The sequence below is a fragment of the Lathyrus oleraceus genome, chromosome 2 (assembly GCF_024323335.1).
Source record: "Lathyrus oleraceus cultivar Zhongwan6 chromosome 2, CAAS_Psat_ZW6_1.0, whole genome shotgun sequence".
NCBI lineage: Eukaryota > Viridiplantae > Streptophyta > Magnoliopsida > Fabales > Fabaceae > Lathyrus > Lathyrus oleraceus.
In genome coordinates this window covers 466,840,239-466,912,327 of record NC_066580.1, presented here as the reverse complement: position 1 = coordinate 466,912,327, position 72,089 = coordinate 466,840,239, and the positions used below count along the sequence as shown (strand labels likewise).

General features: G+C 35.6%; 2 protein-coding genes and 3 pseudogenes across 2 annotated transcripts; 3 read left to right on the top strand and 2 right to left on the bottom strand.

Moving 5' to 3' along the window:
• The first annotated feature begins 33,308 nt into the window (after nucleotides 1–33,308).
• LOC127123760 (uncharacterized) lies at nucleotides 33,309–34,203 on the top strand. Its single transcript, XM_051053956.1, has 2 exons — nucleotides 33,309–33,378; nucleotides 33,476–34,203. The coding sequence occupies exons 1-2, from the start codon at nucleotides 33,309–33,311 to the stop codon at nucleotides 34,201–34,203; spliced, it is 798 nt and encodes a 265-aa protein (XP_050909913.1).
• Nucleotides 34,204–36,967: 2,764 nt separating this feature from the next.
• On the top strand, nucleotides 36,968–40,014 carry LOC127123759 (subtilisin-like protease SBT1.7; annotated as a pseudogene).
• LOC127123758 (subtilisin-like protease SBT1.7) lies at nucleotides 38,309–40,510 on the bottom strand (annotated as a pseudogene).
• Nucleotides 40,511–40,556: 46 nt separating this feature from the next.
• On the bottom strand, nucleotides 40,557–42,043 carry LOC127123757 (subtilisin-like protease SBT1.7; annotated as a pseudogene).
• Nucleotides 42,044–58,228: 16,185 nt separating this feature from the next.
• LOC127123756 (S-protein homolog 2-like) lies at nucleotides 58,229–58,624 on the top strand. Its single transcript, XM_051053955.1, has one exon. It carries the CDS (start codon nucleotides 58,229–58,231, stop codon nucleotides 58,622–58,624), a length of 396 nt encoding a protein of 131 aa, XP_050909912.1.
• The last annotated feature ends 13,465 nt before the right edge of the window (nucleotides 58,625–72,089 follow it).

The window sequence follows — 72,089 nt, the reverse complement described above, 5'->3', positions numbered from 1 at the left end:
TGAGGGTCTCATGAATTGATCACTAGCCGTCTGAGGGTTTGTGCTTCAATTAGGGTTTCTTGGTTCTTCAAGGAGATTGGTCACTATCTTGATTGCAATGGTACATTACCATCATCATGGATACATCATCATCACCAAGAGGTTCATTATTCCTGATCATGTTCCTTGGGATTAGGGTTTTGACCTCTGGTCAACCCTAATCAGTTGCATTATGCCAATCAGGGTTTTTCAAGGAGATGAGGTCTTCATTGAGAGGGGGATCATCATATGATTTTATTGAGCTTGTATAAGCTAGGGTTTCATCTTGGAGCCATTTCATCAAGAGATTGAGGCTCAAATTCATTTGTGCATGACCAAGTCATCTATCAACTGAAAAAGTCAACCAAAAGTCAACTGTTGGATTTGAAGGTGGGAAGTGGTTAGAAATACTTCATTCATGTTCAAACAAGTCTCATTTGACATTTCAAACATCAACATTGAAGGAAATAAAGTCAGGACAAAACTTTCCAAAAATAGAAAGTGACTTGTAATTCAAAATTGCCAAAAATGGAAAGGTTTTCAACTCAATATTACATCATCAAGATGGCTTCAAATGAAATTTTGTTGAACATGAAAGTTGTAGATATTTCTCTCCCATTTCCAAAAAGTCCAAGATCATCAATTTCGCATGTGTGGTTGAGGAGATATGATCAAAACTTGGTCAAATGAACATTGAACTTCAAAGGGGCATAACTTTCAAACCATAAGTCCAAATGAGATGCCTCTTTTTGCAACATTCTCCTTTTAACTTATAGTTTCCAAAATTGGCATTACATGGCATGCATTCCATTCATATAAATATTTGAAAATTCAATTCATTTTGGAGGGAAAAAATCAAGTTCAAAATTGGTGAGTTATTTGCACATGCTACTATCACCATTGGCCTTAAAACATTATTTTGAGTGAAATCAAGGCCAAAAACATGCACTATTCACATGCATCCCATGCATAAGGGTGAAATCCCAATTTTTGCAAAACACCTCCAAATTAACCATTTTTCATTAGCATTTGATTAGAACTTAATTAATCATGATTAGTGAAGCATATATAACACAAATCATAACAGAATTTTCATATTTTTCAATTCTAGATCTAGAATTCTCAAAGTCTCTCAAAATTCTCTCTCACTTTTTTCTCAAAATTTCTTCAAACACTTTGCATTTTTCTTGCCAAATTCATCATCTAGCATCATCATAGAGCATGATGCAAGCCAGAATCACATGAATTCGTGGAGTTTGAAGCCTATGCAAGCTTGGAGATCATCAATGGTGGAATTCAAAATCTGTTGAATCGTGTTCAATTGAATATCAAGACTTCATCCATACACTTTTACAAGCTTGCTAGAACACATTGGAAGCATTGCAAGGCGTTGAAACCACACGAATCGAAAGCTGCTCATCAAGAGGTCAAAATTTTGAATCTCTTTTTTCTTGAAATTGTTGTGCTAGACTTGTATATCTTGTTTGTGTGAGCATGCTGAGCTTTGAACCACTGAAAACCGTGCATTATTGAGTGAGTTATGGTGATTTAAAGTTCTATGCATGAAACTTAAGTTGATCGATTCTCATTGTTCATGATGTTTTTGGTTAAATTAATTGTGGATTATTGTTATGTGATGAAAGACCTTCGTGTTCATGTGCTTAATTCTAAAATCTGAGAAATTTGTTCATCATGATGATGATGATGGTACTGTTCATCGCGTGTTGCATGAAGAAGATGATGAACGAGCTATGGCCACGCTTTGATTCAGGGGAAAATCGTTCCCTTAGAGAGGCGCTAGGGTTGCATTCCCATTGGTTGCATGAAAATGCCATGCAGGCGCGCCACTTTCAGTTTGAAAACGCGCCTGGTTCGATTCCAGGCGGCGTCTTGTTTTTTCAAAGGCCATGCATTATTTGTTTTCCCTCCATCACATGTTCATGTATGCTTCATTCATGATTTTTAATTTTTCTTCAACTTTAAAAAATTAAAACAAAATAAATAATGATCCAAAAAATACCAGGATTTTTTCATTAGGTCACATTTTGTGTCTAGTTTTTTATCATTATTTTTTCACAAATTGTTCCTGGCTGGATTTAATTTTGCCCTAGGGTTCTTGTACATGTGTGCATTTTGGACATTGCTTTGCCATATCATTTGTGAAATGCTCAATTCTTATCCAATGCTCATGAAATTTTACATGTAGAAACTAGACATCTTGCTGGACATTTTGGTGTTGAGTTTGCATTTTTATCAATTGTCATTGCTGAGTTATGATTTTTCTAAGTTAGGTGTGACAATTTGTGTCACACCTTTGCTTGTCCAACTTGACTAGTTTCTTTGCCATGCCAAATGAATCCCAAATGTTCTGATTTTTCGTATGATGCTTGATATGAATGTTGTGTATGCTCATTATTTTTTGTGGAATATTTGGAATCATTTCTGATTTGATTGATATTTTTCTTGCTGGATGGTCATTTGTGCACTTTTGAATAGTCTTGAACTTCAATGATTTGGGAAATGCTGGCTGTTTGTCATATGGATGTGAAATTTTGCACATTGTTTCTAGACATATTGAAGTTTATTGTGGCTTTGGTTTGAGGTCTTTACCATTTGTCATTTCTGTTTTAGGCTTGTGCTAAGTTGATGTACCAAATGGTGTCTCATTTGAGCTTGTTTCACTTGCCTTGACTTGGTGAATTTGATTGCCATGCCTAATCATGTCCAACTGCCCTAATTTTTTGTGTGTTGATCATGTTGTGTGTTCTGTTTACCCATGATTTTTTCTAAAATTAATTGAATCATTTTTGAATTAATGTGCATTTTATCATTCTGTTGTCACAATGTGGTTCCAATGTGCATACCTTGCCATATTTTGTTCATAAAATGAATTTGGTAATTGATATTGATGTGGGATATTTTGGATGATGTTCTTAATTGATTGAAGTTTATTCATGTCAATTTTCATGTTCTGTTTTGAATTTTTTCTCCCTCTTTGACCCTAGGCCTTGACCTAGAGGTTTGTCTCATCTTTGAGCTTTGATTTCAGGTTGAACATCCAGGTTATATGGTTCATGATGCAACCTCACTTGAGCATTTGATGCTTGCTTTTGACCACTAACATTGTGTGTTTTGTAGGATTGTTAACTCATTTGAGTTTGACTTGTGGCTTATGCCTTTGCTCCTTGGGTTTGACTGTTGATGTTGATGTTGTCTATTTGTCTGTACAGTTTAACTGACTTGTGTGATGTTTCAACAGGTACATAAGTTGCTTAAGTTCAATTTGAACTTGCTTTTGCTTGGTTGCTTAACCAGTGAGGTATAATATCTTTGACTTCATGTAGTCTGGAAGACCTGTCCTGTTATTTGGGCAGGCACCTGTCTGAAGTCCTCCTTAAGAGGCAATGCTTGTGATTGTTTATTTTTGTGCCAAGCAGGAAAAGTCCTTTGATAAAGCAATTGGCAGATAAAAGAGATGTGCAATCCATCTCCTGCTATTCAGTGTGTCATCCACTTTGCTCACACACCTTGTGTTGATGCGTTGTGGATATTAACCCAAGATCTTTGTTGAGTCAGTCATATGTGGATAGAAGAGTTCCAACTTTCTGAACTCCCACACTTTCATTTGTATGAAGCTCTCCCAGTCCAGGGATAAGAGCTGTGAGGTCTTACCCTCACTTCCCATTTCATCTGCTTCACCCTAACTCTCAATGTTAGGGTTAAGAGCTAACATCACCCGATTCCAGTTGGCTTGTGTTTCACAGCCTAACCTTGTGTGAGCCCACTTTGTTTGTATATAGTGTGTGCTAATTGTGTGTATGATTGTTTATTGTGCTTGTATGCTTTGCTTTGCCTGTTTAGGATAGCTTGTTGCCTGTGCAAGTTAGATAGAAACCTCAACCTAGGACCATTGTGGAATGCATGATAACTATTAGGCTCGAGTCAGTCTCCCTTCTAGTTTGTCATTTCCCAGTCTCTGGTTAGGAGAAAGTCTCTCCCCTGTTAAGGAGAACTACGTTGCCCTGATCCTCATACTAGATGAGGTACGTAGGCAGGAGATCGTACGAGATCTTTCCGGGCACCTTTTTTTCTTTTTGTGTGTGTTTGCTTGACAGTTACTAGGCTCGAGTGCCAGACTCCTTAGTAACTTATTTTGTTGGTTAGTCCTCTTGTGTGTTAGGAGATGGACGTAAGACCAGGGATTGGCAGTCCGTATCCTATTGGTGTTTGTTTGTGTGGAGTCTGACGTAAGTCCAGCGATTGGCAGTTGGTTTCCTGTGTGTGTTTGTTGGTTCAGAGTCTGATGTAAGTCCAGCGATTGGCATTCGGTTTCCATGTTTGCCTGTTTGTGTGTGTTTTGTTTCGGCGTGCGTGAGCCGAACTACGGTAGCTCTGATTCTCATTCCAGATGAGATACGTAGGCATAGGATGCGATATCCTAGAGAGCCCTTTCCCCTTTTCATCCACCTGTGTTGTTTCTAGTGTGTGTGTGTGATGTTTGTGAGCAGTTTTAGCAACCTTTATTCTTTCTTTTTGAGCGTGGATCCCGTCGAGTACGACGGATGCGTAGGGGTGCTAATACCTTCCCTTCGCATAGCCGACTCCCGATCCCATCTCTATTTGGTCGCGAGACCATGTCTTTTCCAGGTTTACTTCGAGCGTTTCCTTTCCCTCTTTGGGATAAATAACGCACGGTGGCGGTTCTGTTTGTTTTGTTTTAGCCCGTCAGTTGTTTTTCGCGGATGCGACACCTATTCTAGACCAGTTGCCGTTCAGTGGCTTATAGAGCATTCCTACTTCTCGAGAGATTGCTGATCTGTTGCATATAGATGAATCTCTGGTTGGTACTCATATGACTACCAAAGGTGGAATTCAAGGTCTCCCTTCTGAGTTCCTCATCGCTCAAGCTATTATGTATGGGAAGGCCATGAGTGAGGACGCCTTTGAGGCCATATTTGTACTTCTCATCTATGGGCTAGTATTGTTCCCCAACATCGACAAGTTTGTGAATGTGAACGCTATTAGGATTTTATCTACTCTTAATCCCGTTCCGACTCTGTTGGGCGACACTTACTTTTCTTTGCATATGAGGAATGCAAAGGGTGGTGGTACCATTGTGTGCTGTTTGCCTCTGTTGTACAAGTGGTTTGTTTCGCACTTACCACAGACGGTCGCCTTCAAGGAGAACAAAGGATGTCTACGGTGGTCCACGAGACTTATGTCTCTCACTAATGATGATATCTTCTGGTACAACCGTGTGTACGATGGCGTGCAGATTATCGACTCTTGTGGTGAATTCTCCAATGTGCCTCTTCTTGGTACATGTGGTGGGATTAACTACAACCCTATTTTGGCACGTCGTCAGCTTGGGTTCCCCCTAAAGGATAAACCCAATAACATTCTGTTAGAGGGTGTGTTCTTTCAGGAGGGTAAAGATCCCCAAGGCTTGAAGCGCAAGATGGTCCGCGCTTGGCGCAAGATCCATAAGAAAGGAAGGAAAGAGCTAGGTCCGAAGAATTGTATCGCTTTGGAGCCTTATACTGCTTGGGTTAGGAGGAGAGCTTCCGAGTACCTCATGCCTTATGAGTATCCGAGACCTACACCTCTGGTAGTGGCTGGGCCTTCAACCCTCCCTGACCAAGGAGTAGAGGAGTTGAGAGATGAAGATCGTTCACGTGCTTGGATCCGTGAACGAGAGGAGTTGCTTCAGCAGATCAAGGAGAAGGATGCTTTGATTGAATTCCTCGAGCATCAGGTCATTGATGATCCTGATGATGCATGGACTTCTCTACTTCCTCAGTCTTCCAAATTTTGGAAGAGGAAGTACGATCGGCTCGCCAAGGAGAAGGCAAATATGGAGGCAGCCTATGAGGAGGAGGTGAAGAGGCTTCGTGCATCTTATCTTCCGGTCTCTCGAGCTTTAGATGATTGTTTCTAGGGATCCATAGGATGGTCATTTTCCTTCTCTCTTGTATTATATTTGGTTACCAATGCTGTACTTCTGTGGTGTAAAAATATTTCCCAAATATTATTGATATTGTATTTCCATATGTGATAAATGTTTAATATTTCCAATATTTGCAAATAGAACTCTAAAGTTCCTTTGATATAAAAACAAATCATATGCACAAGCATTGCATGCATCATGCGCATAAGCAGGTTTTGCTCCAGGCTTCTTGTCCTATGGTCTAACTCTGTGTTCTTCATTTATTTTAAAGATAAGCTGACTCACCGGTACTACACCAGAGCCAACAAATCGAAACTGATGGATCATTTGGAACAAGAGAACCGCGAGCTGAACAAGGAAGTAGCCAGATTGACTACTCTGATGGAGTCATTCATGGCTGCCCAGAGCCAGTCTTCTCCGACACCCTCAACTCCTCCCCAGAGGACAGTCATTTCTGAGATCGCAACTTCTACTATGCCTGCTGCAACAACCCACTTTGCGCCATTTATGCCAGCCGGGTTCCCGTGGGGAATGCCCGCCAATTTTGTGCCAGAGGGTTTTGCTCATACTCTTGCTTCTTTGCCGGCATCTAGCCCGGTCCTTTCAGTGCCACCTCCCGTTGTGCACACATTACCAAGAGTTGAAGATACCATCTACCATTCTGAACCATCTGAAGGTCCAGATGTTTATGAGAAGATGGATGACATGAAAGACCAATTCCTTGAGCTTCACAAGGAACTGAAGACTCTGAGGGGGAAGGACCTTTTTGGTAAAAGTTCCACTGAGTTGTTGTGCCCAACGTGAAGATCCCTATTAAATTCAAAGTACCTGACTTTGAGAAGTATAAGGGAAACACATGCCCTCTCAGCCATCTTGTGATGTATGCTCGCAAGATGTCGACACAAACTGATAATGACCAATTGCTCATCCACTATTTCCAGGACAGTCTGTCCGGTGCCGCTCTCCGGTGGTACATGAGTCTGGAAAGTTCGAACATCCGCTCTTTCAACGATCTTGGTGAGGCCTTCGTCAAGCAATATAAATATAATGTGGATATGGCTCCTGATAGGGACCAATTGAGGGCAATGTCCCAGAAAGAGAAAGAGACCTTCAAAGAGTACGCCCAGAGGTGGCGCGAGTTAGCAGCTCAGATAGTGCCACCCCTTGAGGAGAAAGAGATGACCAAGATCTTTTTGAAGACCTTGAGTTCATTCTACTACGAGAAAATGATAGCCAGTGCTCCCTCAGACTTCACCGAGATGGTGAATATGGGAATGAGACTGGAAGAGGGGGTCCGTGAAGGACGTTTGACTCGAGATGAAGGCTCTTCAACAAAGAGATATGGAAGCTTCGCAAAGAAGAAGGAGGGAGAGGCACATGATGTGTCTTCCCATGTCAAGAGAAGACCCTCTGTGAAGAGGAAGATTGTCTGCCCTGTTAGCAATCAGCATCAGGTGGCGCATATAGCACCTGCTTTCAGAGAAGCCCAACATTATCAACAACAACAATCTCAGAAATATCAGCAACAACAACATCGTCCACAACAACAGGCCTACCAGCCTCAAAACAACAACAACAGTACCAACACCAGCTACGAGAGGAAGAGGGTCACCTTTGATCCAATTCCGATGACTTATGCTGAACTCTATCTCTCTTTGATTGATAGAAAGTTAATTACTCCACCAGACCCTCCCGCTGTACCTACCAACCCCTAGTGGTGGTACAAGCTTGAGCATCACTGCGTATATCATTCTGGTGCTCCCGGACATGACATGGAGAATTGTTATCCCTTGAAGACCAAGGTGCAAGACCTTGTGAGAAGCGGGATTTTGTTTTTCGAGGATGTAGGTCCGAATGTGAAGAAGAACCCATTGCCCGAGCATGGGAAATCTGTCAATATGGTCCAGGGCTGCCCTGGCAAGTACAAAGTCAAGTACGTCAGTCATATCCGACAATCTCTGGTCGAGATGCATCGTTTGCTGTGTGATTATAGCCATTATGAACATGACCGCGATAGATGTCGAGTCTGTTCTGTTAATCAGAGAGGGTTTCGCCAGGTGCGCAAGGATGTTCAGGAAATGCTGGATGAGGGAGTCATTGAGATCCTTCAAAACAGAAATGTTGACGAAGATGCTGTTGAAGTCAACATAATTTCTCCGGTATTCCGGATACCTGAGCCTGTTGTCATCAAGTATGATGGTAGCAAGCAGAAGGTTTCTCCTGCTCTGACTATTAAGCCAGCCGGCCCTGTACCGTACTCTTCTAAGAAGGCGGTCCCTTATCGCTACAACGTTGTAGCATTGGAGAATGGGAAAGAGGTGCCCCTGCCTTCTTCGTCTGTCGTTAATATTGCCGACGTCAGCGGCCAAACCCGCAGCGGTCGTGTTTTCTCGGCTCCGCCAAAGCCACAAGCTGACGCTCGAAGGAACGACAATGCTGATTATGCTGAAAGCCCGATTGGGAATGCTGTGAACGCTCCGAATCCGGCACTTGTTGCCGATAAACCTGCCTCCGTTGTAAGGACTCCTGTCTCTGTTGGCCAGAATGGCAATGCGAAAGAAGACTGTGATGAGATGCTGAGGCTCATCAAAAGGAGTGAGTACAATGTTGTAGGTCAGCTTTTACAGACGCCATCCAAGATCTCTGTACTATCCTTGCTGATGAATTCAGAACCACACCGAGAAGCTCTGCAGAAGGTGTTGGATGCGGCGTATGTGGATCACGACGTCACATTTGAACAATTTGACAGCATTGTTACAAACATCACCGCTTGTAACAATTTGAGTTTTTGTGATGCTGATCTCCCCGAGGAGGGAAGAGACCACAACTTGGCATTACACATATCTTTGAGTTGCAAGGATGATGCCATGTCCAATGTGCTGGTGGACACTGGGTCATCATTGAATGTATTGCCAAAGACCACTCTTGCAAAGTTATCATATCAGGGGCCTCCCATGAGGCATAGTGGAGTAGTTGTGAAGGCTTTTGATGGGTCGCGTAAAACTGTGATTGGAGAGGTTGATCTCCCAATCAAAATTGGACCAAGTGATTTCCAGATTACCTTCCAGGTTATGGATATTCACCCATCATATAGTTGTCTCTTAGGCAAACCATGGATTCACGAGGCAGGCGCTGTGACATCCACCCTACACCAGAAACTGAAGTTTGTGAAAAACAAGAAGCTGGTGGTGGTAGGGGGAGAAAAGGCTCTCCTGGTTAGCCATTTGTCTTCCTTCTCTTATATATATGCTGAGGATGAAGTTGGAACCCTGTTCCAAGCTTTATCTATCGCTGAACCTATTAAGAAGGGAACTTCTTCGTTTGCTTCCTATAAAGATGCGAAGTTGGCCATTGAGCATGGTGCAACTGCTGGATTGGGGCAAATGATTAAGCTGGAAGATAACAAATCCCGGGATGGCATATGTTACTCTTCTGGTGTCTTCAACGAGTGAGGGTTGTTCAAGAGTGATGGATTTATCCGCACCGGTCAAGACGAAGAGGCTGCTGCCATTCTGGAAGAAGATGCAGAGGATTCTGACAACTTCATCATCCCTGGAGTGATCTGCAATAATTGGGTCGCTGTGGATATTCCGACAGTTATCCATAAGTCAAAGTAATGATCATTGTGTTTAAAACCCTTTTCTCACATGCCAAAAGGAGGAGTGATGACATTGTTGGCGCATAAATACAATGATATTTTCATTCAATAAATTCATGTTAAATGTTTGTTTTTCCAATTATTTTTCCTTTTTTGCTTTTGCATGAAATTGGTGATCACATAAAACCCATAAAAATAAGAATAAAGTCAATCTTTTCATCTGCATAATGATTTGCTTTGTTTGAATTCTAAAATCTCTTTTATATCCAAAATCATTATGCAGGTTAATCAAACCCATTGAACATAATGATCCAACACCATCTCCCAACTTTGAATTCCCTGTATTTGAGGTGGAGGAAGATAATGTTGAAGAGATTCCTAACGAGATTACCCGTCTACTTGAGCATGAGGAGAAGATCATTCAGCTGCATCTTGAGAATCTAGAAACAGTCAACTTGGGGTCTGAAGATTGTGTGCGAGAAGTAAAGATTAGGGCACTCCTGGAAGAATCTGTTAAGAAGGGGTTGATCGAGTTGCTACGAGAATATGTCGACGTCTTTGCCTGGTCGTATGAAGACATGCTTGGTCTGGATACAAATATCGTGCAACATTTCCTGCCTCTGAAGCCTGAGTACGTTCCTGTGAAGCAGAAGCTCAGAAGAACTCATCCCGATATGGCAGTAAAGATCAAGGAAGAAGTTTAGAAGCAAATTGATGCGGGGTTTCTGGTGACTTCTACATATCCTCAATGGGTGGCCAATATTGTGCCCGTGCCTAAGAAAGACGGAAAAGTACGAATGTGTGTGGACTATAGAGACTTGAATAAAGCTAGTCCAAAATATGATTTCCCTCAACCACATATTGATATGTTGGTAGACAATACAGCTAAATTCAAGGTCTTCTCATTTATGGACGGATTTTCCGGATATAATCAGATCAAAATGGCACCCGAGCATATGGAGAAGACAACATTCATTACACCTTGGGGAACATTCTGTTATCGAGTGATGCCCTTCGGTTTGAAGAACGTCGGAGCCACGTATCAACGAGCTATGCCTACCTTGTTTCACGATATGATGCACAAGGAGATCGAGGTATATGTTGATGATATGATTGCTAAGTCGAGAACAGAAGTTGAACATGTAGAGCACTTGTTGAAGCTTTTTCAGCGTTTGAGGAAGTATAAGCTTCGTCTGAATCCTAACAAGTGTACATTTGGAGTCCGTTCCGGCAAGTTATTGGGTTTCGTTGTCAGCGAAAGAGGTATTGAGGTTGATCCTGCAAAGGTCAAAGCAATACAAGAGATGCCTGCGCCCAAAACTGAGAAGCAAGTCCGAGGTTTTCTTGGCCGCTTGAATTATATTTCCAGATTTATATCCCACATGACTGCCACATGTGCACCGATATTCAAGCTCCTCCAGAAAGATCAATCTCATGATTGGACCGAGGATTGCCAAAAAGCTTTTGGCCGTATTAAAGAATATTTGTCTGAACCTCCGATTCTATCTCCGCCTGTGGATGGGAGACCGTTGAGTATGTATCTGACAGTTCTTGAGGACTCTATGGGTTGTGTCCTTGGTCAGCAAGACGAATCAGGAAAGAAAGAGTATGCTATCTACTACCTGAGTAAGAAATTCACTGATTGTGAGTCTCGATACTCAATGCTTGAGAAAACATGATGTGCTTTGGCTTGGGCCGCTAAGCGCTTACGCCAGTATATGTTGAATCATACAACTTGGTTGATATCCAAGATGGATCCAATCAAGTATATCTTTGAGAAGCCTGCTTTAACTGAGAGGATTGCCCGTTGGCAGATGTTGTTATTTGAGTATGATATTGAGTATTGAGCTCAGAAGGCTATTAAAGGTAGTATCTTGGCTGACCACTTGGCACATCAACCAATCGAGGATTATCAGTCAGTTCAGTACGACTTCCCAGATGATGAGATTCTGTATTTGAAAATGAAAGATTGCGATGAGCCTACGCTCGACGAAGGGCCAGAGCCTGGTTCCAAATGGAGCATGGTGTTTGATGGCACTGTGAATCAATATGGAAATGGTATTGGGGAAGTGATTATTACCCCTCAGGGCACACATTTTCCATTTACAGCAAGGCTAACTTTCAAATGCACGAATAATATGGTTGAGTATGAGGCTTGTATTATGGGACTGGAAGAGTGTATTGATCTTAGGATCAAGCATCTTGATGTTTTTGGTGATTCGGCCCTCGTTGTTAATCAGATTAAGGGTGAGTGGGAAACGAATCAGCCTGGCCTCATCCCATATAGAGATTATGCAAGGAGGATTTCAACTTTCTTCATCGAGGTTGACTTCCATCATATTCCTCGAGACGAGAATCAGATGGCAGATGCTCTTGCTACACTTGCTTCGATGATTGTGGTCAGACTTTGGAATAAAGTTCCCAATATCACTATGATGCGCTTGGATAGACCGACTCATGTATTTGCAGTAGAGGAAGTGAAAGATGATAAGCCGTGGTATTTTGATATCAAGTGCTTTCTTCAGAGTCAGATTTACCCGCCTGGGGCATCTGTGAAAGATAGGAAGACTTTGAGAAGATTATCTGGAAGTTTCTACCTCATTGGCGATGTGCTTTATAAGAGAAATTTTGATATGGTGCTGCTCAGATGCGTGGATAGACACGAAGCAGACCTGTTAATGACTGAGGTCCATGAGGGTTCATTTGGTACCCATTCCAATGGACATGCCATGGCTAGAAAGATGCTGAGAGCAAGCTACTATTGACTGACAATGGAGTCTGACTGTTGCAAATATGTGAAGAAATGCCACAAGTGTTAGATTTATACGGATAAGATTCATATTCCCCCGACACTTCTGAATGTGATTTCATCACCATGGCCTTTCTCCATGTGGGGAATCAACATGATTGGTATGATAGAGCCGAAAGCGTCCAATGGTCACAGATTTATTCTCGTAGCGATTGATTACTTCACCAAGTGGGTTGAAGCAGCGTCATATGCAAACGTGACCAGGCAGGTGGTTGTGAAGTTCATCAAGAACCAACTCATATGCCGTTATGGTGTGCCAGATAAGATCATTACTGACAATGGATCTAACTTGAACAACAAGATGATGAAAGAACTACGTAGCGAGTTCAAGATAACACATCATAATTCTTCCCCCTATAGACCCAAGATGAATGGGGATGTTGAAGCTGCTAATAAGAATATCAAGAAGATCATTCAGAAGATGGTTGTTATGTACAAAGATTGGCATGAGATGCTGCCATTTGCCTTGCATGGATATCGTACGTCTGTCCGCACTTCAACAGGGGCAACCCCTTTCTCTCTTGTTTATGGCGTGGAGGTTGTGCTCCCAATAGATGTGGAGATCCCATCAATAAGAGTCTTGATGGAAGCCAAGTTGACTGATGCCGAATGGGTTCAGAGTCGTTATGACCATTTGAATTTGATAGAAGAGAAGAGGTTAACTGCCATGTGCCATGGCCAGTTATGTCAACAAAGGATGAAGAAAGCCTTTGATAAGAAGGTCAAGCCTCGTGTGTTCCGAGAGGGTGACCTTGTGCTCAAGAAAGTCTTGTCTTTCGCGCCTGATTCCAGGGGCAAGTGGACTCTAAACTACGAAGGTCCATATGTTGTTAAGAGAGCCTTTTCAGGCGGTGCTTTGATACTTATAACTATGGATGGGGAGGATCTCACTCGTCCTATGAATTCAGATGCTGTCAAGAAATACTTTGCCTAAAGATAAAAACAAAATAGCTCGCTAAGTTGAAAACCCGAAAGGGTGACTTAGGCAAAAATGAGCGTCTCGGTGGATTGAAAACCCGAAAGGGCAGTCCAGGCAAAAGTTAGAGACATAAAAAAAACATGTATCCCGCTAGATTTAGTACCTCACCCTGGGGCAACCTAGGCAAAAAAATTAGGGATTTGACAAGTAACTGCATCCTGACAAGACTTTGTTCTACAAACTGTCATCTGTCAGAAATCCTCGTTCAACCATCGTCAGCTGAAGCTTCGAATACATCGGATTCAGAGTTGGTGGAGAAATGGTCATTATGTTCAATGTAGCCCTTTTTCCAATATATATCACCAACTTCAAGTTTGTAAAGATCTATGGAGTCTTGCCATTTGCAGGCTACCATTCCATCAAATAAATTCGAGCCTTTATCCAATCATTCACACTCTTATTTGTTTCTATCCAACAAAAGTTTTGCATGTCTTAATTGAGAAATATCATTGTTTTAAATAATTAAACTTTTCATAGCTTTTTTTTAAACAAAGTGAACATTCACAATGATAAAAGGATACTGGAGATGTCTTTAGTGCTCTCCCAAAGATGGTATGATTCTCAACAGGGTAGGGCATTTGGTCATATTCCTGGCATGCTTGTGTCCTCTTCCTTCGGAGGTTTGTCCTCTTCCTTCGGAGCCTTTTGTGGTTTGTGTCCTCATCCATCAAATATGCCTCCCAAGTATCTCAATTTATCATTTTTTATTAAAGCAAGTCAAGGGGTTTGAGGTTTGTTTCCCAAGGAAACCCTAATTCATCTGTTCATCAATGTGCCTTGCTCTTGAAGCAACCTTAACCCATGGTCAAATACAATTAAGGGAAGTTCTATAATTCATCATTTCATGCATATTTGAACTTATTTGAGTGCCCTCAATCATCAATTCATCAAGATATGAGTTGTGGACTTGAGAAGTTGATCAGTCAATTCATCTGACTATCTTGAAATGCACTGAGACCTAACTTTTTATGTGTTGGCCAAATGGAGATGACCCCAAGATGAAACATGTTCTTAAGGACAATATGAACAACTTTCATGTTCATCAAAATTTGATTTGAAGCTTGGAAGGTCATCTTCCATTCCAAGACATTATAGGTCATTTTGACTAAAACCCTAATATTGGGTCAACTTCCCAAGAACATAACTCATTCATTTGTTATGATTTTGAGGTGGGACAAAATTCATTGGAAAGCTTAAGATGTCTACTTCAAATGTTATGTTGGACAAAATTTCATAATCCTAAAAGAAATACATGTGATAATGCAAAACATTATAGGTCACTTTGGACCAAATGCATTGAAATGTGAAAAAGTCCAACTTCAAGTGCCCATAACTTCTTCATCAAAAATCCAAATAATGCAAAATGTAAGTCCAAATTTATTATATTGAAAATATCTACAACTTTGATGTTGGAGGCTTTTCCATTTGAAGCTTGCATCATCAAAACAGAAGGGCTTGAAGGTGGTTCATTTTGACAAAATTCTCAAAGACATATTTTGTATATTGAACTTCATGGTCTGTTTTCATAAAATTCCACACTCCAAATGAGTTTTTGTCCAACATAACATTTGTCCCTTATGTCAAGACTTTTCCAACCATTACCCACATGCCTATGTTTCCATTTTGCAAAAGGGATTTTCGAAGACTTGAAGTTTTGTGACCATTTATGCATTTCATGATGAATCTTCATGCACAAGCCAATGCCTTTCAATTTACACGTCCAAAGTTGATTCATTTGAGTTCAGCATGCAAAACCATTTGATTTTGGGCCTCACATGCGCCTGTACAAGCCCATGCATGGAGGACCCAATTCTCATGCACACGGATTCATCACACTCTCCTTGCAGCTCCAACTATAAATAGAATGCATTGCTTCACTTGAAAGGTATCCTGAAGGCGCCTGAAGTGCTGCAAGATTGAATCCCTATCCATACCTAAAGGAACAACTCCATTTTTCTCCAAATTTTCAGATCTGAAATTCAATTACATTTGGTTGAATTTTAAGATCTTAAGTTCCTAGACCTTCATAATTTGATCCATTGAAGCTTTTGTTTGCAAAAGGAACCAAAGAGAGTGACTCATTTCTTCATAATCCAAAGGTTTTGCTCGACTGAAATTTGCTTCGAATCTCATTATACTTTACTCCATTTGCCTTGATCTTGTGTTGTCTGAAGTCCTCTCTATGGAGGCATCATTATTGTGTGTTTAATTGCTGGAATCGAGTAAGTTCAGTTGAACACCACCAAACTTCCATCTCTGATTTCTCTCTTAATAGGAATCTAGAGTGGAATTGAGTGGCATAGGAGTGATGTACATCACTTCACCTTTCGAATGGTGCCTGGATCGTGCATTTTAGTTAACATTTGACACTCTACATTTTTTGGTCTCCACCGGAGCTCACTGGAGAAGACGGTGGCGCTGGCCACCGTCTGTTTGCCAGATCCAATCTGAGCCACACGATGCATTTTCCAGATTTAAATTCCATGCTCCATTGTTATGACTTTTTCTTGGTATCCATGTGGTTGCATTGACTGTGGACTACACTAGGCGCGCGCTTGTGAATCCTTGGATCTGCCAGCTCAATTAATGAGCTCAGATCCAAGGGCTCGTGCTTTTTCCATTTTTTTTAATTCTGATTTTATTTTCTATTTTATTTTCTATTTCATTTTTTAATTACATTTCATTTTCTAAAATCCATATCTCTTTTATTATTGGTCCAAAAAATATGGGACCAATTGCATTATTTCTCTTTTAATTTCTAGTTTCTAAAAATGATTTTTAATATTTTTTATTTTATCATTTGCTATTTTTTAATAATTTTCTCTTTTCTAGTTATTTTTAATTCATTTTAAATAGTTTTTGATATTCAAAAAATACAAAAATATTTTTCTAACTTCTTTGAATGATGATGGATCTATGAAAAATATTCTCATCAATTTACTAATTGATTTGAGATTTATTTGAGATTTTAGTTCAATTATGTTATTTTTCTTCATCTTTAATTGATTAAAAATAGTTTCTGACTTTTAAAAATGCTGAAATTTTATGTCCAACTTTGTTTGGCCTTGTTGAACTTGGGATAATTCACTTGGACTTTTCAAAGTTGATTTGAAGTGAATTTGAAGTTTGACCTTTCTTTAATATTTTAATTCAAGTTTATTTTCAAATGTTAAAAATGCCAAAAATATTTTGTTTATTTCTTGACTTCCAATCTTCATCTCATTTCTGTTTTTTATGGTTTGACCTTGATCTTCCCTATCTTTGGTCAATATTTGTGGATTGGTACATTGCATTTCACTTAATGCACTTTATTTTCTTCATTTCCATTATCCATCTTCTTCTCCTTCTTCTTTTCTCTTTGATCAATGAGTTAAAGGTTGATAGTTAGCATTGATTAGAGAGGTTTAATCCTCCTTGATTCAAACCTAATTCATCTTGATCAGTTGATCAAGTGAATGACTTTGCATTAAGGATAGATTGCTTCTTAAATCATGCAAAGGACTCAAACCAATACAAGATCATTTCTCATCTTCTTTTTGGCATGGCAAGTTGTTGGAACTTGGTTCACTAATCAAGACTTTTAACTTGTGTTGTTGCCTACATTATTATTGACCGGCCTCAGATAGTTGTGACTTCTACATAAGTCCAATTACGATTGCTTAACATAGCGCTAAATTTGCCTTATGGCACACTAACCATTAACACTAATCATTAACTATTAACATTTACATTTTGCTCTTTACATTTATGCAATTTATTATTCTTGTACATATTATTCATTTGCTTTTTCCTTTGTTCACTTGAGCACATGTTTATGTTAATGCAATTTGCCTTTTGCTCACTTGAGCACATAATTGTGTATATATCATTGTGTTTGTGTTTTGTTTTGATTGTTGTGGACCAAATGCAAAGAAATGGACAAGTGGACTTAGACTTTAGGACTTTCCCTATGCAAATTTGGAGTTAAAGAGCAACTAGGCCTCATGCCTTTAGAATGCTATAAAAGTCAAAGAGCAACTAGGCAATTGAGCCTTTAGAATGCTATGAATGTTGAAGAGGACTTTGAAAGGACAAATCTCTAAACTCCTTCTTGTTCATTCTTTGTTTGTTTGATAGAACTTTTTGATATGTGTGTTCTTGTGCTAGGAATTCCAACATTGAGCCAAATTGAGGAACCATTGCCATAAGCTTCTAAGAGAGAGAGATCTAAGAACCATTGATGAATTTTCCAAGAGCTTGTTTGATTGTGTTGCTTGCTTGAGCTTACTATTCTCTTGCTTGCATATTCCAAAGGATGGGAGCTACTTGGATCATCAATATGATCTCAAGAGAGGAACTCCATTTGTGGTCTTACTTCTTATCCCTTATCTCTTGTATGATTAGGACTTTAGCCATTCTTCTTCTTCCCTCCACTCTAACCCAAGCCAAAACATTTGTGCAAACGTTTAACACTTGTTTTCAAACATTAGAAACATAAGCCTTATGCTTATTGATTTTCAAACTTTTTCATAACACTTATTTTGAATTGAACTTCTAAGCCAACTTTGACCATATTTTGTATATACTTTTCATTGGTAAATATAACCCATTCAAATACTTTGTGGTTTCAATGACCACTCTCTTAAGCAAAAAAATTTCATAACCTTTAACTATTAGGTTTGAGATATCCTTGAGGTAGATGTAATACTCACCTATATCCTTAGTGATGGACAATGAGTCTTCCATGCTTATTATAGGGTTAACCCCTCACTAGCATGTTGAAGCTATCCTCACATGGTGGATTTGTGGTTTTGGGTTGAGTTTTCTCCCTTGGGTAACAAAAGACCTTAAGGCTTTTGGACCAATCAATTCACCAACTCATTTTTGAGATTTTTACCCAGAACTACGAGGTTTTGATCCTAATCTTTTTTTAGATGGTACGTAGGCAATGGGTTTCATCCATTCAAACACAAAAAATGTAAATAAACTTGTATATTCTTTCATCATCTCTTCAATCATGTTTGCACAAATAAATTTTTCACAAAATACCAACCTTACAACAAATATGACAAGGGCTCCCTAGGAGTACCTAAGATGTTTTGGGTGCTTAAAACCTTCCCATTGCATAACCAACCCCCTTACCCAGATCTCTGACATTTTTACTAGTTTTTGATTTGATAAAACTTTTAGGTTTTTGTTCGCTTTCTAACCATTCCTTTGGATAAATAGAAGTGCGGTGGCGACTCGACTTGTATGGTTTACCTTAGATTTAGTCAATATCTCTAATGGTAACGAATACCCCGCTACATATAGTATTTTAGAATTTAAAAATTTTCAATTTATGATTTTTTTTGTGATTACTTTGTAGATAAATTTTGATGGAGAGATAAATATATTCATGTTTATTTATTAATAACCTTCATTCAAGATACATATTTAACTTGTGATATTAAATTACTATTTCATGCAAATTACAATGTGATATTCCTCCACATAATAGTATCCTTCAAATGCTTATCATACAAACTTTGTACCTTCCTAAGACAGGAATAAAATAATTGAATGTCTATGTTACTCCTTACTCATATATTTTTTTACTAATGTGTCCACACAACTATTCTAAGCTCTAGGGATATGAATACATCTATATTCTCCCAGCTTCTTTAACTCATGATGTATGTGACAAACTAACGTTAAACCATTATTCTTCCCTTGATGATCTTTCATAATTTCTTCTCGAGCTTCTTTCAATTCTGTTTTTGGATTATAAAGTTTTTACCACCTTTGTTTTTGTTGAATAATTTGACACCTTCGAGAATGCCCCATAGCTTTGCAACCAACACAAAACAATGACCTATCTACTTGGAAAATCCACTAACACAAATGCCATTGTTGTCTCTTATTACGCCTCGACATTTTGCCTTTGCTCATGATTCACTACTCCACCTGAGTTGAGGGCCATCGAATTCTCCATCGGCGATGTCCATTGAGAAACTCTGACTACGATGTTTCTTTCTATCATTTTCTATACCATCTATATACCATCGACGACATATCTATCTATCTATCTATCTATCTATCTATATATATATATATATATATATATATATATATATATATATATATATATATATATATATATATATATATATATATATATATATATATATATATATATATATATATATATATTCTGTGTGTGATTAAGACCAACTGTTATTCTCTTGTTTGGAGAAGACTAATTAATGGTTGTTAAGGTCTTAATTCCCTTGTTTGAACATGATATGCTTATTAATCTAATTTGAATGTATTTTCTATGTATTAAATTCCATTCACTTATAAGAAGGTGAATAATTTTATCAAGGCGAGAAACTGCACAGTCGCTATGGAGTTCTACGCTAGTGCACATGCTCAAGGCACCGATCGTTATATTTATTTTGATAGAGGTTAAAGTATTTATTATAGTGCTGATATGTTTAAAAATATGTTGAATTTGCAAGCTTCATATGCTTGTGGGGTTCAAACAAGAAGGTTTCTATTAAACATGCTAAATGAGGATGAATGGGAGCGAATAAAAGAATAGTTGCATCTTCCGGATGCTCAGTAAGTTAGAAAGCTTGAACAAACACTAACAAGGAGGTGGTCAATGTAGAAAGCTTAGGCCTTATTTTTTTTGGCCAAGAATAATGATCTATGGAACAAATAGAAGTGACAAACAAAAATTAAGTGATATATTTGTAAGGGCTCGCAATGAGGCGACACAAGACCTGTCCTCATTAGGTGGTCGCCTCAGACCATGTTGCCTGCGCATAACCCCCATAAAGTAGGTAGCTTTCCTTGATGGAAAACGTGGATGATGAAGTGTATGTATTTCATAACCACCTGAGGAGGTGGTCAAGGCCACGACTCCCTAAGAAATAGACAATCAATAAGCTCCCTATTGAAGGAGAAAATATTATTACTCCCCAAAAGAATCCCTAAATCCAAACCCATAGGGATCTATAAATATCTCATCCTTAGGATTGAGATGATATATTATGAATTCACCACAAAACACCCTTAAAATATATACCTTATCATCCTCGTGAGCTTGCTCTTTGCACACCGAAAATACCTAAGAAACATGACCTATCCCATTGCGAGCTTTCCCTAAACCACCACAAATTCTAAAGCCTCTGAGCACCCCTACCAATATAGGGGTACCACCACTTTAGCACTCACCAAAATCTCCACTCCTAGCCTTAACTGTTCCCAGTCATAATTTTTAGAAGGATACATTCCCCCACACGGGAGGATACCAGAGGTAGCAGTGATCCCAACACCATAGCAGAGATGCACGCCACCATGGATGTACTGTGCCACCAACATCAAAATCTAGAAGACAATGTCCTTAACATCCAACAGCGTCAACAAGAGACTACTCACACATATGAGATGGAAGTGCTGGACACCAAATCTCTCTAAGACAGGATATGGGAAGCACTTATTCTCGAAGGTTTCAAGCCTCCCTCCTTAATGAAGTTTGATGGTCAAAACAATCCATACGAGCATGTCTCCTCCATAAAAAATCAGATGACCATCATCAGAGCTCCTGACTCTTTGAAATGCAAGCTATTGTTTGGCACTTTCAAAGATGAAACCTTATGATGGTACATTGTCCAACCTTGAGCTTCCATCGCCAACTACCAAGAGCTTGCAAATAAACTCGTACACTAGTTTACATCCAATTGACATAGAAAGATGTCCACCACCAACCTGTTTAACATTTGAAGAGGTCCCTCATAGCCACTAAGGGAATACCTCACGAACCAATAAATCTTTGTAGGAGCATTTCACAATGGCCCCAAAGAAAATCACTTTAACGAGTCTTTTGCCCAAAGACCAACATCTTCATTAGCAGAGGTGGTCATAAGGGCGAAATGTTATATAAAGGCTTGTGATGTAAAAGAGTGTGTTCATAACATCGAAGCCTCACAACACTCACGGAAAAACAACTATACCTCACTCATTAGGAACAAAATGACATTTAAGAGAGGTGGAAAGGTTGTTAAGGGTTTCACGCCCCTAAAGACTCGCCATGAACAAATATGGTAGGAGGTTCTCCAATTACATGATATCCATACACCTTCATCTCCAAAAGCGGATGTTATGGGACCTGAGCTTGGAAGACGGTGTAAGTTTCACAAGGTTAAATGACACCACACATAAAACAACTACCAGCTGAAGAAGGAGATATAACGCCTGATCTCTGAGGAATACCTTAATAAATATGTCAACGAAAACTCCTCTTAAGGTTCAAACGGGGCCAGGTCCCGCAAGCATGATAATACTGGAAGCCACAGGCCCAAAAAGGGAAAAGGAACCATCCAAAGAAAAGTGCGATAAGGCCTTACATAATACACTTAATAATATTGCAGGAGGATTTGCCGGGGGCAGAGTGATCAGCTTCGCCCGAAGAAAATATGCTCTCCAGATATTGAATATTAAGGATCTGCCCACAAATCCGAAGGAAGGAAAAACTAAGACACCAGAGATCGAGATCGATTTTTCATGGAAATATGCATCATGTGTCGATCCACACAAAGAAGACCCCATGGTCATCACTATGACGTGTGATAGTTGAGAAATTAAATGAGTCTTGGTAAATCAAGAAAGCTCTATAGATATCCTTTATTGGGATACATTTTAGAGGCTTTAGCCTCGACCTAGATGATTTAAAATCCTTCAAGGGGTCACTAGTTTAGTTTTTTAGGGTGCAAGTACAAGTGAAATACTACATAAGACTAAAGGCCATCTTTGGAGTCAGGGAACAAGACAAGCAAATCAAGGTCAGGTACCTAATTATAAACGCTCCATCTTCTTATAATATGATTATAGGGCAACTAACTTTTAATTAGTTGGATGTCTCATTGTATATCTTATATTTGTGCATGAAATACTCGCTCTATGACGAGTGGGTCAAAGTCATTCAAGGAGACCAAGAAGTCACCAGGAAAATCTACGTGGAAAGTCTTAAGCTAAAAAGAAGTCAAACCCTAGGCATGAACACCAAGTAGGTTGGTTCAAGAATCAAGCCACCAAAACGACTCTTAATGCTCTTTTCTGTCCTATATCTCATTCTCAGGGTGCATTTTGGTCCCCCAAACTAAAAAAAATATCATTTGAGTTTCTTATCTATATAAACTGAACTACTTTAATATTTTTTGTTCATTCAGCTAGTCAAAGTCAATCACTAAGACAATGTAGCACATACGTGGAATGAGACACGACTTAGACCAACTTTGGTGACTAATTTAGCAATAACAAAATTCATTGCAAAACATTATTTTTGGATTTTAATTTTTTGTTCTTCGTCTTGTTCCTCAAACCCACAAACTTCCCAAAGCTAGAAGATACCAACCTAATTAAATATGAAAAAGGATAGGTTTCTGAAGAGTTATTAATCCCGAATTTTTTGTTCTTCGCCTTGCAACATGAAGAACGGATTTAAGTGATTTTTGTTGGAAATTATCTAATTTCCCTTCAAGAAATTCACCAAAACCTATGGAGAATTCCGAACTGAATCTTGATGAACAAGAATCAATCTTTTTGATTGATTACTCCTCTTATTCTACACTCTTCACTCGAGTGAATCAACCAACCTTTGTTGTAAGATTTCAGTTCACAATGGTAATGAAAAGAAACAAATTTGAATTGAGGAAGAAAGAGAGATTAGGCTTTTCGAATAAGGAAGAGAAGAAGAAATTTCTATAGAGTAACTCTCTGCTCTCAAACTGAGAATTTTATTCTTTGCAAATGCAAGTATGTGTTATATACAATAATATGGGTTACTCTCGATTTATACAGTTGGGTTTGCTTGCTCCTCAAGAAAAGCCTAAAATACTTAATTATGCTAACACTACAAAATTAGGCCTAAGTAAAAATCCATGTTGAGGCTAACTCCTCAAGTTATACTTTCTTCTTTATGTGCATGTCAAGCAACATGGATTGTGAATTTGGTCAAAAAGATTACAGGGAAGAATCATGGAGCGATTATCAAGATTCAGTTCGCAAAATTAATAGCAGACATGGTGTCGATCTTCATGATAATCGCTCTATGATTCTTCCCTGTAATCTTTTTGACCAAATTCGTACGACGATAATGCTACTATTGTTTATTTTCTCGAACTCCAAGCAATTGGTGCACCACCTAGCGTAAACATATAACCAACTATGGATTTTCTATCCTCAACATCACTATACCAACTTTAGTCGGTGTATCCCACTAGCTTGCATTCTTTTCCTTCATCAGCTGCAAGAAACAAAACTCCATAGTCGAGAGTTCCTTTTAGATACCTTAGTATCCTCTTCGTCGCTGCTAAGTGTGATACCTTTGGCTTCTACATGAATCTACTCACAATACCTACATTATATGCTAGAATCAGACCTTGTATGACAAAGGTATCAAAGTTGTAATTTGGGCTCAGCTGGAGTCGAAGTTGGGTTGGAATCTCTCGTCTCAAATCTCTTGAGTGTTTCTCCAGCATATCTTCTTTGTTGCATCATCGCGCCTCTACTAGTCATGTAGAATTAGATGCCAAGTAAATATGAAATATTTCCCAACTTTGACATTTCAAACTCCTCACTTAGGTCATGTTTGAAATATCTGATCTCCTTCTTGCAACTTCTTGTTATCAACAGGTCATCGACATAGAGACATAGTTTAAGCAACTCACTATTTCTTCTTCTTACATATACTCCATGCTCAGTTGTGCACTTCACAAATTCTTTCTTACTTAGGAAACTATCTATCTTCTTATTCCAAGCTCTTGGAGGTTGCTTAAGCCCATATAGGGCTTTATGCAGCCTGTATACCTAGCTTTCTTCGCCATGTTTCACAAGCCCAGCTGGTTGTGCAACATAAATTTCTTCATCTAAAGGGCCATTCGGGAATGCACATTTCACATCCATCTGACATATGTGTTAGTTTTTCATGTTTGTTAGACCAACAACCAACCTGGTCATTTTGATTCTAGCCGCAAGTGCAAAAGCTTCATCAAAGTTGTTTCCTTCCTTCTGAAGAAATCATTTCACCATAAGAATTGCCTTTTGTCAATTTACCTCACCTTTGGGATTTAATTTCACCTTATATACCCACTTCACATTGATGCCTTCTTTCCTTGAGGAAATTCAACAAGTGACCAAGTGTTGTTGACTTCGATGTACTTCACTTCCTCATTCATTACTTTCACCCCCTTCGAATCCTTCAATGCTTCAGCTGCATTGACTAGTTCGACATCTGCATAAAAAACATAATGTACAAGCTCACCTTCATCATCAACTGCATCATATGATGTAATCACACATTCCCGCAACCTTGCAAGCATGTTTCTTATTCTCGGAGGTATGCTTGTGCTTTCTTGACCTCTGACTTCTTCTAGTTGAACTTCTCTTTCAGCTTCACTTGCTGGTTCTTCATATAAGATTCTCATTGAATCCTTATTTACATTTTCAGTCCAATCCCATTCCTTAAGCTCATTTATAATCACGCCCCTCCTGATCACTACTTGCTTGTTCACTAGGTCGAGCAACTTGTAACCTTCATTCGAATGATATCCTATTAGGATCATCTAACCCGACTTGTCATCAAGTTTTCTTCTCAACTGATCTGACACATGTCTATGTGCTATAGATCTAAATACTTTTAGACGACTCAAGTTATGCTTGACACCAGACCAACATTCTTCTGGCGTGATTCCATCTAGCTTCTTTATCAGACAACTGTTCAAAATATATGTTGCAGTTGACACAACTTCTCCCCATAATTATTTGGATAGATGCTTGCCTTTCAATATAACATATTCATGATGGTTATATTCTTCCTTTATGCAATTCCATCCCGCTGTGGAGTGTATGGTGGAACCACCTCATGCACAATCCATTCATTCTCATATAACATGTCGAAATCTTTCGACACATATTCTCTAGCACCCTCAGTCCTCATAATCTTGAGCTTTCGATGACTTTGTCTTTTGACCATAGATTAAGCTGGGCAAATACCTCGATCACCTCACTTTTCTTCTAGATCAGGTAAGTCCATAATTTTTTACTAAAATTGTCTATGAATGTGACAAATTATCTTTACCTCAAATCGAATCCACCTGGATAAGACCACACACATCAGAGTATATAACTTCAAGGATTACCTTTGACTCACTTCCTGCATCCTTGCTGAAGATGTTCTTGTGCTGCTTTGCCAGCACACATTCATCACATACTTCATTTGGAATGTCAATTTCTGGAACCCTGAAACTATATTTTTTTCTCTTCAGATCTATGATGTCTTTGAAGTTGAGATGGCCAAGTCTATAGTGTCATATCCATTCATCCCTGCTAGCTAAATTTTAAAGGCACTTGTGCTTCATCATATTAAGTTCAATCCTAAAGGTTCTATTCCGAGACAAAGGTACCTTCAAGATTAACCTTCCACCTGAGTCAAGAACTTTCATCATCTTGTCTTTGATAAACACTTTATGGTTATTTTCGATCAACTATCCTACGCTGAGAAAATTACTTTTCATGCCCGGTATTTACAATACATTGGAAATTACTGACCTCTTTCCATCTTTCCTCATGATTAGGACATCACCAATACCTCCAACTGCTAGAGTATTGCCATTTGATTTTTTTTTGCCATATTCTTCATTGAGGGTTTAATGTTGACAAACCAATCTTTCCTACCAGTCATGTGTGATGAGCATCCTGAGTCTAAGTACCATTAGTCCTGGAATCTTTCTTCATCTCTTGTTGTGACCATCAGAAACATCTCTTCTTCTTCATGCTTTGCAAACTTTCCATCATTATCTTGATTCTTTTGTTTTTTTAGGATAATCACTAGAGTAAGTAATGATCATACTTCTGACAATTGAAACATTGAGTGTGACTTTTGTCAGGTTTTCGACCATCACCTAATCCTATACCTGCAACACGACCTCTTTGGTTGCTTTGGTATGTGAGCTTTCTTTGATTCGACCAGAATCCTTCTTGCTGATTTGACCAGTCGAATTGTTGTAGCATCCTCTACCTTTGTTTGTCAAACCACTTCCCTTTTCCTTTCTTTTCTCTTGCTGATTGTGCCTGTACAGCCATATCATTTTTCGACTTGCCTGCATCTCTTTTAGTCATTCTCGTTCATGATATTCAAGTGTCCCTTGAAGCTCTTCCTTTGTCAATGTTGACAAATCTTTCGACTCTTCTATGGCTACTACCACGTGGTATAACTTTGGAGTCAATGACCTCAAGATCTTTGAAACAACTGATCTTGATGTCAACACTTCTCCATATACATTGATTTGATTCACCATTTTTATGATCCTAATAAAAAAATCAATTATGCTTTCATTGTCTTCCATCTGAAGCAATTGATACGTTCTTTTGTGAGTTTGTAACCTCACTTCTTTCACCTTTTCTGCGCCTCCAAACAATTTTTCAAGAATTTCCCATGCTTCTTTCATTGATTCAACATCACTAACCTTTTTGAAATTATCTGCATCAACACATTGATGGATTATAAAGAGAGCTTTATAATCTTTCTTCTTAAATTCTTTGTGTGCAACCTTTTCTTCAATCGTCACGTTTCCTGCAAGCAACATCACTCCCTCCTTCACAAGATCCCAAAGATCTTGATAGCAAAAGACAACATTTATCTTCTTGCACTAATTCTCATAATTATGATTCCTCAGAATTTGGAGACTCGTCGAAAAATGCTTGTTCATATTATTCATCACCATTGTGTTTTGCTTCCCACAAATCGCTCAACCATTGCTCTAGATACCAGATGCTAGAAATTCACCAATTTCTCTTCAAGAAATTTACTAAAACCAATGGAGAATTCTGAATCGAATCTTGATGAACAAGAATCAATCTTTCTGGTTGATTACTCCTCTTGTTCTATACTCTTCACTCCACTGAATCAATCAACATTGGTTACAAGATTTCGACTCACAATGGTAATGAAAAGAAACAAATTGAATTGGGAAATAAAGAGAGATTAGGGTTTTTGAATAAGGAAGAAGAAGAAAAAAATTCTGAAGAGTAACTCTCTGCTCGAAAACTGAGAATTTTATTCTTTGCAACTGCAAGTATGTGTTATATCACAATAATATGGGTTACTTCCTATTTATAGAGTTGGATTGCTTGCTCCTCAAGCAAAGCCCAAAATACTTAATTTTGCTAACACTACAAAATTGAGCCTAAGTAAAAATCCATGTTGAGGCTAACTCCTCAACACTTCGACACTTCAACAACTAGGTGTTTCGACAACAACATGCTTCGACATCATAAATTACATTCTCAATAATTTTCATAATATTATTTGTCATCGAATGTCAGATTTCAATTTTGATTTTTAATAGGTATGAGTGATTTTTAATCTGAAAAACTCTTAATCTTTGTATGGGTGATTATGTGGATTTTTAATTTCCAATGTCAAAACCTCTTGATCGAAACCCATAATATATTTATTTGAATTTAGTATATTTTTTTTAAATTGCTGGAAGTTTAGGGGATAATAGTGTTAGGTAATTTTAAAATGGTGGTGGTAGTGGGTACGAAGAAGATAAATACTTTATATATAAAAAGTTTTAAATCATTTAATAATTTTTGAAGCTAAAATTGATGAGATATTTATAATTTATAATTATTCTATTTATTGTTTTAATTATTTATTATTATTTATCCCACTAACTATTTTTTTAATTAATAAAATATTATCTATATTTTCCACTAACTTCTATATTTGCTTAATTATTATGTTTATTTATTTAGTAAAATTTAATTTATTAGAAAATTGAACCCGTACTTGTACTCTATGAGTATTTAAGTACCCGTACCCATACTTATGTTACCGTGTTTTTAATAAAAATAATTAATCAATTATAATTTATCATATAATTTTAAGTTTTTAATAATTATAAAAAAATTCAAAAATGTTATTATTGAGTTAATAAATAAATAAATATTTATATAAGAAAACATACAAACTTAATAATGATGTACTTAATAAAATTGACAAATTAATTTGTATATATAAATATAAAAATAAAAACACATAAATATATATTGTGCAGATACGGGGCGTGATGGATACTAAGATACCCGTACCCGCGCCTATATCCGCTTATTTTAATGAATAATTGTTTGTGTTCGTGTCCATACCTATTTTGCGGATTTTTCTCCTATCCATTGTGGATAAATTTTGCGGAAACCCGCTGAGGATGGATTCAATTGCCATCTCCATCGCCACCTATAAATATATGTCTCTCTTTCAACTATATTTAGACTCTAGTCTTTTGATTTGCATAAGAAAAATCAAAGTTAAGAGGACAATTCCCCATTTATCCAAAAGTTCATGTTATTGTGTGTGTTGATGTTATTATGTATTCATGATGTTTTTGGGGCACATGTGAATGTTACTAACTCTTTGAACGGAAGTTTAGATTTAACCCTTCACTGTAGTTTCGGAGGACCGACATCCATTGATCTTGGACTTCAAGTTCTTAAACCTGGTACTAGTTTTGGTTGGAAGACTAGTTTTGAACTTTAAGAATAGGTACCAGGTTTTTCTTTATTCCATTGAAATCTATTCCATCAAAACTAGTCTTCCAACCAAAACTAGTTTTCGTGTATAGAGAAATAGTGAATTCTTTATATAAACCAACTCCGTACATAAAGTATTCATGTTTTTCTCAATCAATTATGTATATAGAGAAACAGTGAATTTCCATAGGAGAAATGGATCTTATAATTTTCGTGTCATAATTCTTTTCGTTTAGACAATCGTCATGGATCGAACCAGAATATTAATCATTTTACAAAAAAATCATTCCACCCGATGCATTTAGTCATAGTACAAATCATTCATTCTATCAAAGACCATAAAGGAACCAAGGTCATTTCAATCCTCGAGCGAACCGTCCACTTGCACGATGCCAATTTCCTTGATTTTTCTGTCCACATAGCAAAATATTATCTACAACTTATGCAATCAATTCATAATGCTAATTATGCTACTGAAAATGTCAAATTTTGTCAACAAAAAAATGTGTATGCTGAAGAAAAACAAATGTATGCTTAGCCTTTTCTATGTTCTATGATACTCGACCAAGGATTACTTTTGTGTTTCTTTTCCAAGCCCCGTAGAAAGGAGAAAGCATCTACATGCGTTGGAACATGAGGGTAGGATCTGACACATTTTCGTAATGAAGGCCCCACTAGTCCTTAAACTCTTGGGTGCAATGGTAAGAAAGGGAAAATTCGAAAGAATTAAAGACTATATATTTCCTTTTATAGAAGTTGTGGCAACTCTCAAGCCATTCCTCACTGGTGCGTCGGTAGAAAAGAAGCAAGCATATGCTTTGGGAATTAAGCTTTTAAGCAGCAGCTGGCTTAAACCAAATTGTCTGGCCACCAAGTTTGGCTGACAGGCCCCTGCTCTTATCCTTGATTTAGAGAAGGTAAACCTTGTTCATAGGGTACTGGGTTGGAAGCATGCCGGTAAAGTATCATGTATGTCCATCTCTTCATGGCGTGAAGGATTTGGAAATGTTTTTTTGAACCATTCAGATCAACATTTCCAATTGGAAAAGGGGGCCATAGTCAAAAGAAATGTCTTACATCTATAAAACATGTCAAAGTAAGTCTCAAAAACCTACTTAGACACAATTTTATCGTTGTCAGGAGTGAGTTGGGCGAGCCTTAGACCTTCGACCCCTACCTTTGAGTTAAGAGGAATCATGGTTTTTAGAGAAGGTTCGAAAGTGGCATTGAGCCATAATTGCAAGAGACAGATGAGGCCACCTACCTGAAGACTTTTAGGATTTGTTTTATTCTTGAAGTCTTGAAATGTTAACCCTAAAGATTCCTACAGGCCACATAAAATCAGTCTGTTGAGGTAGATTTTTCTTCCTTCATGAAGTTGGGTGGCCAGGGGGACAAATCTTTTAGCCAACTGAACAGATCGAGAACAAAAGACATAGTGGGCAAGCCAATATGTAAGAAAGGCTATGTGTTCATGACCCCCCACGCGATCTATAGAAGCATGATGATCTTCTATGAAGGCGCTATAAGCATTTATGGTGAAAACAAACCCAGGTTTGGTTTTGTTTTTGGTTAAAGGCTCAAAGGACTCTCTAGTTGGTCGAAGGGCAATAATAACATCAGTATAAAAAAGTGTTGGGATTATCATCCCGCAGGGAAGGTGAAATGTGTTGGTGGAGGTATCCCAGAAACACATGGCTATAGTAAGCATGTGGGTGTTATATTTGGGACCAACTCGTGATAGTTGGATTAGGTCAAAGATACTCAAATCTTTTCAGAAATGCTTTTTCTTTTCTTGAATCCTGTTCAGCCACTGAATCTAAGAGGCATCGGTCGGTCGGAGGAGAGGAACAAAATACCTTATTTTTGAAGAAACAGAAATCAAATGGTTCATCCAAGAATACCAAGGGTTCATAAGATGGGTTGTAGGAAAAACAATCTCTCAACACTTGGGGTTTCTTAACATGTCTAGGGAGAGGACCCATGAAAGCAAAGATGGTACCTGCAATGGCGTAGGGAATCAGGGTGTTACCATACCAAACGTTTCTTCTCCCATCCTCCATGGGAGGCTCAAGAATGTAGGTGTGATCGTTGATGTAAACTATTTCTTCAATATTAGTAGCTAAATGAGCACATGGAGCAGGTTTGAACTTTGAAGCCATTGTTGATCCTCAAGGTTTTTTGGAAAGAAATATGGTGAAGAAGATGACAACTTGTAGAAAGCTCTCTAGGGTTCTTTTTCTTTTCGATTTTCAAAAAAAGGAAATGGTGAAAGAGAAGAGAGCTGAGGGAAGAACGTTTTAAATAACCAAATGGAAGAAAACATTTCAGTTTTTCCCTCCAAATAATTTTGGACACGTGGTGCACTCAAGTCGACAGTTGACACCAAAAGGTCATGGGGAAAGATGAAAAAATTGAATTAAATGATTTTCTATCTTAATTTCATTTTTAGTGATGACTTAATCTCCTAGAAAATAGGGGATGATGATGATCAACCGTACACATGTCTGTGACGTGACAGTTTGGTAGAAAGTGGTCATGATGACCAAGAAATAAATATTAAATAATAAAATATCTAGTTGATAAGACGTGTGCAAACTAGGTAAGTAGTGTCGAACGATTACAAAAATACCACCTTTCTTCCATCTGACAAATAATCAAAAGAGACATTTTTGTGGGGCATTTGTTATCCTGGAATTTCTATTTGGAAAAAAGTCAATTGAATGCCGCATTAGAAAAATGTTAAGTGTAAGAATTTATTGACATAAACGAATACGTCGACTGGAACGTTTCGACTAGCATGCTGAAACATGGTTTGGAGGAGTCTCATGAACATATCTAATTGACCACTTGACACCATGTCGAAGTTGAAGCGTTCGACGGACTTCAAAGACTTAGAAGATTTTTGGAAACTAAAGACTTGAGAGAGGTCTTAGCGATAAGGGCTTTCAACAACTACCTTCGACGAGCGGACATTTATTAGTCGCTAAGAGTAGTTACGAACATGGGATAATGATTTTGAGCTGTTTGTAAGTTATGACAACGTGTCAATTCTTCAGAAGACTAAGTTACATGTTCTATATACGTGTGTATTTTTTCTAGGAATTATTTGTCCACGACAGTTGCCTTTAGTTTAGTATAAATACTTTTCTATATATAACTGAAGTATTTGAGTCAAAGAGCAAAACAATTTATGATAATCATGTATGAATTTGCGTCCCTTTCTTTTATTTTCTTTATGTTTCCTTACTTGAAACACTTTTCTACTTCTTGTCATTTCCTGATTTTCGTTTAATGTCATTTATTGCAGTTTCTATTTACTTTATTTTAAGTTTTTGTATCATTAAAATTTGTATTCAATTTGTTTGTGTACAAACATTCACGGTCACTTCACACATATACTTTCTTATACGCGTGTTTTGCACAAATTATTTATGATATTTTTGGAATTAATCTCACAAACTATTTAAACACATGATTGTTTGCTAAAAACAGCTCCAAACAATATTGCAATTAATTTACAAATTTTCTATTATTCTACAATTCATCGTCTAATTCTGCAGAGTTTTTGCATTTGCTATCAAATTTTTGTGTAAAATGCCATTTCCCAACTACTACATGATGCCGCTTTCAGTGCAGTGTATTTGTCAAATATTCTTCCTTAACCAGTGCAGGAAGTTCTTCAACAATAATATAATTTAGCAGATAATCTGTACATCAAAACAATACACTTAACTAAGCATTAATAACAACAACAAAGCACTGCAGATCAACTATAATACACTACAACACATAAAATTGTAAATTCACTGAAATACGTTAATTATAAAAAGAAAATATACAAATAACATGAATATTAAAAAAAAACATGACTAGTTAACATGAATATTTATTTTAATAATTGAAGTGTACTCACCTTAATTTTCTATGCATCAAAATTATAAAATATACATGCAAGAGTTTTATTGTATTAGTCATTTGATCTTTGAATATGTTTATAATCATTAAGTTTAATAGTTGAATGTGTTAGTTTTAATAAATTTAGATTAAAACGTTATAGAATTCTTTGTTTTGTTTCAAGATTATTTTAACATATCAATAAAAGATTGTTATTTTTGATAGAATTGTTTTTCTTTTTTTGTTTGACCTTTAAATATATATTATTTCTTTTATATATTTTTCTAAAAATAATAACATAAAACGCAAATTTCCATTTGAGAAATAATCAGAATTCAAATTCCAACTAAAGGATGAACAAGACAAACAAGCTCCGTTTCAAAGGAATCCATCATAGTTGGAAGAAAACTTGTAGAATTTCATTAAAGCCGCCCAAAGTACCTTTGGTCAGATAAATAAGAACCATGAAGAAATGAGTAGAAACCAAGATGCGTATATCAAAAACATGGAGATGAAGATTGGCCAATTATTCAGACAAATATCTGCTTTGCCAAGTTCAAGTGGAGGATTCACCGGTAACACCAAAGACATTCCTAAGAATGAAATGTAAGGTTGTTGATACAAGTTTATGGGAGATTATTGAATAGTGTAAAGATGAGACAACTAATGAAGGTGTGATCGAAAGAGAAGAGAGTGGAAATCAAGGTGACAAAGAGGAAAGAGGTGTCACTTTTGATCAACTCATTGATGAAAACCGCCCTTGGAGAAGGACAAAGAAACAAATTCTGACTGAACCAAATCCTTCTTTACCGGATTATATTAAACCATCATTCCCTATAATTAAGAAGAAACCGATTCAAGAAGATGAAGCAGTGGTGTTTCCGAAGTTCAAGGAAATGTTAACTACTCCTCAAGTAAGTATTTCGTTCCATGAAATTTTAGAACTCATGCCTAAATCTGTTAAATTTATGAAGGCATTACTAAAGGGGATGAAAGAGAAAGCGGTCAAAGATCATGTAAACATGATCGGAAATAATGACGTGGTAATATCTCAAGCTTTGCCATCAAAATTAAAAGATCTAGGTAAGTTTACTATTTCTTACAATATCGGTGAGGTGAGTATTCCGCATGCTCTGTGTGATGTTAGAACTAGCATAAATGTCATGCCACTAAAAATGGTGAAAGACTTGAAAGCGGGTGAGATCACACCGAGTAACATGACTCTCACTCTAGCTAACTCATCTGTTCCTCAACCGGTTGGTATTTTCTGTGACGTTTTAGTACATGTTGATGGACTAGTATTTCTTGTGGATTTTGTAGTGCTGGATACGAAAGGGGATTCAGGAGGATTTGTGATTCTCCGACGATCATTCTTGGTGACCGAAAAAAATAAAGATTGATGTAGAAACTGGTGAACTTATCTTGAAGTTCAATAAAAAGAAATTTGTTTTCAATTGGGAATTTGGATATTTGCTATCATCTGGTGGAAAAAGGTAGCAAGGTAGACAAAGGACAAAGAAGGAGTGAAGTTACCGGCGTAAGGGTATCCCTTGCGCCTGGCGTAACTTAGACTTGGATCGTAAAGTTAATGATGTAAAACAAACGCTTGATGGGAGGCAACCTATCGGTAAGAATTTATTTTAACGTTATAAGTGAATTTTAAATTTTTAATAATGTTACTACCTTTGTTCCTTTATACAAGGGACAACTCACTTTTTAGGTTCATTGAATAACTAACTTATTTGGTCACTTTATAGACTAAATACATTGATTATTCAATGAATATAAAAAGTGAGTTGTCTCTTATAAAAAGGTACAGAGGTAGTATTTCTTGTGTTATGATGTGAAAGGGAAAAAATGTAAAGAAGATAAGAAAGAAAGAAGAAAAGAGAAAAAGAAAAGAGAGAGGAAGTTCAGCCCGTGGTATCACCATGTAAAACGAGTTTGATGCATGTGGAAGAAAGAAATGTTAGGATTTTGTTTTGAGAATGATGGCTATTTTGTGCAAAAGTTTGATAACTTCGCTTATATATGTGTGTAAAATTTATCACCACGGCTATTAACAAAATTTATAATAAAATATAAGTACTATTTTAATATATTTATTAGACTATAAGGACAAATCCTTTTTGTAACGAAAAACATAAAAAAAATTGTTGGTGTTGGAAATCGAAGCAAATAACCTTTTATCTATCACAACGGTTATTATTAAAAACCGTGATGAAATATATTAAAATAATAAAAATTCAAGCGAGTGAAAATAAGATATTACTACGAGTTTTTAAACGGCCTTCGTAAGATTATGTTACCAAATATTTATTTTGTAGTAGATAGAGTTGCAATTTATATGAATAAATGTGTTAAGGTTAAGAATATAACTATGTCAAATAAAATCACTTCTAAATTTAGAACACAATTAAATAAATCAATTTTAGGGTTTAGAACTGAATCGCATAGGAGCACTTTAAGATTTAGAACTCGGTCGGATAGAATCACTTATTGAGTCAGTGAGAGCTTAAGACTCATTTGGGTGAATCACTTTTAAATTTTGAACTTTATTAAAGTTTAGAGCTTACTCAAGAATATAATTTAGAGAATATAGTTTAGTCAGATAAAATCAATTGTATATTTAGAACTAAGCTGGATAAAACTAATGTAAGAGATTCAAATTTTGTCGAATAAAATTAATGTTTATTTTTTAAAATTTACAAATGTTTATATTTTATAAAACTTTAATACATTATTAACTTTTTATTTTTTATTTATTTTTAATTATAATTGTTTATAAATTTTAATTTGTTATCATATATAAATCCTAAACCAATTTATTCATTTTTCCTATTTTATATTTCATATTAAATTAAGTTTTTCAATTTAAGGTATAAATTACAATAATAATTTGAAAACTTATTGGAAAAGTTGTTTCTTGATTTGGTAATCCTTGATTTTGTTCCTCGTAGATGGAAAAATAATGTGAATGTATCTCCTTGTCTCACCTCTTAACATTTGATATTAGATTTTCTCAAGAGAGGAGAAACAAAGCTCATCTTCAAAGGTAATATTTTCAAATATAATTAGTCTCATATGATATCTTGAGTTGCAAATGATAGTTATAACAAATTTAGTAAAACAAAACTTAGTTTTATGCTTATTGATATTCTGAGACATCACTAGGAACACATTTTAGTATCATTGTTGTTCCTCCCTTCTTTGGAACCACATGTACGAGACTTATCCATGAACTGTCAGAAATCGGATAAATCAAACATACATCCAACAGCTTCACCACTTCCTTTCTAACTACCTTCTTTATTGTCGGATTTAGTCTTCTTTGGGATTGTACCACTAGTTTGTGAATCCAACAACTTCACCACTTCCTTTCTAACTACCTCCTCCATCAGTATCTTGTGCATGCATATTATGGGGGCTAATTCCTTTCAAATTCTCAATGGTCCATCCCATAGAACTTTTGTATTTATTCAATACATGTACCAATTTCTCCTCCTCTTTTTCTTGTAGACCAAAACTTATTATTGTTGAACAACTCTTCTCAGAGTCCAAATAAACATACTTTAGATTCTCAGGTAGCTGCTTCAATTATGTAGTTGTTTCAGACTCCTTTTTGCTCCCAGCTTCCAATGAAACTCTTAAATCCTTCCACCAGTGTGGTTTGGATCTTAGTCATTGAGGTTGTGCTTCCAACACTTCTATCACTTCTTTCTATTTCTCATCCTCACTCTCCTTTATTTATTGAGCTGACAAACTGAAAACTCTTTCCAAAGGTAATTTGAGGATTTGACTCTTAATAGACTGAGCTACCACTGTGTCTAACATTTCAACTATATTACTCGTCCCCTCATCATCTTTGTATTTCATAGCATTCCTAACATCAATTTTTATCTCTTCATCATAAACCTTGAGGGTCATGGTTCCCTCCTCAATATTTATAATGCATCTCCCTGTTTCTAGGAAAGGTCTCCCTAAAATCATAGGGATCTCTTCATCTTCAGGCATTTCAAGTATGAGAAAGTCAACAGGAAACACAAACATATCTATCTTTATCAAAATATCTTCCACTATATCATAAGGTCTCTTCACTGAGTGATCAGCAACTGAAGTGTCATTCTGGTATCTTGAACTGTACATATTCCCAACTTCCAATAGATGGATAAAGGTATAAGGTTCACACTAGCCCCCAAATCAATAAGTGCCCTCTTGAATTTTCTATCCCAATTGTGCATGGAATGGTGTCCGAACCCCTATCTTTTTTTATCGGAATCTTCATATCCTGCAAAATAACACTGCAAGTTTTAATCAAAAGTATATGTTCAGTGTCAATTGTGCGTTTAATTTGGCATATATTGGCATCTGCTCAAGGGCCTCAGAGAATGAGATATTGATTTCAAGCTTCTTAAGCATCTCTAAAAACTTCTCAAAATATTTCTCATGTTGATCCTTCTTCGTGTTTCTTGAAGGATATGGGAGTCTGATGGTTGATTTTGACTCTTTTGGTTTTTTCTCCTCAACCACTTTTTGTGTGACTTCTTCTTCAGTAATTTTCTAGTTATCCTTTATTTCCAGATCCACTTCTAGAAAATGGTTTTCTTCCTCTGATTTGTCTTCAAGGATCTTAGTTGATTTACCACTTCTAGTTATCTCAACACTCACATTATAATGTTCTCTAGGATTTGTCAGTGTTGCACTAGGAAGAGAACCTTGACCTTGAGAACCTGTTATTTGTTGTGTTATCTGGCCCATTTGAACTTCCAGATTCTCAATAGAAGTTGTAGTGTTCCTTTGATTGTTTCTTGTCTCATTTTGGAATTGGGAGTTTTCATCTTTTCAATGGCTAACTTCCAATCTGCCTTCTTAGGAGCTTTTCATTGGTATTGCTTTTGGAATTGATTCGGTTCTAATACTGAATATGACTATGTTTTTGAATATTTTGCTGATCTTTTCAGAATAAGTTTGGATGATTCTTCCAACCTGGATTATAAGTATTAGAATAGAGGTTGTTCTGCTTCATAAAATTCACTTCAATTTTTTATACAGTTGCAACACAATGTATGATATAATGAGGTTCACCGTAAATTAAGCATAGATATAACAATCAGACATCACTAGGAACACATTTCATCATCATGTCTCTATCAATTTGAACTAATATATCTTTAAAAGAGTCAAATGGAATTGTTTGAGCTGTTAAAAACCAATCAGTGTATCTATGGTCGCAGTCACAACTTGAGCAGTAAAGTTGGAAAATAATTCAAAGCTAATTAATTTCTTCAGAATTTCATGCTTTAAGCTCTAAGACATTTTATATGTGCTAATGAATAAGAGATATCGATTGCGGCGCTATCCTAGGATAGCGGCCCGGAGCGGTGACCCTCTGCTATTGGAGGAGCGGATCATAGTAGAACCTCATAGCAGAACTTAGCCATCCTAGTAGAACTTCATTAATATTAATACCAAAATTGCTATTTGAAACAATCCATAATGAACAAGTTTGCATAACCACTGTTTCAATTTGTTAACTGTGTATTAGAATATCTAAAGCCATAATTACATTTTGATGACTTTTGCCTTTAATTACTGATGAAATTTACATAATTTCTTCTATGAATGCAGCCTAACATGAAGAAACCTCGGTAGTCATTGTTTTTACGATCCTGTTTCTTTATGGTGTTGTGTGTACGGCTTCTAAGGAAAAGGCTAATTTTATAGTTCATATGGCGAAATCAGAAATGCCATCCATTTTCACACACCATTCACACTGGTTTCAATCGACTATGAGGTGGATATCTCCTTCAGCCCAAATTCTCTACACTTATGACAGAGTTGTTCATGGATTTTTCACCACTTTAACTGTCAAGAAAGTGCAACGGCTGTCAAACCAATCTGGGATTTTGAAAATTTCACCTGATAAAAAATATCAGCTTTTCATGACTAAGAGTCCACAATTTCTTGGATTAGAAAGAATTCATGCCACGCTCCCAGCATTGTCAAACAAAAGCATCGAGGACATACTTGTTGGTGTTATAGAAACCAGTATTTGGCCTGAAAGCAAGAGCTTTGATGATGCTGGGTAAGGGGCCATTCCCAGCACAGGGAAAGGAAGATGTGAAACAGGTACAGATTTCAAAATCTCAAACTGTAACAAGAAACTGATTGGTGCCAGGTTCTATCTGAAGGGTTTTGAGGCCGATGCTGGTCGTCCGATCAACACAACCAAGGAAACTAGGTCTCCACGAGACAATTATGGCCATGGAACCCACACAGTTAGCACGACTGTAGGGTCTCCAGTGAGAAACGCAAGTCTTTTCGGTTACTCTTCCGGTACAGCACGTGGGATGGCACCTGGGGCAAGACTGGCCATATAAAAGGTTGGCTGGGAACGTGGTAATATTTTGGAGTCTGATATTATAGCCGCAATTGATCAAGCTATTGCAGACAACGTCAATGTCCTTTCATCATTGATCGGATATCCAGCACTTGAATATTACGAGGATATCGTTGCAATAAGAGCCTTTGCAGCAATGGAGCATGGGATTATGATATCTTGTGCTGGAGGCAACTCTGTTCCCGGATCTTCTGGTATCACCAATGTAGCACCTTGGATAACCAAAGTGGGAGCTAGCACAATCGACCGAGATTTCCCTGCATATATCACTCTCGGAAACAATCAAAGTTATACAGGAGTGTCTCTTTACAATTGTAGTTCTTTACCTGATACTCCTGTGTCGTTTATATATGCAGGGAATGCAAGCATTCATGATTATGAAGAAGAAGGGATACCTAGCGAGTGTGATTCGGGTTACTTGGCCAAAGAAAAAGTAACTGGAAAGATCGTGATGTGTGAGTCTGGAATCACTTATGGTCCGGAGAAAGGAAATACAGTGAAATCACTTGGTGCTTTGGGTAGGGTGTTGGTCAACTCTGCTGTTGAGGTAGAGGAGTGGTTTGCAGATCCCCATGTTTTGCCAACAATAATTGTCAAGTTCATAGCAGCAGGAACAAAGTTTGGGGTTGAGGTGTCTCCGGTTGTTGCAAGCTTTAGCTCACGAGGCCCCAGTTCAATAACCCTTCAAATATTGAAGCCCAATTTAATTGCACCGGGTGTGGGTGTTAACATCTTAGCAGCATTTACTAAGAATGATAGTCCCACGTTCATAAGCGTACCCCTGTGTAAGCTTCCACGCCTCGAACTGTGATTCAATGGTTGAGAGAGTGAACCGAAACTTTGTAGGTTCCAGCAGCCCCCACGTTGGTAAGCGTAAGCCTGTGTTTAACAACATTCATCCTTTCTTCAAACACCACAGCAAAAACGAAGGATAATTGAGGTTTGTTATACTGTGGTGTTTCTTTATGTCATAACTATACTTTCTCTGCACCACAGGTTTCCATATTTGCAGCTGAGTAGTTCAATGCACAGAGGAAGCTCAAATAATCATCAACTGTAAGATCATAGACTAGTCCGGGACGTAGTGCAAGAACAGGGTCCACGTGTTCAGCCCCAAAATCAAAGGGTGTCGCAGGCTTTTTGTTATCATTGTAAGCCGGATAAGCAGTTGTTATCAGCGCAGAACGAATGGCAGTTGGGCTCCAATCTGGATGAATGGACATGATTAAAGCTGCTATCCCACTGACATGAGGGCATGACATGGACGTGCCTGAGTATATGTTAAAGTCGACGCCCCTAGAATCCCAATTATTTATTAGGATCAGAAGAAAACAAATATTTTTTTTATTAGAATCAGAAGAAAACAAATAGTTTTTTTATGGCTTTACCTTCTTTGAAGTTGACAACTATTGTCTGCAAAACATGGGGTTTTGCCAACAACTCCTCTCCCTGGAAATCAAAGTTGGCAAACACCATACCGAAAGCACCAAGTGATTTCACTGTATTTCCTTGCTCAGGACCATTAGGGATTCCAGATTTGCACATCACAATCTTCTTACTTTTTCTTTGGCCAGGCTACTTGACACACACTGGCTAGCTTTTTGTTCTTTATCATGATCAAGAATACTTGCATTCCCTGCATATATAAACGACAAAGAAGTATCGAGTAAAGAACTATAGTTGTAAAGGGACACTCCTGAAATTTTTTTATTGTTTCTGAGAGTGATATATGCAGGGAAATCTCGGTCGATTGTGCTAGCTCCCACTGTGGTTATCTAAGGTGCTACATTGGTGATACCATAAGAACCGAGACCAGTGTTTCTGCTGCAAAGGTTCCTATTGCGATGAAGTCCTCGTAATAATCCAGTGATATATCTCCGAATGACTACGAAAGAATATTGACCTTGTCAGCAATAACTTGACCAATTGCGGCTATAATATCAGACTCCAAAATATTACCACGTTCCCAGCCAACCTTGTATATGGCCACTCTTGCCCCAGGTGCCATCCCACGTGCTGTACCGGAAGCGTAACCGAAAAGACTTGCGTTTCTCACTGGAGACCCTACAGCCGTGCTAACTGTGTGGATTCCATGGCCATAATTGTCTCGTGGAGACCTAGTTTCCTTGGTTGTGTTGATCGGACGACCAGCATCGGCCTCAAAACCCTTCAGATAGAACTTGGCACCAATCAGTTTCTTGTTACAGTTTGAGATTTTGAAATCTGTACCTGTTTCACATCTTCCTTTCCCTGTGCTGGGAATGGCCCCTTACCCAGCATCATCAAAGCTCTTGCTCTCAGGCCAAACACCGGTTTCTATAACACCAACAAGTATGTCCTCGATGCTTTTGTTTGACAATGCTGGGAGCGTGGCATGAATTCTTTCTAATCCAAGAAATTGTGGACTCTTAGTCATGAAAAGCTGATATTTTTAATCAGGTGAAATTTTCAAAATCCCAGATTGGTTTGACAGCAGATGCACTTCCTTGACAGTTAAAGTGGTGAAAAATCCATGAACAACTCTGTCATAAGTGTAGAGAATTTGGGCTGAAGGAGATACCCACCTCAGAGTCGATTGAAACCAGTGTGAATGGTGTGTGAAAATGGATGGCATTTCTGACTTCGCCATATGAACTATAAAATTAGCCTTTTCCTACACACAACACCATAAAGAAACAGGATCGTAAAAACAATGACTACCGAGGTTTCTTCATGCTAGGCTGCATTCATAGAAGAAAATATGTAAATTTCTTCGGTGATTAAAGACAAAAGTCATCAAAGTATAATTATGGCTTTAGACATTCTAATACACAACAAATTGAAGAGCATATCTTAGACATTCTGATACACAATTAACAAATTGAAAAGCAGATCTTAGACATTAAATTTGAGTAACAAATAACAAGATGAAGAACTTACTGATTTAGGACTATACAGTCCTTGATGAAACAGAGGAGAAAAATGATATCCTAAGTTTTGATAACGACAACCATACAAATAAGTCTTGTTTACTTAATTTATTTGAAAATATTACCTTTGAAGATGAGTTTTGTTCTTCCTCTCATGAGAAAATCTAGTATCAAATGTTAACATGTGAATCAAAGAGATACATTCACATTATTCTTCCATAGGAACAAAACAAAAATTACCAAATCAAGAAACAACTTCCCTACTAAGTTTTCAAATTATTATTGCATTTTATACCTTAATTGAAAATTTTAATTTAATATAAAATATAAAATAGGAAAAATAAATAAATTGGTTTAGGCTTTATATATGATAACAAATTAAAATTTATAAACATAATTATAATTATAATTATTTAAATAAAATTTAATAATATATTAAAGTTTTAAAAAATATAAACATATTATAAAATTTTAAAAATAAACATTAATCTTACATTAGTTTTTATCCAACTTAGTTCTAAATATACAAGTAAGTTACAAGTTCTAAACTTTAACCAAATTGAAAATCTAAAAGTGATTTACCCAGATGAGTCTATTATAATTATAATGAGTTCTAAATCTTAAAGTGATCCTATTCGATTGAGTACTAAATTTTAATATTGATTTTATATAATTGTGTTCTTAAGTTAAAAGTGATTTTATCTCATCCAGTTGTATTTTTGACCACGTTTTAAGTTTAATATCGAATTTTTTCATATAAATTATGATTTTTAAAGTGATTATGTTGAAAATCTTGGAATGATGAAAATTTGGATTGAGAATTAAAATCATTTATTAATTTTAAACTGATAATAATTGAGCACAAATAAGAATTAATATCGAAGTAAATTTGAAACATTTCATTTTAGTACCAAGTAGGAGGGAACACAAATATTAGTAGTGTATATACATTCCAATTTGACCAAATGGGTTGATATCCAATTTTGTAAATGAGTGATGACATATTACCGAGCCATCTAGACACAAACGTCCATGCCTCCGAATCAATTCGGTTTGGTTCGGTCCAGATGAATTATTTTTTTTAATCTAAACGGGTGAAATTTAATTAATTATGAATTAATTAATTTTAACAGTGAAAATTAATTATTTATTAATTGATTTCGTGGAAATTAATTAATATTAATTAATTAACATTTATAACCTGTCACTCATCAAAAACTAGTATTAACCTAGTTTTATTGGGTTTGGCTTGTCCTCCAAGAATGAGTCAGAGTATGACTTGTTGACCAAGCAAAAACGGACAATAATGGGTCTGAAACTTTCAACTCCCTCCCATAATTTTCTATTCACTCAGTTGAATCCATTACTTATAAATAGAGTTGCTTAGTTCATTTGCCAACCACTCCAGATTTTTGAACCTTTCAGAATCTCTCTTCTCCATCTCATTCTCTTCATCTCAAATTATTTTTTATGTTCTAGTTTTCGAGTGGCTTATCACGCCACCAACGATTGAATTATTTATAGATCCTACTAGTTGTTTAAAAACCATTTGAAGGTGTGTTTCTCTTCGAATGATTCCTTATAGTGCAAGTGATAATCTTAACTTTGAACAGACTGTTTTATCCTGGAGAGTCGTCGAAACTCGACTGCATTGCATAATTACGGCGAAAAGTCATAAAGAAAGCGACCCAGTACGCGACACGTCTCGATAATTTTCTTTGTGGAACTTTTTCAAAACCGAAACCAACAATTTTAAGACGTTGGTTTAACTTCCATGGCTACCGAGTGAATTATCGATACTACTATGGTCGCTGCTGTGTCTAACAAACCATTTAAGTTTGAGGGTTTTCACTTCAAACGTTGGCAAGCTAAGATGAAAATTTTCTTAACTTTAAATAAGGTTGCCCACGTTATGACTGAGGATATCCATGTTGCTCATTCTAAATCAACCGAACAAACTAATGGTAAAAACCCTATGGATTCAGATGGAAATGCTAAACTGATGAATTTGTTGCGAGTAATTTACAACTCAGGAAAGAAATTGCCTAATGGCATGAAAGTGACTATCTCTACAAAAATTACATTTTGAAAATAGCATTGCTGACGATCTGTACGATTACTACAGTAATTGCAAGACTGCTAGACATGTACGGAAAGCTCTGCAAAAGAAATATGATACTGAAGAAGGATGTGCAAAGAAGTATGCTTTCAGTCACTACTTGAACTATAAAATAGGGGATGAAAGGTCTGTGGAAGCTCAAAGCCACGGAATTCAAAAAATTTCTCATGAAATCGTAACTGAAGGTATGCCCCTCGATGAACAATTTCAGATTGATGTTACAATTGACAACTTGCCTGTCGGTTGGAAAGATTTTAATTTTTTTTACTTAGGTACAAAATAAAAGAGTTTTCAATTGAGACTCTGATCACTCGCCTCTGAGTTGAAGAGGATGCTAGGAGACAAGATTTGAAAGATGAAATCTTAGTTGTTTCAACATACAAAAAGAAATTTGGTGCGGTTTTGAAGCCTACGGAAAGACCATTACAGAATCAAAACCGCAATATTGTGAACTGAATTAAGAATGAGAATTCTTATAGAGATATGCTCCGATAGCTAGGCGGTAACCACCACCTGAAAGAAACGACACTTCGGTGTTCATCAGTTTTAATTATCGAAGCCAGTTCATACAGCTAAGAGATGTAAGAGCGGGACAAAACTTGTTGTTGGCTCAAATGCTCAGGTTAATCTGAATGATGAGTAATTCATTGTTATGATCACTAAAATCAACATGGTTGATAGATATGATGGTTTGTGGATAAACATTGCCGCTTCTCGTCATATATGTTATGATCGTGTTATGTTCAAAACATATGTGAATACTGAAGATAAGAAAGTATTGTTATAATATGCTCACACCACTAATGTTGTTGTAATTGGAGACGTGGAGATGAAATTTACCTCCAAAAAGACTTTGATCCAGAAGGACATCATGCAAGTTCCTGAAATTGGGAAGAATCTTGTTTCTGTGTTTCCTTTGAATAAGGAAGGGTTTAGTCAAACTATAGGTGTGGATTTGTACACCATCACTAAGAATGATATTTTTGTTGGGAAAGGGTGTGCCACTACCGCGCCGCGAAAAATACCTGAGCGCATCGCACGTTCAAAGATACAACAGATTTGCCATCGAACTTTATTTATTCCAAAAGGAAAGGGAAAATGTCGATAAAACTCAAAGGGAGAGAAAAAGGGTGAGGAAGTCGATTATGCAAAGGGAAGGTATTAGCACCTTTCACATCCGTTGTACTCAACAAAAACCATTTTGATTGTTCTTGCGAGAATGAGTGTTATTATCTAAAGGTTACCTGCGAAAAGAAAATATAAGTTTATTAATTAGTATGGTCGCCAAGGATTCAAACCCTCGTGCCTACGTACTCTCATGGTGCAATGAGAAAATTAGAGTTTCGCAGTTCGTGATAGAAAATATGGATTTGTTGGTTATTTTTGGGGAATAATTATATATGTATTCTAGAAGTGCTTCGATGTTAGCTGATTCTAATCCTAGTTCGGATGCTCTAAACTTTTAGTATGACTGCTAAGGAACGGATTATAACAGTTATTTTATGAAAAGAAAAGTTGTTTGCTTGAAAAGAGTTTGAGAGAAAAAAAAAGGTGGATTGAATTGAAAAATAAAAAGAGAAAGAGTTGCTTGAATTGAAAAAGTGTTATAGAATGGGAAAAATGTTGTTTGGAAGTTGAGAAAATATTGTTTGGACCAAGATTGTGTTATTTGAACCCATATGTAGGTGTTTCTAAACCAAAGAATGTGGCGTTTAACTAATGGATAGTGATTAGCTAATGCAAAATTGTAGGATTTCGCCTAGATTCGGGGGATCCAGACTTACAAGAAAGGGGTTTGCTTAAGCGTGGAGCTTATATGGCAGAAATGAAATGAGGTTGCCTAAACACGAAGTTTACAAAGCATGAATGATTTTCCTGATCACAGAGCTCATAGGGCATGCATGAGTTACCGGAGCATGGAGCTCCACATAGAAAAATAAAAGAAAATTGTCTTCCTGAGCACGAAGCCACTGAGAAATGCATGAGGGTTGTCAGTGCACAGAGCTTCACGAGGCAATGCATGAAGGTTGTCAGAGCACAAACCTCTAGAGGGAAATACATGAAAGGGGTATTGGTTCAGAGATGGGTGTTTAACCCTAAGGTGACTAACCCAAAGAATATATGAATGTCAAAGAGAATGTATGTTTGGTCCAATAAAATAAGTATTGTGAAATGTTGATTGTTGAAGCGTCGTATGTGGGGAAGACAAATTCAAAGTCATTTGATTTGAATTGCACTAAAGTCTATGAACAAAGGTGAATATTTTGAATAAATGGGGCCTACGTCATGTATTCAAAGATACTCAAAACAAGGATAGGAAAAATCTCTCTCATTTTTCTCTGTTGTTGAAGGCTCGTGGCGCACAATCCGCATCATAACTGACGGGTGTCTACAAAAGTGGAAGATTATTTTTGTGTGCTTGAAGGATGAAACTTAGCAATCATCAACGCCTTAATGTCCAGAATCTTCAGAGCCTTGCATGTGCAATCTTGAGATTGACTTGAGTGATCCAGTGCAGTGCAGGTACATAGGTCTAATCAACTCAAGTATTTAAAAGACTTTTGATCACTTGACTGGATAGGGGAAGCAAGCAAGTTAAGGCAAGTGATTAATTGATCAACTAATCAAAGGACAAAGATCATGCTAAAGATATTTTGAGCACAAAGATTTTAATTGAATACTAAGAGCATAAAGAAGAAAAAAAATTAACATGTATTTTCATGAATTAAAAATGGAAAATATGTGTGACAAAAAATAACAATTGATTACTAATAAATTAAATTCCCTGCATAGGGTGCATTGGATCAGGAAGTGTATTTAGAAAAAGGGCGATGGGCTTGGTAAGAATTGAGCCCAATGTTGTTATTTACCTTGTTGAAATCAGGAAAATGGTGTAGTATAAGGTAAAGGCGTATGGGCCCATGATGGAGGCCTAAAGCGTTATTGTTTGTTGTTTATTTCTTTTCATAAGGGAGTGTGGAGTGGAAATTAGGGGCGCTGGAAATGGATCCATGAGCATATGTGGCTTTTGAAGCTAAATGTGCAACCAAGGCAAGGCTAAAGGGAGAGGGGAACAAGTCATTCGCATTTTAAGTTTGTTATACTACTCTCTCTCTTTAAGATTCTCATCGTCGGAGCTTGCTCTGCCGTATCGGAGGCGGCGGAGCTGAGCCAAAATGATCACTAACACCACCAAATTAAACCTCTCAACCTCCTCTCCATCTATCTTACATCGATTTTCTCTAATTCTCTAACCATTCTCAAAATCGAATTAGATTATTCATGAACCCAAAAACTTAAAAATCGAAATTAAATGAAAATAGATGGCGAAATCGAACCAAACCCTAGGGTTTGGTTCCTCTATCTCAATGCTACATATTTATAATTTTCTATTATTCTATTTATTGTTTTAACTATTTATTCCATAACTAATTTTTTTTAATTAAAAAATCAAATATTATCTCTTTTTCACTAAACTTCTATATTTTCTTAATTATTGTGTTTATTTATTTAGTAAAATTTAACTTATTAGAAAATCATAGGTCCTTCCATCTCCCACTAAATTAATTTGGATAGTTAATTAAAATTAAATTAAATTGTGTCATTTTATTAAATTATCTTATATATAAAAGTTGTCAAATCACTTAGTAGTTTTTGAAGGACATGTTTGTAATTTTCTATTATTCTATTTATTGTTTTAATTATTTATTATTATTTATTTCACCAACTGATTTTTCTAATTAATAAAATACTATCTCTTTTTTCCACTAACTTCTATATTTTCTTAATTATTATGTTTATTTATTTGGTAAATTTCAACTTATTAGAAAATCATGGGTCCTTCCACCTCCCACTAAATTAATTTAGGTAGTTAATTAAAATAAAAATAAGTCTTGTCATTTTATTAAACTATGAGTTACTTAGTAGTTTTTGGAGTCAAAATTGAAGATATATTTGTAATTTCCTATTATTCTATTTATCATTTTAATTATTTATTATTATTTATCACACAAACTAAGTTTTTTTAAATAATAAAATATTATCTCTTTTTTTCACTAACTTCTATATTTTCTTAATTATTATATTTATTTATTTAGTAACATTTAATTTATTAGAAAATCATGGATCCTTCCACCTCCCACTAAATTAATTTAGGTAGTTAATTAAAATAGTAGATTAATTCTATGAATAGATAAAATCAGGAAATAAAAAAAGTGTAATTTAGTCTAAATTTAATTTATAATGATCCTATCATTTAATTTAGCAAAAATAACGATATTAATGATATGTTTAATATCTTTTTTATTCTCTATCTCTTATTTGGTGTTTATTTGATCTCTTAAAAAAATTATTTATAAAAAAGTGAGTCCCTTTAATTTTTAAAACTTATGGCATTAGTAATTTTCATCTAAATGTAACTAACAACACCAAATAATGTGTAATATTGAACTTAGTCACGGTTTAACGGCACAAAAATCAATAACTAAAATGTGTTTTTCATATTAATTGAATCTTTACATAAATTAGATGTTTTTGTGCGTTGCACAGGTATGTTTTATTTAAATATTAAAAATAAATATTATAATTTAAAAAATATTAATATGAAAAAAAATTATATTGATTGAATTTCTAATTTCTAATATAACTTAGTTGTTTTGATGTTTTATAATATCCACTCCAAACTCATACACGCGTGAACACCAATATTTATACTCGTACTTGTACTTATGAATATTTAAGTACTCATACACATACTCATTAACTAGTGTTTTTAATAAAAAATAATTCATTAATTATAATTTATAATGTAATTTTAAGTTTTTAATAATACTAAAAAAAATCGGATTTTTTATTAAAATAACCCAGTTTTTCAAAAAAAAAACACAAAATAACCCTGATTTAAAAAAAAATCCCAAACTACCCCACTTTTAGGAGGAGGCGTCAATCCAATTGACGTCTCCTCTTAAAATTAGAGTGGAGGCGCCAATTGGATTGGCTAGGGCACATGGTGCAGCCAATTCAATTGGCGTCAATTGGACTGACACCTCAGTGTATTTTGTAATTTTTTCTCAAAAACAGTCTACGTGATACATAATTTCGAAATCGGATCAATTCATATTAATATAAATTCCTGTTTACACAAAAAAGACTAATGTTGATGACCGGGATCACCTAACCGACCTCCGGTCCCACATTCCCTAGCTACCCGAACTTGTGGCCCTAACCCACGTTGATGATTCACCACTGGTGTTTGAGCATCTGAGGACCCAGGAACATCACTACCAACTGCAGGAGATTGCCTGTTGAGATAGTCAGACAAATCAGCATAGTCTTTTGTATGCAACGGAGGTGTACCGCCATAGCTGAGTTCATGACCCATGCCAGAGTAGTTGGGGTGTGTTTGACTTGTTGGTGGGCGACCAGGACGGTTGAAGGGAGACATTGGTGTGAATGATGCGTCGAGGAAAGGTTGGAAAGATTGTTTGGTGTTTGGTAGAGATATGGTTGTTGAAGGTTTTGATTTTGTGAGGTTTGTGCTTCTTGGCTATGGTGGGAGGAGGGGCGATTGGTGTTAAATGATCGTTGAGTGTTCTGGCTAAGGCGGCTTTGGTAGGGTGATGTGTTGGGTGCGAAGTGAAGGAGAAGAGCGATCCAAAACGCAGCGGAATTTAAAATTTCTCCTTTAGTGATCCTTACGAATGGGCATGATCAGTGATAGAATCGTTACCTCTTGTGGCGATTGTAACCTTTGATGCAGATCTACAGAGCGATCACGAACGTTGAACAATGACAACGCCTCTACTCAGTCCACACGAACGGATTCCTTCAATCTCAGTGTTAGTTGCTACGAGCGAAGGCTTTGAGTGAGTGAGTGAGAGAGAGAGAGAGAGAGAGAGAGAGAGAGAGACGAAATTGCAACTGCACAAATGCTTCTACACAAGGGTTCTATTTATAGAACCACTTGTGTGGGCTGCAAGCTAAAAAGCCCACTCAAATCTATGTGGCCCATATCTTATAATATGCCAAAATCACTTAAGTGTGTGGTACCTTACCATATTTCGTATTCTACTTAAGTACACCGTACCTTACGATGTTCTACAATTCACTTAAGTGCACCGTACATTACGGTATTCCTTAGTTACTCTATCTCTCATCAATCCGTCCTTTTGTGTGTGACCCTGTAGGTTTTTGCGGCATTGGTAATTATATTAAATCACGTATTTAACATAATAAACAGTAAGCGGTATCTAGCAACACATCACTGCTACCCAAGACACGAAAATGTCATGTGATCTGAAAAATCCTTTTGTGATAATACTTATGTGTATAATTACCCTTTTACCCTTATGTCTATATTGAACACAAGGCATAGACCGTGTCATCCTTGTCCAGTTCAATGTTGGATCCATAGACATTTATCCTGTTACGCAGGATGGGCAAATTCCATCTAGGTCACTCATGTCCCTTAGCATGCTTCGTGGAGTACCCATCAACTGTCTTTATGGTCATCCAGTTACGGACAATGTTTGATCAACAATAAGGCACTCGACTTTACATCTAGGGTCCATAGTGGTTTCAGGTCGAAGGGTGGTATACACCATTATCACCATGAGAATAACTTATGACACTTTGCATAACATTCTATATAGTATTCTCATAGCGGGTCAATCCAGTATAAATATTACTCTTAATATTCATACTTATGTTTAAGACTTGATAACTCCTTATGCATGATCCATGAGATGTGATCATCAGTCTATATACATAATAGTGTTAATGCTTTAATGTTATCCCACTTCATAATAAAGCTCGACTATGGATACTTTAAGAATAGTGTCCTTATGTTTAATGTGATCTCATGATTAAGTCACACTTGATACATTAAACGGACTATCTATTCTAGGGACTTTATTAGACAAACATAATAAAGAAAAAACCTTTTATTATTAATAAATAATTCGATACAAGTACAAATTGTATCGGCCTCTAGGGCTTACACCAACACGAAGCGATGTCGGGTCTCTGGTTGATGATTTATTTGTTGGTGGTGGTACGGGGTACGCTCTTGGTAATGTGGTTGGGTGTATGACATGTTAGGGTTATATGTTTGTATGTTTGTGGAACGGAAAGTTTGACGGATAGGGGTTGTGTGTAGTCGGTCTGACAATGTTGTTAGGGGTTAGATGTTGAGGCGTCTGGTGTGTAAGTTTGTTGGCGTGGGTCGTATAGGTACATATCCTTGGCGATGAACTCAAAACCAACCGATCTGTACCAAGCCATATAAGTATGACTTAGTTTTTCTTCATTTGGCATCACTGCGTCAGTTAAGACATGGTCATGGTGGTGCTTCCATTTGTGACACTCAGATCTAACGAAGCTTTTCCATGGATTGAAATTCCATTGGTCGTTAACTTTGCGCAGATGCCATTCTCCTAGGTTTGCTGGGGGATCGGGGATGTGTTGAAGCATACCAAACTGCAACTTCACACGATCATTGTTGTGCATCTCCACAGTTTTGAATCTTATGATCCATGTGCATGCAATCCATACGGATGCATCTTCTTCGTTAATTTCATGGTCATGATCCAAATTTAGGTATGGACGCCAAATGAACTGAAATGTGAAAGTAAGTTAGATTATAAAGTTGGTAGAAGAAGTTAACAAATTATAACTAAATAATGAGATTATTATCCATACATCTGTCAGTCGAAGGTGATCCAAGAGATTGCGATACTGGGTAATACAATGTCTAGGACATCTGTTATAACTCATACCACGTGTTGATCATCTGCACCATAAAGGTAAAAATATTAGTTAGAGATAATAATCGTTAAAGTAAGTAAATATATAGCATTTTAAACAACTTACTTTTGTGCATACGGAATGTGAAAGGGTTGTTGTTGACGGGCGCTAGGGATGGTAGTCTTGACCAACCTCATGCTTGGAGCAAAACAACATATCCAGAAAAGGTAGATGTGTCTTTGTGTGAATTTTTACACAAAGAGCTATAAAGATAGGTCAGACAAGCGGATCCCCAACTGTAACTTCCTATTCTATCTACATGTCTTAGTAAAGGTAAATACATAACATGCATACTCGAACCACTACCTTCGGGAAATAAAAAATAACCAATTAAAAGCATAATGTAAAACCTAGTTTTTATTATTCGAGCCCCTTCGGTAGAATGCTCATCTAAATGTAAACTGTTATAATATGACTAGTATCCAAGAGGTTCATGCAAATTGAATTCATATGGGTTTTACCATTTACAATTTTACCTTTAATAGGCAGTCCCAATAGCATGTAGACGTCTTCTAACGTCACGGTACACTCACTGGTTGGAAACCAGAATGTGTGTGTCTCGGGATGCCATCTTTCGCATAACGTGAGAATGAATTTATTATCCACCGACCAAGACATAATTTTGCTTATATGTCCAAAACAAGCGAGTTCGACATACGGTTGAATCATTGGATCCATGTGGACATATTCGTGGACCCGAGTACGGAACCTTGAAACATCCTATAAAAGAAATAAAAAAATCTTTATTGAGTTGATATGTTATTAAAAGGTACTCTAGACAAATAACAAAATAATTAAACGCTTACATAAGTTGCTATGTTTGCAACTGTTCCTCTATGTGATTCGCTCATTGTGAGGATAGACATCTTGTCGGAGATGAAAGAGGTTGGTGCAGATGAAAGAGGTTGTTGCAGATGAAAGATTTGATGTTTGATAGGAAGTAGTGAGTGATGATGTGGAAGAAATGTTAGAGTCACTTTCCTATTTATAAGCAAAAGTGTGGAAGCTTGGAAAAATGTGTTTGCATGTGGTAGCCAAATGAACTAGTGCCCATGTGCATTTTTTACATGGTGTCTCCAAATGGATTGGCACCCATGTGCAAGGATTGTAAGAAGGCGCTAATTCATTTGGAGCTAGTGTTTACATGTGTGACATGTGGCTTTCATCTCTCTTGCATGTTGGACACATCACTTCCGTCTAGCTTGCATGTTTGACATATCACTTCGGACTAGCTTGCATGTTAGACACATCACTTCATACTTGCTTGTATGTTTGACAAATCACTTACCTATTTAAATGTCTTACTATCAACATCCAACAATCAACACACATTCATCTGCAACAAGAAATTAATTTTCATCTACACCAGAAATATTACAATGTCATCTTCACCGAAATATAGTGTCAATGTTCACTACAATGGTGAGACACACGAGTCTGAGTTATACGGGTTTTGTTTTCGAAACACTGATACCATTCGACTTACGATCAAGAGAAATGAAAATTTCTTGCATTTGAAAAAATAAATTCAATCTTGCATAGGATCTTGTATTGTGTCAAAGATCACATATCAAAATCCAATTTTTTTAGAGCGGTTAACGCAAGTTTTTCCCGTTAAAGGTACATGATGATGAAGATGTTGAATACATATTTGTTAGTCACGAACATTCTGGCTGCAATTGTATTGAGTTGTATATTACTCTTCAACCAACTATACCATCTCAGCAATCTCAAATAACTAGTCAGGATGAATCTAATGAATTTGATTCACAATACTCAGATGACACCGACCCAGAAGCAGAAGCAGAAGTCAATGTCATTGATGAAGAAGAAGAAGAGACCGAGATACCGGTCGATCATATGTTGAACAACGATATTGAAGGTGATGATCAACCAGCGCCATTACCTCTTAGTCATGTCTACAATCCGCCTCAACATATGACAAACATGGATCTACATGAGGATAAAACATCCAACCGTGTTTTTTATAACATGTATCCACGATCATAAGGTGAGTTAAAGGTGGGAGACATGTTTCGCACTAAAGAAGAATGTGTGCGAGCTATCAAAAAATTCCACATGAACAACTCTGCTGATTTCACAGTGAAACGCACTGATTCGAAAAGGTATGTCATCGAATGTCGTAACATCCTTTGTAAGTTTCGGTTGACTGCGTCTTACAAAAAGAAAAGCGACTCTTGGGAGATAGCTTCAATAGACCCATCTCACAGTTGCATTGCAACTAATGTTGAACAAGATCACCATAAATTAAGTGTGGCATTGATATGTCAAGATATTTTACCGCTTGTTAACAAAGACCCATCAGTGAAGGTGAGTATAATTATATCTCATATCAGAACAAATATAATTATACTTCATCTTACAAGAAAGCGTGGATTGCGAGGACAAAGGTTGTTGAACAGGTATTCGGCAACTAGGAGAATTCATACAAAGAATTGCCACAGTTTTTGTGGGCACTAAAAACATATGTGCCAGGAACTGTTGCAATTATGGAGACATTGTCAGCAATGACGCCAGACGGAACCTGTGTTACTGGTAATAGAATCTTTCACCGTCTCTTGTGGGCGTTTGACCCATGCATCAAAGGTTTTGCATTCTGCAAACATATTATTCAAATTAATGGAATATGGTTATACGACAAATACAAGGGTACTTTGCTTATGGCGGTTGCACAAGACGACAACAACAATGTCTTTCTCATTGCCTTTGCTCTGGTTGAAGGTGAAACTGCTGGTGGTTGGGTTTCTTTCTTCGACATCTCAGAACGCATGTGGCTCCAAAAGCCAAACTCTGTTTAATTTCTGATAGACATGCTGCCATTGAGGGTGCTTACAATAACCATGACAACGGGTGACATGATCCTCCTTCTACCCATGTCTATTGCATTAGACATATTGCACAAAACTTCATGCGTGCAATAAAAGATAAGAACCTTCGCAAGAAAGTGGTGAATGTTGGGTATGCTCTGACTCAGCCGTCATTTCAATATTACCGTGATGAAATTAGACTATTTAATGAAGATGCAGGAAAATTGTTGAATAACATACTAGTAGAGCAGTGGACAAGGGAATTTGACGAAGGCTATCGATTGGGCCACATGACAACAAACCTTGTGGAATGCATGAACGACGTTATCAAAGGCATTAGAAATCTGCCAATAACCGCCTTGGTCAGATCAACCTATTATAGGTTGGCTTCTACCTTCGCAACCAGAGGTGAAAGATGGAGTGCGATGTTAATGTTTGGGCAAATATCAGTAAGTGTTGCATGAAAGTCAAGAAAGAGGAGAGCATCAAAGCTAGCACACGCGCTGTAACAGTCTTTGATTGTCATAGGTAAAATTTCAGCGTGTAGGAAACAATGGACCACAATGAGGGGAGTCCAAATTTAGCCTATGCTGTCAAACTAAACAGAAGTTGGTGCGATTGTGGAAAATTTCAGACCTTTCGCATTCCTTGCTCCCATGTCATTGCAGCATGCGTACATACTCGCCAGGACGCTTATAGCCATCTATCTAATGTTTACAAGACTATCACTGTCATTAATGTCTATAGTAAAAGCTTCTCGGTGCTACCAATGGAGGAATACTGGCTTCCATATGAAGGTGACATAGTTTGGCACAACGACGAGATGCGTAGAAAGAAAAAAGGACGGTCAAACAACACACGTACTAGGACAGAAATGGATACGACAGATAAAATGATAAGACTATGTAGTATCTGTCGTCAATCAGGACACAATAAGAACAACTGTCCCAATCGAGGAGCATCATCTGAGTCATAATCTTTTTGTAACATTGAATTTTTGTAACCTTCAATTTTTATATATCATTAAGTTTTTGTTACAACGAGGTTCACAACAAACATCACTACAACATAAGCAAACTGAAAACATAATATTTCTAACTGATTACAACAATCAAAATGATGTCATCTCGTCCGAACATCGTTTCCCTAGCATCCTTATCAGTTTTCATTCGCACCCAACCAAAGAAACTGTCGAGTCTCCCAATACTTCTAATTTTTTTCCCTTCTGGTATTTTCCCATCTAACCAACGAACTATCTCCCTCTTCAGTTGATCGAAAGTAGTGATGTTCCAGAAGAGCATCAACATCAGAGGTTTGTCTCTCGAATAAACCACTTTTCCATAGCGATGACGAACACCAAACATTATTGCAAAATGATGAAATGAGATGTGGAAAAATGATTCGCACAACACCTCTATTTATAACAAACTTTTTTTACAACATACACTAAGGTATCAATCCAATTGGCGTCTCCTTTCAAAACATACACATGAACGTCAATTGAATAGGCTACACCATATGCCATAGTCAATCCAATTGGTGCCTCCACTCTAATTTTAAGAGGAGACACCAATTGGAATGGTGTCTCCTCCTAAAAGTGGGGTAGTTTGAGATTTTTTTTTGAAAACAGGGTTATTTTGGGATTTTTTTTGAAAATTAGGGGTATTTGGGTAAAAAATTCAAGAATGTTATTATTGAGTAAAAAAATAAATAAATATTATATAAAAATGCATACAAGTTTAATAGTGATGTATTTAATAAATTTGATAAAATTAATTTGTGTACATACAAATAAAAATAAAAATACTTAAATATATGTTATGCGAGAATGAGACGGAGTGGATACTAAGAAACTCATATCCACGTTCATATCCACTTATTTTAATGGGTAACATGTCTATTTTGTAGGGGTTTTCTCCTACTGTTGTGAGTAAATTTTGCAAAAACCCGTCGAGAATGAACCCAACTTTAAAAGATTAAATGATCAAATAAGAGATAGAGAATGAAAAAGGTATTTAACTTATCATTAATATCGTTATTTTTGCTAAATTAAATTATATAATCATTATAAAATAAATTTAGACTAAATTATACTTTTTGATTTTCTGATTTTACCTATTCATAAAATAGTCATCTATTTTAAATTCAAACATTTTAGATCTTCTCTCATTTTTTTATATATATATATAAAACCGATGAAAAGTTCATTTTTAACATGTATTTTTATTTATAAAATTTCACAATAGATTTATATACCATAGTTTATCATATTTCACACGAAAAAAATTGTCATTTAAAAATGAAAATATCGTCAATTTTAAGTGCAAAAATAAGATATAGATTTAAAATTATTTAAATTTAAAATAGTAAAATCAATTTTGTGAATAAATGAAATAGAAAGACTAAAATTATAAATAAATTTAAATTTATTATAACTCATGAGAAAAAACATTTATTAGACTTTATGAACTTTCAAATAATAAATATATTAAAATAAATTCACAAAACAACAAATACTACTCATTTTAGAAAAATATTTTTATACCATTTTGATTGAATTTAATAATATTATAGTGCATTTTTATTGAGTGTTAAATAGTTACGAATATTTTTTCTTTTTCTTCAATTTTATTAATTTATTTATATTAATATAATACATAGTATAAACTTAAATTTAAAAAATAAATCATTTTAATATATAATATTAATAAATTTCCAAAATTTATGATGAAATAACCCATTACACTTTATTCAAAATAAGATAGGATTGACAGGCTATCATCACGTAAGAATCAGATAAATATTAGACTAGAATCAGAATACTAAATAAAAATTTGTTACCTTTATGATATTAATGAAATCATTTTTATAAAATTAAATAAGCTTATGATATAAAAGTGCATAATAATACATGTTGTTATGTGAATAGGGTATGAACAGGGTCATTTATCCTTATTTTTAATAAAAATAATTAAACAATTATAATTTATCATATAATTTTAAGTTTTTAATAATATTAAAAAAATTTATGGATGTTATTATTGACTTAAAAATAATCGAACATTTATATAAAAAAGCATATAAATTTAATAATAATATGTATAATAAAATTGATAAATTAACTTGTGTATATAAAAAAAAAAAAAAAAAACACTTAAATATATGTTGTGCAAATATGAGACGGGATGAAAATTATTTTACAAGTTATTCTCCAACCCAAATTTTTAAAATATTTTAATTATAAATATATGACTCTCTACCTAATTAGCATCTCTATCGCCCATCTATAAATATATGACTCTCTTTCAACTATATTTTAACTTTAGTCTTTTGACTTGCATAAGAAAAATTAAATTTGAGATGACAATGTCTCCGTTTATCCAAAAGTTCATGTTATTGTGTCTGTTAATGTTGTTATGTATTCATGATGTTCTTGGGGCACATGTGAATGTTACTAACTCTTTGAAGGGAAATTTAGATTTAACCCTTCACTGCAATTCTGGAGGACCGGCACCCATTGATCTTGGAATTCAAGTTCTTAAACCTGGTGCTAGTTTTGATTGGAAGACTAGTTTTGAAATTAATGGAAGATATTACTATTGTAGATTTAAATGGAATACAGAAACTCATGAATACTTAATATACAGAGTTGATAGAGATACTTGTAGAAATTGCAATTGGTATATTACACAATCAGGACCGTGTAAGGTTCAATCTCCTAATAAATCTATTTGCGATTCTTGGAATCTACCACCAATGTAATACATATTTTTATCTCTTAATAAATATTGTACTTAAGTGAATTTTGAACTCAATATAACAATAATTTATCAATATAATGAGATTTTGGGTTTTAAAAATATAGTTTTGTTTCTTCTTCATCTTCTAATGGAGGGATGATTTACAGACAATTTTGATATAGAATCACCCTCTTAATTTTGTTTACTTTTTTATTTTAATAGATTATTTTTACATACAATAAAAGCTTTTGTGTGGGGTCTCATTGCTTTATTTCTTTTCCTCTTTTCATTTTATGTTATTAATGAGTTTGTGAGTTTGTTTGTAATTTCATCTTTTTAATTTTAGAAGAATTTGTATTGTTCTTGATGTATTTACTCTAACCATTTGAATAAATATTATTTTGATTTTATCAAAACAATAATTAATTTGTGAGATTTTAATTACTTTTAAGAAATATATTTTTTTTAAATGTCAGTCTTTGTTTGACTGAAAAATATCAAGTTAGCATTTAAGAATGATTTTCTTTAAATGCCTAGTCTTTGTTTGACTGAAAAAATATCACGTAAAATATTTTTGTAATACCTCATTGTAATATTTAGAATATGTTTCTTTGAATTTTTTTTAGTGATGTAACAATTATGGAATATTCTATTTGCTAATTTGGTGTAAGAGGGTGTCTCAACCGCCAGGTTACGTGTATCGTTGGTATAACAGTTTGTAATAAATAATATTATTGTTTTTTTCAATTATGACATTCATTTTAATAAATATTAGTATTTAAAATTTTATTTTTTATAATATTATTATATCTAAATTAAAAGTAAAACCTATTTATTATGAAGTATTTTTCTTCAATTATGTGTTTCAATTAAACAATATGATTTTGACATTCATTTTAATTTCTTTTAAAGTAATACAATTAAATGAACAAACTTCATATGTTGCGGTAGATATAGTGATAATTTTGTTAGGAACCCCATAGCGATAAATGATCTCCTTTTTGATGAACTGTGCAATTACTTGCCTTGTCACGTTGGTGTAGGAAGCAACTTCTATCTATTTGGTGAAATAATCGATAGCAACCAGAATAAATCGGTGCCCATTTACAGTTTTTGGCTCGATCATCCCGATTATGTCTATACCCCACATGAAGAAAGGACATGGAGAAGCCAGGACGTTCTAGGGAGTAGGTGGCACATGTATCTTATCTGCATAGATTTGGCACTTCTGACACTTCTTTGTGTATTTGAAGCAATCGGTTTCCATAGTCATCCAGTAATATCCCACTCTGAGAATTTTCTTAGCCATGGAATGTCCATTGACATGAGTTCCAAAGCATCCATCGTGAATCTCCTTGATGAGCATGTTTGCTCTGTATCCATCCAAACATCGGAGTAAAACCATGTCATAATTCTTATTTCTGAAGGAATTGTTTGATGTCATGAAACCATGGTTTATTATCAACTTCTACCTCTACGACCATGCAATAGGCAGGCTCATCCATACGGTGAATTCTTATAGTTGGTGATTCGTTGCACCACTTGACCTTGAACATGGATGACAAAGTAGCCGAGGCGTCTAATAGTTGGTTCTCTTCTCGAGGAATATAGTGGAAAGTAATCTCGTCAAAGTAGGTGATCATCTTCCGGACGTGGTCTCGGTACCGGATTAACTTAGCACTCTGAGTCCCCCATTCTCCCTTGATTTGATTGATGACGAGACGAGTCTCCATATACTTCTAGGATCTTGATTCTCAGGTCAATGGCTTCGTCAATCCCTAGGATAGACGCCTCATATTCTGCCATGTTATTAGTACAAGTAAAGCATAACCTAGTCGTGAATGGAATATGGTACCCTATTGAAGAGGTTATGACAGCTCCAATTCCATGTCCAGTTGCGTTTGAAGCACCATCGAACACCAGTTTCCATCATGATCCCAGTTCGGGTCTCTCATTGGGACCTGGGGTCTCACAATCCTTTATTACCATAATATCTTCGTCAGGAAAGTCAAATTTTATAGGTTGGTAATCTTTTGTCGGCTGATGCGCAAGATAATCCGCTAGCACACTCCCTTTTATATCTTTTTGTGTGACATACTGGATGTCATACTCTATTAGTAGCATCTGTCATCGGGTTATTCTTCCGGTTACGACAGGTTTCTCGAAGATATACTTGATAGAGTCCATTCTAGATATCAGTAGAGTAGTATGACACACCATGTATTGTCTGAGATGTCGGGTAGCCCAGACTATAGCACATCAAGTTTTCTCCAAGAGCGAATATCGGGATTCACAATCGTTATATGTATTTATTAGGTAATAGATTGTGTGCTCCTTTCTTTCAGTCTCATCTTGTTGCCCCAATACACAATCCATAGAATTGTCGAGCACCGCTAGGTACGTTATAAGTGGTCTTCCTGGAGCTGGTGGCACCAAGATAGGTGGTTCTTAAAAATATTCTTTGATTTTCTAAAAGGCTCTTTGACAATCTTCATTCCACTCGATGGCTTGATTTTTCCTGAGTAACTTGAAGATTGGTTCACACGTAGCCGTAAGATGTGAGATGAACCTAGCAATGTAATTCGATCTCCCAGAGAATCCATGAACCACTTTTTCTGTCCTTGGAGCTGGCATCTCTTGGATGGCTTTTACTTTATCGGGATTGACTTCAATTCCCCTCTAGCTGACTATGAACCCCAATAACTTTCTTGATCTGATCCAAAAAATGCACTTTGTAGGATTCATACGTAACTTGAACTTCCTTAGACGATCAAACAACTTTTGTAGGTTGACTATGTGATTCTCTTTAGTTTGTGATTTGGCAATCATGTCGTCGATGTAGACCTCTATTTCTTTATGGATTATATTGTGGAATAGAGTCACCATTACCCTTTGATATGTTGCCCCAAAGTTTTTCAATCTGAAAGGTACTGCCTTATAATAGAAGGTGCCCGAAGGAGTGATAAACGTGGTTTTCTCCATGTTTGCAGGGTCCATCTTTATCTAATTATAATCGTAGAATCCATTCATGAACGAGAAGACTGAGAACTGAGCGGTGTTATCTATCAGTACATCGATGTGCGGTAGTGGGAATTCTTTTTTAGGACTTGCTATATTCAAATCCTATTAATCCACACACACTCTGACCTTACTATCTTTCTTCGGAACCGGCACAATGTCAACCACCCATTATGGATATTTTACAACGGCTAAGAACCCTGCATCAAGCTATTTTATGACCTCTTCCCTGATCTTAAGAGACATGTCTGGTTTGGTTCTTCTCAATTTTTTTTAACTGGCGGACACTCTAGTTTGAGAGGTAGCTTGTGTACAATGATGTTCGTGTCTAGTCCTGGCATATCTTGGTATGACCAAGCAAACACATTTTTGTATTCATGTAGGAGCTCAACCAACCTTTTCTTGATTTCATCTTTTAAGGAAGCGCCAACCTTAACCTCTTTCTTGTTTTCTTCAGTCTCGGGATTGATCAAATCCACTGGTTCCTGATGAGGTTGAATTTCTTTGCCCTCTTGCTTCAACAATCTAGCTAACTCTTCATGCAGTTCACAATCATCCTCATCACCTTCTTCCGCTTGGTTAATTGGGAATTCGAAGTTGTAAGGGATTACAACAATGTCATTTTCAATAGGTTCATTCATTAATCTGCATGAGGAAGATTTTAGTTTATTATTATCTTTTGAGAGGGATGAGAGTGCATGAAAAGATATTGCCATTTTTGAATAACTGGAAATGAAAGGAAATAGATCTTAATTGAAAAAAAAATCAATTTTATTCATGGATGAGTTATTGAAATGAAGGGGGTCGTACAAAGCTTGTCCATTTTCTCTGGGCATAACAAAGGATTTACTATTATTAAAAAAATAGTAAATTACTTCGAACTGGAAATCATCCTCGGGATCTCGATGGCCTTCAAATTACTGAGAGTTGTATTTTGTGAGCAGTGACATACCAAGTTAGGTATCCCCTCATCTCCTTCAACCACAGCCACATGATCCTTACCCCTATATCCTGCATTGTGGAAAGTCTCTTGAAGTGTATAGATCTTATTTTGGTTGCTCTTCTGGACTCCTTCATTAACTGGTTTGTAACCCAGCCCGAGTTGATCCTTCTTCTCAAGTATCCCCAATAACTTGCCCCAGCCCTATGCATCTCTACCCTTGATCAATTTTGACATCTTCTCCCATGGAGATATTAATTATTCTCTCCTTCGACTGACTATTGAAATCTCTAAAGCTTGGAAAGGTATTTCTAATGTCTCCTCATCCGCTTCTATGTATCTGAATAATGAGAGGTGACTAACAAACATGTATTCCTTTCCTTCGACGATTATTAATTTATCATTAGTTATGAATTTCAACCTCTGGTGCGGGGTTGAAGTGATGGCTCTTGCGGCATGAATCCAAGGTCGTCTTATAAGGCAACTGTAAGATGGATTGATGTCCATCACTTGAAAGGTAACTATAAATGTATGAGTTCTTACAGTTATTGGTAAGTCAACTTCTCCAATTACCATCATCTTCAAACCGTCGAAAGCCTTGACCACCAAAGTACTAGCCTTTATGGAAGTTCTCACGTTATTCAGCTTTCCCATAGTGTTCTTAGGCATGACATTTAGAGACGAGCCTGTGTCCAATAATACCCTTGATATGAGGCTATCTTGGCATTTGACTGATATATGTAAGGCTTTGTTATGAGCGTGTCCCTATGGCGGTAATTCATCCTTACTAAAATCTAAACAGCTTCCAGCGGTGATATTAGCCACCACGTCATCAAATTGATTTACTGTTATGTCATGAGTGACATGGCATTCGTTTAATATTTTCAATAAGTCTTCTCTATGAGCCTCGGAACTTAGCAACAAAGATAATATAGAGATTTTGGAATGTGTCTGATTCAACTGGTCTACCACCTTGTGGTCGCTCTTTCTGATCAACCTTAAGAATTCTTCGGCTTCTTCTTGAGGTACAGTCTTCTTGGAATGGTATTGTAACTGGAATTTGTATTGACGTCTGAGAAGACATTGGAACTGGTATTTGAAATGGTGTTGGATCTCCCATTTGCTGGTAAAGGATCTCAAAAGTCATATGCCCATGAGATTGTATAACTGAGACATATTCTAATTTCCTCGTGTATCCAATTTGGACCAAACCCTCATTTATCATTTGCTAAAGTCACTCCTTCATCCTCCCACGTGTGTCTGGATTGATTAGGCATATTTTACAATCAGCATGTAATTCTTCGAACGCCTTGTAACCAATCAATTTATCACGTACCCTTGACATATGAGTCCTTACTTTATCGACTACTTGGATTAAAATGTTATCATCTAACCGCTCCACCGTATTGATGGTTGGACCACCATGTCTCGCCATAGGTTTCCTTTCACATTTGGACCCTCTAGAGCGAAAGAGATAATCTTACAATCCATCAGGTCTTGTACTTTGAATTTGAGATCCAAGCATTTCTCTGTGGTATGCCTAAGTGATCCAGCATGGAAGTCACACCTGACATTAGCATCGTAATCACAAGGAGGAGGAGTTGACGGAGGTGCTAGAGGATTAATCTCTACCAATTGTCATACCCCAAAATTCACCCTACCCTTCACATAGATCATATATGCCATTAACCCCAATCATTTGCATATCATCTTCATTCATTCATTTCATTCTAATAAGCATGGTTCGACACAAGGAGACGAGTGACTTTTATGATTGAAAACCTCTTTTCTTTCATTAATTTGTAATGTCTACACTTTCTGTCATGTTTTTCATTATTGTTATTTGTTTATCTAGAACACTTATAAGTCAATATTTAAAAAAAAAAGGGGTTTGATAAAAATTCAAAAATTTTAAAACACAAAAAAAATCATAAATTCCTTTTTTACTACTTTGTTATTATTCAAATACATCAAAGTTGATTTGTTTTTCACAATTATATATATATATATATATATATATATATATATATATATATATATATATATATATATATATATATATATATATATATATATGGAAATGAGAAGAATAAATAGTTAGATTGGGTGATTTGTGACTCTGATTTAAGAATTTATAATTTTTTTAATTATAAATTTTTCTATTCAAAAGCTAGGACATTTTTTGTTTGAATTTGAGTCATATAAGAAAAAAGAAGATGATTTTTTATTTTTCTTATGGAAAAATCATAAAATTTATTAAACGTGGCCCTCTCAAGTTCTTATTCACAAAATTTATTAAAATAAAAACTTAAGAAACTAACTTAAATTAAACAAATCTAAATGATATTAAGTGTAATTTAAGTTAATTAATAACGATAAAGTGGGAGTCATTGAATTTGCAACCACCATGTTATGAAACACTTTGAAGCAAAGTGCAATACATTTAATTAAACGTGGCCCTCTCAAGTTCTTATTCACAAAGTGAACAATTAAAGTATTTACTGTACATAAAATAAAATCTCATGTCTGAATTTGCTTGTGCCAAAAGCAAAGAATGTCGTTTTCTCGAAAACTGGAAAAAGGCAAAGAATATCATAATAATCCTACTAATACGGCAATACCGTTGAAGAATGTGAAAATGGGTGAAATTGATGGGTAATGGTGCTTAAATATGGATTCTTTTAGTTTGCTGAATTTTTTTAAATCTAATTGTTGATTAATAAATGAAAATCAACACGAGAGAGGAAGTGAAGGTGATTGAGCATGTTATGAGTATATGATGAAAAGAAGAAACAAACAGATTTATTAAAGTATTTGCACCTACTATTCACACTCAATCTTAAAGTTGAGTATTACAATAATTAATTTTTTTGGCTAAAAATAAATGATAATTGGTTATAACAAGAATTTTACACAAATTTTAATTGAGCTTTACGAAATAGACTATAGAATTTTTCTTTAAGTTTGATTTGAGAGAAAAGTTATTTGTGAAAGAAAAGATTCACACAAAAACACATTCAATTCAAATTGAATTACAAGTGTTTGCATCTACTCAATATATATACAATAATAAAATGATTAATCTCCCCATGGTTAGTTAATATAACTAACTTTCATATAAAAACATGTGATTAAGATATTTATTGTTAGTACCCCTTAAAATAGAAATGTATGTTGGTTAGTTCTAGTTTGGCAGAGAGTGAGGAGAAAGATCAGTAATTTGGTGAATATATCTGTTACTTGTTTTGAAGAGTGAATAGGTATAAGATGAACAACTTTTTGCTTGAACTTTATCACGAACTACATTGCAATCCATTTCGATATGTTTTGTACGCTAGTGAAATATTGCATTATTGGCAATGTAAATTATAGATTGGTTGTCATTGAACATAGTTATAGATTGGTTGTGTTGGATTCCAAGGTCAGCAAGGATGTACAGGTGCCATTATGCTTCATAAGTGACATTGACTAATGTGCGGTACTCCGCTTCAAGAGAAGATTTGGAGACTATCTGTTGCTTTTTTCACTTTCAGGAGATGAGAGAAGTTCCTAGATAGAAATAAAAACCAGTGATGAAGCGTATGGTTTCTTGGCATGGCCTCAATCTGAGTCTGATAAACCTGTTTAGAACCGTGGATGCAGAGGTATTGAAGAATATCCCTTTTTCGGTTCAACTTTAATATAGAGAAGCATTATGAATGTAGCTTGTATATGTTCGTTTGTCGGTTTCTAGAGAAACTTACTCAACCTGCAAAAAGTAAAATTAATGTCAAGGCGTGTGCGAGTTAAATATAGAAGCTTGCCTATTAGACTACGATAGAAAGTGGATTAGATAGGAGCGATGTCTTAGTTTCGAAAGTGAATTTATGAGTAGGGCCCATGGGTGTGGAGGTTGGTTTGGCATCGAGCAAACTCGTTTCTTAGAGCAAATATAAGTTGTATTTTCATTCGTAAACTGTTATACCTTGTTTCGATCTAGCCACTTCAAATCCAAAGAAATATTTTAAATTTCTAAATCTTTGATGCTAAACTTGATGTTTAGGATAATAAAGAAATTTAAGGAAAACTGTTTTCAAAAATCACGAGATCATCAACATAAATAAACATAATTGCAAAAGAATTAGGTTTTTGATTTATAAAAAGAGAGTAATCAGACATAGATTGATGAAAACCTAATTCTATTAAAGTGGAGGCCAGCTTATGGTTCCATTGTCTACTAGATTGCTTTAAAACATAAATAGAACAATCTAATTTACAAATCATATTTCTGCCGGAAACTTGAAGACCAACGTGGACTTTCATATAGACTTTTTCATCTAAGTCGCCATGTAAGAATATTGTGTTAATATCTAATTGGTGAATATACCAATTATGAGAGCTAGATATAGATAGGAGAAGTCTAATTGTTGTCATCTTAACTATTGGACTAAAAGTTTCAAGATAATAAATCCCTTCAGTTTAGGTAAAGCCCTTAGTGACTAAGTGGGCTTTATATCTTTCAACAGTCCCATTGACCATAAATTTTACTTTGAAAATCCATTTATAACCAATGGGCATTTTTTTAGATGGAAGAGGGACAAGGTCCCAAGTGTGATTATCATCAAGGGATTGAAGCTCGTTGTAAATGGCTTGTTTCTAGTTAGGTTCAGAGGAAGCCATAGTATAACATGTGGGTTCTGTTATATAAGATAATTTAAGATTAAAACACTTGAGATTGTGAGATAAATTATTGTAAGTAAGAGATTGTTGAATGGGATAAGAAATGTTACCTTCATTAGAAGTGTGAGATGATATGATATTACTTCTTTGGAGGTTACAATGATACTCTTGTAAGTATGTTGGGGGCTTGGTGATGCAGCTAAATTTTCTAAGCATTGTTGGAATATAAATGGTGTTTGGTTGATTGTGTTCAGGTATTTGTGTGTTAGAGTTGGATTGATGGTTATGAGGAATGTGTATGTGAGGTGTGAAGGTGTTGTGTTATTGAGTAGTATGACTAGTCAGATTATGTGTCTTATTAGTTGGTGTTGTTGGGGATTATTGTGTAATATGATATCAAAGAATAGAGTCAATCCGATTATCATTTCTATCTTCCAGCACATGTTAATCATTTCCTGCTTTTTCTTCCCTCATGTCACTCATTTCAATATTCCCTCGTGTCACTCAATATTCCCTCATTTCAATATTCCACAAGGTCAAAAATCTTTATCCTTATTGGTCTTCTCAGATTCCCGTCAGACTTCACTTACCTCATCTTAATCTTATCCAACCACTTTTTTCACGTGGCACTTTCACATTGGATTTTCCATATTACATCATTATTTATACACAAATTTACCAAGATCGAGGTTAGCTCCATTTTCATTTTCAACATTTCTTTCTCTCTCTACATTTCTGGCTCTTCTCTCTTATCTTAAAAGAACCTTCAAAATATTCAAACACAAGCGCATAAATCTCTAGAAAATCAAGATCTCCACCATACGCATGAGGGCATTTAAGATGGGATTTTCAAAAAAAATTATCCTCTTAACGGAATAATTATGATGAATCAATCTTGATTAAACCATTAATCACAAATCAAACACCAAAATAAGGATTCATGAAATACCTCTTGAAGCGTGCTTTATATTTGGTCACAAACGACATAAGATATTGACGTCTCTACATAGTCCACGCAAACACAAAATGAAATACGGTGCTAGCCACTTTCTGAGAAAATTGATAGTTATAATTGATGGGGAAAAGAGTTCGTCTATTTATAGATAGCTACTACAACCCTAATGCTCTTATTTTAGAGTTTTCCAAGATAAGCTCAACCTTATTTAATTAAACTATTTTAATTAAAAAATATTATTACATTTAACTAAACTTTTTAAATAAAATAAAATAAAATATTTATTAAATTAAATCATATTTATTTAGTTAAAATATTAATTCTCATTTATTTAATTAAATTATATTTAATAAAATAAATTATATTTGTGTTAATTTATTAAATAATATAATTAACATCTAATTAAATTAAATCTTATTTAATTTAATCAATTGTTTCATTGTCAGTACTATATGTGCGTGATCCTGTAGGTTCTCGTTACGTTTCCAATAATATTGAATCACATATTTAATATTGTAAATAGTGAACAATATCTAGCAACACGTCACTGTTACTCAAGTAACGAGAATGTCATGTGATCTGACATAACATTTCTATGATAATGATCATGTGTACAATTACCCTTTTGCTCTTATATATATATTGAACACATGACATAAAATGTCTCACTCTTGTATAGTACAATATTATATTTCTTGATCCCCGAGTATATTTGATAACAAAAAATAAATTTAATATCTCATATTAACTTATTTGAGCACGACCATGCATTTTATTGTTATACTCGATCAAAAGGCCCATAGATATTACTCACGTATATGCAAATCACATCTAGGTCACTTATGTCCCTTAACATGATTTGTAAGGTATCCAACAAACATCTTTTTGACCATCCTGTTACAAACAACATTTGATTATCAATAAAGTATTTGACTCCACATCTAGGGTCCATAGTGATTTCAGGTCGAAGAATGATATACATCATTATCACTATGAGAATAACTTATGACACTTACATAACAAACTATGTAGTATTCTCATGGTGAGTTAATCCAGTACAAATATTACTCATAATATTTATACATACGTGAATACTTGATATCAACTATCCATGACCTGTGAGATACGATCATCAATCTATTCACATAATAGTCTCTATGCATCACTATTGTCATATGTAATAGTAAAACTTGACTAGAAATACTTTAAGAATAATGTTCTTATGTTTAATGAAGTCTCACAATTAAGTCACACTTAATAGGTCATTAAGCGGACTAATTATTATAAGGACTTTACTATGTCATATATAAATAACATAATGAATACAATATCTAATAATTATATATATCAACGTGTGTGTGTGTGTATATATATATATATATATATATATATATATATATATATATATATATATATATATATATATATTGGTTATGATAAAAAAAAGAAAATATAGTCAATATTGATTGACTATTAGGACTTACTCCCACGACGCATTTATACATTCATATCAATCTCCAGAAAACATCACCATCAACCCAACAAAATACTCAGAAACACATAACAACTTCATACTTTCAAAACAATCTTCAAACGTTTATCCATATCATACAATTTTTTTCCAGATATCCATCATACAAACCTAGAAAATCATCAAAATTTCATACCTTCAAATAAAGATTCATCTGAACCCAAAAAGTCCAACATACCATACAAAATCTTTTTCAAAAATTCCCAAAATACACATCTCACAAAATTAACATTCAAATCAACAAATCACATTGACCCCAAAACTCAAACACTCGAAATTCCCCCATCCATCATACCTTTATTCGTAAACTTAATTTCTTTTTCTACCTAAACTCTTTTCAACCATGGAAACCCAAAAACCTATCATCACTTAATCCAATGTGCACACCACCATAAGTAAAACGTCTTCCTCCACCAATAACAACCAAAATGCCCATATCAACCAAAACATTTCTTCCCGAAATTATCAACAGGACATGATGGACCCTTATTACATTCATCCTAGTAACAATTCAAGTCTCACCGTTGCCACCCCTCGTCTTAACAACTTGAAAGACCATTTGTGGTCTCGTTCAGTTATGGATATCATGTTAAGAAATGTGGCTGGACATAACTCAACCCTACAAAACCAACTTGTAGTGTGAGGATTGCTCTCCCTTATAAGCACGTGTTTAGGCCATATATTATTTGATGTGAGACACTTAAAAATAACCAATATATATATACAAGTGTCGCCTCAACTCAATATATATACAAGAATAAAATAACCATGGTTAGTTAATGTAACTACCTTTCACATAAAAATAAGTGACTATGGTATTTCATTGTTAATAAGTGACAAAAACGATATATATATATATATATATATATATATATATATATATATATATATATATATATATATATATATATATATATATATATATATATATATATATATATATATAATTCGTAAATGAGGTATTCAACTCCAGGGATGAATAAAAAAAGAAATCTTCATTGGTTCTGCCTTGGATTTTTTTACGAAGCGAATGAACTTATTTCTCCAAAGATCCTAAAACAATGGGTCGAGACCTCTTATGGGAATTATTTTCAAGGTAATTGATTCAATCATGACTTAGAATATGTAATTCAAAGGTATGAAAATGATACTATGAATCACATACCTATAAGGAAACACATGATCAATCAATGTTTCTCAAATTTGAAAAAGAGTCAGAAGAAATGCTTTGATCCTCTTATTTAAATTGATCAAACTTAGAGATCCGTGAAGAAGAATCCAAATAGATATAAATACAAATGGTCCAAGGGGAGGAAGAATTTCCAAGAACATTTGGACCATTTCATTTATGAGTAGAATATCCGTTTTCAATTAGTGTTTGATCGATTACATATGAATGCAGATTCGATTGATTGGTCTAAGGTTATCGACAATTTTTTTCTAAGTCACTTTGTTTGTTTTTATCCAAGCTTCTTCCCCTTTTGTCGAACTTACTTCCTTTTTTCTTTGTGAGTTTCGGGAGTATGCCCGTTCATAGGTCCCATATCCATAGAGATGAATTGAAACATATGAATGATGCACTCGGGAATCGGTTGTTATAATCAATAGGTCTGCAAACAGTTTATTTGAAAAAAAGCAACCCCTATTATTGAACATATATATATATATATATATATATATATATATATATATATATATATATATATATATATATATATATATATATATATATATATATATATATAATATATGTTAGGAAGAAGACACAAAATAGATGATAATGAACCATTTGATTCGAGTTATATTTTACAATTATTATTTGAATTAGATGGAGGAGTGATTTGATTCAAAATGATAAAATTTTGATTTGATTTATTTGATTCAGATCATAATTTAAATTATGTGATTCGAGTCAAACAGTTGCATGATTTCAATCACATAATAAATAGGTGATTTAATTTTTATTTATTTAAAATCATTATTTAAATAATCTATAATTGTGATTCGCGTCATATAATCTTTGGTTCGAATCAGACGAAATATTGATTTAAATCACAGTCACCATACCAAATACATAATGGGATTGTCTCCCATGAAGTAAAAAAATAGTGAAATTTTAACCCCATAAAAATATCAAAATTAAAGAAAGAGAAAATATCAATGGTAAAGATCTTCACTGCTCCCTCTCAAATGAAAACACATAGAATCTCTTCCCCACCAAATACTACCAAATTTCAATTCTACTCTTAATTCAAATCAGTCAAAGCTCAAATCAGCCAACGCTGTCATTCGAATAAGATTAAAAATCACTTTGTAATAGTTTAATGAAGTGTAAGAGATAGTTACTTATAATCATAGAATAAACAGTAAAATTAAAATTACGC

Excerpts from the sequence above, each read along its gene's own strand:
- LOC127123756 (XM_051053955.1), top strand. The coding sequence starts at position 58,229 with ATGTCTCCGTTTATCCAAAAGTTCATGTTATTGTGTCTGTTAATGTTG.
- LOC127123760 (XM_051053956.1), top strand. The coding sequence starts at position 33,309 with ATGGAGATGAAGATTGGCCAATTATTCAGACAAATATCTGCTTTGCCA. Across the intron at positions 33,379-33,475 it reads TTCAAGTGGAGGATTCACCG|GTGTGATCGAAAGAGAAGAG; the intron begins GTAACACCAAAG and ends CAACTAATGAAG.